This window comes from Podarcis bocagei, assembly GCF_964188305.1.
Source record: "Podarcis bocagei genome assembly, chromosome: 8".
Lineage (NCBI taxonomy): Eukaryota > Metazoa > Chordata > Lepidosauria > Squamata > Lacertidae > Podarcis > Podarcis bocagei.
Window position 1 is genome coordinate 35,373,986 of NC_138133.1, and position 72,089 is coordinate 35,446,074.

Sequence of the window (72,089 nt, forward strand, 5' to 3'; positions counted from 1 at the left end):
ATGCTTCAGCTCATAAACATCAATAAAGGAAAATGAGTAATAAATGACTGTCTAGAGTACAAAGGACCAGCTCATATTTCAGATGAAAATGAAGACAAAATGTAGCTTTTATTTGCCTGTGGAATTCCCATTAACTGCATCACTGACAGGCGGGAGCTGGATCAATAGTTGGCCAGCCGCAGAAAACAGTTTCTGGCTGTTCAGCAGCCAATGCAAAAGGAAAAGTGTCATATTGTGATCTTTATCAGGTAATCTTCATTACACCAGACCAATGATATATGTATATACCGGTCAGCTAGGGGCACTTCTAATTCTTGGGTCTATTTGTGTCCTGAAGTGCAGAGAGCTCACAAATTATTTGTTTACAACCATGAAAAACCTTCAATGTTCATCTCTTTTATTCTTTTATAGGTAATCCATAACTGGAAAGTTTCTCTCAAGACCACTTTATTCACTCAGAATGTTCAAGGCAACACTGCTTAAAAACTTATCTCTCATGCTGCTGGAAGGACAAAAATCTTGCAGTGCTGGTTTTCCCCCTCCCCTTTTTATTTCTTTATCCCTACCCTCTTTCGGTGCTGTTTGAATGAAAGATTCTCAAGGTATCCTTCTGAAGGCATTTGTGCCTTTTTTTGTAAAGGTTCTCCTCCGCAGTTTATTTGAACAAAGGAAACACGTGCCTTGTGATGAAAATAGCCCATCTACAGATTGACAATTGTGACACATCGTGGCTTGTTTGGACCGCAGCCTGTTTGCAGTGAAAACCAAAATGAACAAAGCACTGAAATGCATTGAACTTAATTTGATAAGCATGCCATTATGAAAGGCCAAAAAGTGTATTGCAGAAATAAATATAGCACCATCATAAGGGCAGCTTTGCCAATGTGTGGAGGACAGGAAGACTCTGTGCATAAAAGTATCCTAGGGCCTCACACATCTCTTATCTTTCAGTACCTTAAATCACAAAGAAATTTGTTATAACCCAGCTACCCACTGTCACAATATCACAAATATGACAACTGTTCTCGTCATAGCCTACGACAGGCGTAGCCAACATGGTTTCACCCAGATGTTCCAAGACTAAAACTCCCACCAGCCCCAGCTAGCATGGCTAATGTCCAGGGGTGATGGAAACTATAGTCTAGGAACACTTGGAAGGCACCACATCCATTACCTGGCCTTCAATACAGCCGACATACAATTATAGAGGCTGTGATTCTTCTTGCATGGTGAAATAGTAAGCACAGACTATTTCTGCCATGCATATCAGGTAATGTCTAATGCTGGTTTTGAGGGTGTTGTTGGACTCCATCACCCATCTGTTTCAGCCAGCACAGCCACGGATGATGGAAGCTGGTGTTCAACAACATCTGGAGGGGCCACAGGTCCCCCATCGCTATTCTAATATTAAAGTCCAGTGGGTATGCAGCCTGAGGAAGGGCTCCTCCAGACATCTTGCTTATTCGGCATTCATCTTCCTTTGCTTGCACAAAGTTTATGCAGCAGTTAGACTATGTCTGGTCTTTGTTGAACATTCATTCTGAGTTGTTCACAGGACAGTCATATAACAACAAGTATTCATCCTGATCTGCTTGTGGGGTAAGTAGACATTAACATATCTTCCTACTTTAATCATTAGTTCATCCCACATTTTTGATGCGTTTCTCCATCACTTCCATAACCACAGAACAGTGTGGGTTTCTTAAGTGGATTTGTTGCACTAGAGCAGGGATGTCCAACCAGTAGATCATGATCTACCGGTAGATCCCCAGCTGATCCTGGTAGATTGTGGGATCCTTATCTTGTACAAAAAGTTACAGGGGGGGGAAGCTAAAAAAACTCTCTGCAATCCTCCCCCCAAAAAGCTCAACAACAACTATGGGCAATCCACCCATCCCACACATGTTCCTCCAATGACAATGACAATGAGTAGATCACTGCCAGTTTTATATATATATACACTGGGAGTAGATCAGTCTCTTGGGAGTTCGGCATGCCTGCACTAGAGTGACAGAGCACTCTGATCCACTTTAACTGTGCAAAACTAAAGCTCCTCCTTCAGAAACAGTGATCGTATGGAGGTTCCCTAAGAGTTCAGAGGGACTTGTGCCAATTGCACAGGATTGCTGCTGTAGGAAAAACAACTCCAAGGTACCTAACGTTTTGGATTTTTTTTAAAAAATGGCATCATTTCTGAGCACATATATCCCAAGTAGACATCATTCACTAAAGTTAATCAGATCTGCTGGTGCTTGTCCCCTTTTCGTCTCATGCAGTGACAAGGAGGAAGTGGGCTAGGTGCCTACTTTCTCATTTACTGTGGCAACAAACATGTATTTCCCCAGTGAAAAATATTGAAATACAAATATTTACTACCATTTTGTGGGACATATAAATTAGGCACACGCTGGCTTCCCCACCCCTTTTTGCACTTAGTAGATGTGTAGCTTTTAATATTGGATGGAAAGGCAGGTAACAGTGTTTGATGCTAGCAAGCTATCAATAACAGGTACTCTTTAATATAGTGAATGAAAGACTTCATAAATCCTAAGTTATACAAGGGATCATACAATGCTTTTAGCAAATTTCCAAAGACTCATAAAAACTATAAATCAATGCATTTTTGATTAATCAAGCCATACAGTCAGGTTTGAGAGTAAACCGCATGGTGTTTTCTTCTTTCTGGATGTACAATACAGGCTTAATGAGAAAAAATCAGTCATAGACTCAAAAGGGTGACCACACCCAGTAGACCGCAATATCACCCACAGTATCTGGCATGAAACATTAATTCATTAATTGAACCACTCCCTTTTTCATCCCAACATTCCTTCAAGAAGCTCAAAGTAGTATTCATTATTCTCTTTCTCTCACCCCAGTTTGGTAGCTTAGATAGAGAGATGATGGTTGGCCTACATTCACCCAGTGAGCTCTGTGGCTGAGTGGGGATTTAAACCCGGAGCTCCCTAGTCACATAGTTAAACTGTGGACTTCACGCCCACAGGAGACAGTGCTGGTCAGCAACCTAGATGCCTTTAAAAGAAGATTGGATAAATTCCTAGTTACTAGTCTTGAGGGTTATGCTCTCTTCTGTGGTTGCTGGAAACCATCAGAGGATAGAGTGATCTTATGGGTCCTGCTTGTAGGTTCCCCCATAGGCATTTGAGTGGCCACTGTGAGAACAGGATGCTAGGCTAGATGGAGCATTGGTCTGATCCAGTAGGCTCTTCTTATGTTCTTAGGATCCAAATGCCCTAAAGCCACAGTCAAATTGGTGATTGTATGTCTAGTCTGCAGACAGGAAACCTAAGGCCAATTATCTGTACAGTGGTATTTCGGGTTAAGTACTTAATTCGTTCCGGAGGTCCGTTCTTAACCTGAAACTGTTCTTAACCTGAAGCACCACATTAGCTAATGGGGCCTCCCACTGCTGCCGTGCCGCCAGAGCACGATTTCTGTTCTCATCCTGCAGCAAAGTTCTTAACCTGAGGTACTATTTCTGGGTTAGCGGAGTCTGCAACCTGAAGCGTATGTAACCTGAAGTGTATGTAACCCATGGTACCACTGTATCTTATATACCAAAACTTTTCAGTTGGTTCAGGGGAGGAGGGTGGAAATCAGCAAATTCTAAGCTGCTAGCAGCATAGGGCTTGAACACAGAAGAGGAAAGCCTTGGTAGGCTATGGCTAACTTTCAAGCACATGTTGCCCACCTGGTTTAGTTGGTTAGGATTGCTGCATCAAAGCATTTCCCAGTAAATACTATTCAGATTCATTCTATCTCGGCAAAAGAAGAAGAAGTTTAAAACACAATACTTTATTTGTAGAAAGTACCAAATAGGTCCTAAAGAAAATGAAAAACCTTACCAGGCCAATGTATTCTAAAGATCAGGAACTGACTGACAATAAACAACAGAATTCTAAGAGAATTTAAGAATATCCTAAGGAGTCTTTAAATAAAAAGTAGCGGTGGCAGAATTTTTAGCTGAAAATGCTGTGTTGTATAGAATATTCTCATGCACCTTGTAAAATCCTCTGACACCAATATTTAATTTTACTAGATATTCTATAGGTTTTCCCAAAACCTATAAAATAGAATAGTGATAGGGTATATTTTTGATATTGATTAGCATTCAGCAATCCCAAAGCAAGCTATTCACAAATCTGCACAATTAGAAATTAGTCTCTGAGGTTATGATGTTTTTTTATATAGGGCTAATGTTATGACCAGCACATATCCTGGCCCTTCCAAGTTGTCACCTTAAAACACTGTGGTGTGTTTTTTAATACCTTTAAACACAATGGCTTGTTCTTCTAAATCTCATCCCATTCTTCTTCGGAATGCAACAATGAAGGTGAGTTATGGTTTCAGCATCTTGTGCAAACACTGTAATTGGTTTCTTTCAAGAATACTGTCCTGAAATCTATTTCTGATTGAGAAGTGCAAATATATTGGAGGGATGGGGTTGTTTTCTGACTTGCAGAATAAATTCAGAATTCAGTGGGGTTGTGCAGTCCCAGTCCCACCCCACGTAAAACCAATAGCCATTTTGCTATTGATATTTATGGGGTACATCCTGCATCAGATCGTGTTGTTTCTCTGTTCCCCATTTTCTACCTTGCTTCAAGTCTATCTGAAACCAAAATAAGGGACATAGGAGTGATCCAGATTCCATTGGCACTCTCTTATCGGCTGGGCAGGATGTTGCTATTGGGTCCATGGTGGCCAGAAGAGAGGTGATTGTTTCACTCAATTTGGGGACCATAAATCCTGCATAGCAAGAGGAAGAAGTGTATCTATAAACAGTCCCTCTAAACACCTAGTGCCCACTCTCCTCTGAGAATCCAGGGTTGCTATTTCTAAAGCTGCATGCAGTTTACAGTGACATGCTCCTAGTAGCAGCAAACATTCTACCAACAGCAGACAAATATAATCAGGAATGTAGCAAACAATATAAACTAGGCAGTTCAAAAGATCTGAAGTCAAACTGAAATGTAAGGCTATTAGAAAGCTCTTGCAGAACAATTACCAGTGGAAGCAACTAAAACAGTGTATGATAAGAATCCTTTCCTTGAAACCACATCCTGGTTTTATAGCCACAAATAATTGTATTATATAATTTCTTAAATGTCTTGGTTGTGTGTGTGTTTGTGTGTATTTATGTATATATGTATATGTGTATCTTCAAATCCAGAAGACATATAGGTACACACATGCATAAACGCGTTCTCCCCTCTCTCTATATATAATATAATGCCATGCCTATAAAACAATAGCTTAAAATGCCAATTAAACCCCTTATCTAGATCTCATGCTATAAACCAAAGAAAAAGTGGTGGTAATGCTAGCCAGCCTAATACAGAAGCCTTATACACCATCTAACACTGAAAATCTTTGCATACAGATAGGTTGTATAATCCAGAATAATTTCATTCTGTCCCCCTCTGCTAACACACACACCTGTTATTTTAGAAAAAGTCTCTCCAAAAAAGCAACATATGTATTTGCTCTACTGAAATATTCTCAGCAACGACACACCCTGAACTGCAGAAATGACTTGCAGGCTCAGACCCACAAGCCACCATGTTTGAAGCTGAAGCAAAGTGAGAGCACAAATGAAGGCAAGGTTTTATTCATGTGTGAAAATGGACAAGCCCTTTTTGTAAGTATGAATTGACTGGCTTTCCCCCAGCTCAGACACCAGCGAGTGCTTATCACCTCTTCTCTGATCTATAGGAGTTGCATGCATGGTTCTGTTGTACAGTCTGCTATACACAGACGCCTCATGACAGCCCTTCTCTCCTGGGGCATCACAGGAGTAAGGAACAAGCATGAGCCATCAATATTTTTTTCGGTGCACTGTGCAAAATTAACGCTTCCCAACAACGATGCACATCATATGCTTTATTTCTACAAGACAAGCGAGAAAATGATCCAGAGCTGATAGGTGCCAAGGTGAATTTTGTTTATTCTGGTTGCTCGTTCATGCAAAATAGATTTAGGCTTTATTTGATATCTATGCCACCTTCTCCAAAGGACACTATCACAAGGACACTGTGCTTTGAAGGGCTCTCCAGAGCAGATTTTGAGGGCCTGCATGGAGAGGAAGAGAAAGGGAAGTCCCACTGCACACACAACATTGGATACAGCAAATCCTGCAGTACCCAAATGATGGAATCCCAGCCTCTTAGCAGAAAAAGGGAAATTCTAAGGTTTTCACAGAGGTACCAGCTTGTGCAAGTGATTGTGGGGGCCAGCACTCTGTGTGTGACATCCTGACATCAGTATGTTGGGAGGAGCCAGGGGTGGAGCCAATCACAGCAGTCGTGTGGCTGCAATGGACAGCGGCTCCTCTTCCACCTACTCTTGGTGCCACCACTAGTAGGAGGCTGCTTCAACCCCCCTTCCCCTCCATGGCAGCAGGAGGAGAAGCCAGCCACTGAAACCATGCCACACTCACCTCCACGTTTCGCCTCTGCACTTTTTGGACATGGAGGCAGCCCCTAACCCCCCCAAATAGGGGGCCCCTAAAGGGTTTGTCCCCCAGGATCTGGCACCCCTGTTATACACTGTACCTGTCCTGGGTCCCCTTCCTGGGCAGTAGGCAATGATAAGCCGCCATTTTAACTTCCCCACAATGACCCAGAGCAGCACTGGTTGTCCATTTGCCTTTGGAGGAAGTAATACACTAATAGCATATAAAGACCTTAGCAGCTCGGGACAGGTTTCCTTGTGGGTTTGCCTTACCCCATATATGCTCATTTGACCACATTGATATATGGAATTAGCACTGTTAAAGATGCCACATAATTACTGCCCCACTGTTGTAATACATTGATCTTTGAGTGTGGCAGCATCTGTATTATTGGTGTCAGGCAGGTGCTTTCACTGTACTCTTTTTTTGGTGCCTGCTTAAAACATTTTTTCTTTAGGGAAGCCTAGTGCTTTACCCCTAAACGCATACCCCTAAACATTTTGTGCGTCTAAGTTTGGCCTCATTGAGGGGCAGTATTTCAATATGAGTAGGAAAATGAGAGTACCCCTAAACACTTTTAAAGAAAACACACACCGGGGAAGCCTATCCAGACATGCAGAAGTTGCATGTATGGGTTTCCTTTTCTTTTTAAAGCTACTGTTGATTTTAATAATCTTTTGAATATTTTAAATAACAGTTTCTAACTGTTTTTGATTGGCAATTTTAATGACTTATCTTATATTTTTGTAAACCGCTTAGAGATTTTCTTGCACTCAAAGCAGTATATACATTTTGTTAAATGCATAAAATAAATGTCCACTACATTGGTCACTTTTGCAACATCCTTTACAATGGCAGCAGAAGGGCACTGCTACCAGGGAAGGAAGAAAACAGCAATGGGTGGAGGACAGGATCCCCTTGAACGGGAAGTAATGAACACATTTTAAGGAATTTTGAGAAAGCCTGGCAATACTAAGATGTGGAAGATGCTTCCTGACAGAAGGAATGAACACTTTGCCAATTTATCTTATAAACTGGATTGACTTTAAATAGGATTCATCTGAAGTATTTATATTATTCTTCTAAAAAGGAAAAAAGAAAACCTGCCATAGAAACAAATATTGGAATTTGAAAGCACTTCAGCCTGATTAGGTAAAAATCAAGGAAGGAAAGAAAGATCCCTGGAATGAAGAGTATCTGAACTGTATTTCATTTCATTTTATTTGCAAGCCAACATCATCTGTTGTAGTTTCATTCTTTCTGCTATCTTTATACATTTATCATCCCTGTAGATTTGAGAGGGGAAGCAGGGATGCCACTGGAAAGAACAGAAGCTTTCTTTTTTTGAAGGCTAACGGCATTGCATAAAACGATAGCCATGAAAAGCAAGAAGAGCCAAGGATTCAGAGGTGTTTTTAAAAGGGAAAGAAACTCTGCAGAAAAGGTCACATTTGGGCCCATCTTGCCACTTTAATGCAGTTTCTAGCAAACCATTCATAAAACTTTGTTGCTCCAGCTGACCCCCATAACCGTGTTGCCTTTTAATGTATTGTTCAGGGGAACAGTGGAAATTGCCAGATACTACTTAGTTATAAAACAAAGGGGTAATACTCCAACCTGCCAGCTTTGATTTGCCCAATGAAAAGATGATGTAAATCCTTCAAAACCATGAAGGGCTTGGAAAGAGCCCACAGTATATCAGTCAGCTGTTTGATTTATATCCCATCACGGCCACATTCTTCAAAATCAGTGGTTTGTTCTGGAGTAGGTTGTTTGAGGACTACAGTTCATATCATATCACTTTACTTGGACCAAAATAGGATGCGAGTTTTCATACGCTGATGGAACCACAACTCCTCATGAAACCGTTTACTTGTCCTCATGCCCTATTGCAACTAAGCCAAGGTACATATAGCTTAAATGATCACATGTCCTTCCCATATTTCCTCCAGCCTTCCTCCTTCATTTCCTTCCTCCTCCTCCTCCTCTTCTTCATCTTCTTCTTCTGTTGTTTCCTTGTGTCTGTTTGTTTGGATTGTAACCCTTTGGGGTAGAGGCATGTCCTCCTACACTTTGCAAAGCATTATGGATGAAGTTCACCTCACCAGCTCTGTCAGTGGAAGCACTTCCACTGCACCAGCACTTCCACTTGTGTAATAGGACCGTCTTCCCTATCCTCCCCTCTTGCCCCTGAAATTTAATCGAGGAGGTAAGAAGAATCCACAGAATAGCATGTGGGGAGAGGGTGTATTGTTCCATCTGGCAAGCTGGACATTGACTTCCACCGTAGGTAAATATGTATCATTATTAGAAGTGGACAAGACGATGCCTATGAGAAACTTGCAAGCAAAATGTGAGTACAGTAGCCATCACTACAGGGCTGGGGAGCCACTTATGTCCAGCAAGCTAGATCAAAAGGTGGTCACCCCTCTACTGACCACTTTTAGCAAGTGGGCACAGCAATCATCTGATGTCATAAGATGCCAGATGGATGTGAGCCTGCCAGGGCTTGCATTCAGGGCTGAATTTAAACAGAGCTGAATGTAATTCCTGTTAGCAAGGAACAGTCAGATGTGCATGGCGCACTCCTGATTGTACTTTGGCAGCAGGGCTTGAATTCAGCCCTGAAAGCAAGCCCTGAAAGCGGGATTTGGCTCTACTCTGAATCTACCCCTGCGAAGTCTTTCCAGTTGCAGGCAATAATAACACTGGGCACTGACAACAAATGGCTAAGCAGTTTCATTTCAGAGCAAACTCAGAGCCAACAAACAGGCTTAATAAGATCAACTGCAGAAACGAGTGCACCACTGCCCTGTGATAAAGCTGAGTTCTTGAAACAACTGTCTCCAAGAAAGCCTACACTCACCTGCAAGACTATCATGTGTGGTGCGTGTCAATTGAGTGGTATCTCCTCCAACTGATGGAGGAAGATTTAGGGTGTGTGTGTGTGTGTGTGTGTGTGTGTGTGTGTAAGGAATGATTTTCTAGGAATAAGGTACCATTTGTGAATAACTTTAAACAAGAGTTCCCTAATGCTTGCACATACGGTTTTGAAGGGTTGATTGTTCCATTAAAAAATCTCAATTGACTAGGTTTACTGTAATATAAATCTCAATCTTATAGGATTCTAGCTCAACCTATTGTCTCAATTCATCACCTGAGATGAGTGGGATTATACCTCTTATTGATTCACTTCAAAATATGCTCCCAAGTGTCACACACCCCACCCTCATACTCCTACCAATTTGTGTAATAGAGATGTTTGTATTTAGGGCATTTTAGAACTCAGTGTTCTAAAATGGTGGTGACACAAGCACATTACAGTAGACATATTGACATCCTGCACCATTTATGCATGTGGGTGCGTCTGTTCTCCTGTGATTCACTCATGAAAGTGGCAGGAAAGAGCCACCCCAAATTTCATCAGTGTATTCTGTGATTTTCTGGGTTAACAGGGTTGCAAATGGATTTTTTATTTTTGTGTGGAAGCAATTAACAAGGAAAGGAGCGCTAAACTTCCATTAGATTCTGCTCAATTCCCAGAAGTGGCTTTTATGTCATGTGAAAGATCACACAAAACACCAAAATTATCAGGTAAGGAAATGTTGGGGAAATGAAATAAAGTTCTGTATGAATGCAGCCTACAACACGCTTTTGCATGACAGAATCAGTTGTGGTTGAACTCATAATTAGACAGCTAAGAAAGCATTCAGCATGGGGTGAGGGGCCATGGACGTACATGAATCAGCCTTTATCTGACAATCTGCTGTTTGAAAAATCACATATTTCAGTCCATTTTGAAGGAACTGCACATAGGGACTAACAAGCACAGTGTATAGGAGCACTGGTTATACCTTGTCCTATATTTAAAAGGGGGGAAGTCAAGTGGAAGGCAGGCAGGCAGAAGGTAGAGAAGATGTTCGCAAGGCAAGTGTGACTATGGTTTAAGGGGATTAACTGTCTACTTCAGGCAAATGTGTGAACACACATACCAATTCCCGCTACAGAAATTTCCAGCATGAAACTTCACACTTTGCAGCAGTGCTATGAACAGCAATAAGATAAAAATAACATGCTAGCAATAGCAAAGAAGAATTAAACAATTCTACACATCAAGGTTGCAGATAAAGGACATATAGAGGGTGGAAACCACAGGAATTAATGTTGTCTTTTTCATATTTTATAGGGATTTGTCCAATGCTCCATTTATAACCACTTCTGCTACATACCAGTATATTGGCACCCTAGAATCATTTGAGAGAAGAGACGGGATAGAAGACAGACAGACAGACAGACAGATAAATACTGCTGCACAAATACTGATTTGAAATTATGCCATCATCTTTCAATGATGATTTTATCCATTGCAGCCCAAATTGACAAATCTGAGATATTCATGATTTTTTTTTTTTTAGTACTTTGGAAGAAGGGGTAGGGGAGAAATTAGATTAACTTTGCATTTAAACCTAGCAAATTCACACTTTCCAAAACTATATGCAAACCGAAGCAAAACCTTTGACTTCTCACTTCTCTGAATTTTGCAATGCAATTCTCCAGCCAAGAAATGTGTCCAAAAGGACATAAATCAATGGAAAGGCATGCTAAAGTATTTATGTGCATGAAATCATGAAAAAAGCACACACAAATGCATTGGGGAAAATTCTTAGCAAAAATGTGCATATTAGGAAAAATTGCATACAAGTGTTTATTAGAAGAAATTCATGCGAAAACTCTGGCAAATTGTCATGAATGTTTTATCAAAAATTATCAGTTGCTGCAAATATGTTGAGAATTGAATTTCTGATTGGAAAAGATAGAAATTGAGATAACCAATTTGATAGCTCTAGTTGGAAGTAATGAACATATCTACAAAAATTCAGCATCTTAAATATTCTCTCCTTCAAACCCCCTGACCCTGCCTATTCATGATCAGAGCAAAGTAAAGTGACACCTCGATCTATAAATATTTACCTGGAAGTAGGGACCACCAGATCGGTCAATTTCGAGTCCATGCTACCCTCTTGTCTGTCCATTCATAAGTCCATTCTGTATTTAAATACACGCTTTGAACATATTTCCTCACAAAATTTGCATTCCTAAATGCATTTTATCTGAAAATATGCATTTTAAAATCATTTCAATATGTTATTTGAGCCAGATCAACATTAGATAATCCAAAGAAGTATGAAATTCAAAGTATTTCTTATCCACAAATTATTAAAACCCTGGAAAGGAGAAAACAGCAGCACATTTTACAAACATCACTGAAAGTCTGTTAGAACAGATTAGTCTTCAATTGTCAACTGAAGCGCATGACATTTGGTTCTTCCTGTAAGGTATACATTAAACCAGGGTATGTGGAACAGGGCAGTTCATAAAGGAATTCTCAAAGATTGAATTCCTTGTGCGTCCCAACCTGGAAGCTGAACTCTGTTTACAACCAGCAGTTCCCAGAGAGATTATGGACTTCACAAGTCCATGAATTAACTTTATAGTGCAGCCCTATTGCATGCCTACTCACAATTCAGTTCCACTGAAGTGGATGGCTCTTATTCCTAGGTGCATGCATATGGAATTGCAGCTCACGTGTGAACCAGCCACTTATCAATGGAAGACCCATTTTATCAGCAGTCCCCGAAAGGGTTGTAGCTTTTACAGTATCAGCAGCTGGTATACCCACTGTAGGTCCCCAGCCCTCTTCGTATGTCTATGTCAAAAGGAATGGATCATATGGAGAAAATAAACACCACCTGTGGATGTGACCTGGCTCCATATCCGCTGACATCATGCTCACTTTTAACTAAGCATCCTTACAGTTTAATGTTTGCTTGAAAGTAAATCCCACTGAATCCAATAAGCTTGATTTCCTAGTTAATGTAGGATTCCTGGCTAAGGATCACTGAATTTGGCTGCAGTCCTAAGTATACTTATCTGGGAGTAAGCCCCGTTGAGTTTCTTCTGTGCAGACAAGATTATTATGTTGGTGTACAATGGAACTATTCTACATTAGTTGTCCTGATTGCTTAGTCAAATGGTATATTGTGGCTGGGGTGGGTGTGTTGGTAACTGTATACTTATTCATCACACACAAACAACTCACTTTTTTATCGTAGACTGATTTATGTCTCTATTTGTGTAAGCATTTTATTTATTTATTTCAATGCATTTATATCCCATCTTTCTTTCACAGAAGAAAGGTGCACCTACTCAATAGCTTACCCAGATACTGACCAGAACTGGACTTGCACGAAAAGACTTCTGCGCGAGGGCAGGAAGCAATCCTCTCACTCTGATTTATCTTCAGAACATGTCACATGCAGAATTAGAGTGACAGCACGCTTTATTTCCCCACTTTAGAGCCTTATGAGTGAACAATGGCACCTACCAACAGCTTGCACTGATATTTTCACTCCTGTTTGTACCCAGCTCCAGATCACTAAAATTCCACATACACATGCACACATGTCGTAGCTTGTAAACAAAGTAGTGGCAAAGTAGACAGAGCTCTTTCAACTCAGCACTAACTATGTTTTATCAAAAACATGACCAATAGTGTTATAGTGCTGGTACTTCAGATCTGGAGATCTATTTTTATATGTGTCCATCTTTTGCTTCCCCATTGGAAACACACAGCTATGGACAGTGTATTTATAAATATTACCACACACAATTAGACACTTATCACAAGACAATAACCTAGTGTAATAAAGGATTCTTATTAGTATTTTTTTTTTGCAACAGTACTCACCAATATGGAGTACTGTCACATCTTTTTCTGCTGCCCATGGCAGCCATTTTGTGCCAGCCATTTGTTCTGGTGGCACCCACAATACCTTTACCAGAACTTCATTTTTTTTACCCCCAAGCACTGGTTATTATTGTTGACCTTGCACATATAAGAAATAACAATAAAATAAAAATGGTTGTATTCCCGGCATGCCCTGTAGCTAATCCATTTGTGTTTGAAAGTTGTAAACATAGTTCTCAGTTTTCAATTCAACTATCGGCTTTTTGCTGCATAGTTGGCATTGTCCACAATGAATGTGTTACCCAAATCTATGCTTTCCCCCCCTTTAGAGCTCACTGGGGCACACAGGAGCTCACAAGTGTCCACAGGATTGCCTGTTATTGGGAGTGTCCTCCTGATCTCCTAGAAGACGTGTGTATAATTTGTTTGTTTGTTTATTAAATTTGTATACTGCCCTGCATCCACAGATGAAGCATAAAAAGACCAGATAAAAACACAAAGTACAGAATAAAGCCAACATAGTTTCAAAACTCATGATCTCATGTATCAATCTGTACCCCAGAGGCCAAAGTAACAATCTGTCATTCAGAAGACTAGGAGACCTATGAGAAAGCTGAAGATGCTCACCTGGATCAGCTAGTAAGACAGTTAAACAAGCTATGGCTGGTGCAATAGTAAAAAGGCACTTTGGAACAAACACCTGCAGTATGTAGCTGTGTGGCTTTTTTCTTCCTTTTGCAACTGTAGGTATGCTTGGCTTTTACCTGTACAATGGGGAGATTTTTGCCTATATTTTCCCAGTTAATTTGATCATTCAGCTTTAGGTCTGTGTGTATACTTGGTCTTTAAAAAGTACGCTCTTAAAACGCCTTCATCTATTCAACCCACTCTTGGGGAAAACCCTCTCAAAGAACGCTCTTCGCTTTGAAACTGATGCAACGCTGCCACCAAATGGCAGGCAAGAGATGAAACAGCAGGTTAAGGATGCACTTTCAGCTTTTCAGACTGAAGCGCTTTCAGTCACTGCGATAATGTCCCTAGCGATACTGTGGTGTGATCAAGGTGACCAAAGTGAACAGAAGCCATATGGTTATAAACACCTTATTGTAGAAGGAAGACAAAGATTAGCATACTGAGTGGGTGGGAGACGGTAAGGAAATATTACCAATTCAGTGTTTTGTCTGTCTCCTGAAAATATCATCATCATTGTTATTTTCAGTATTGTTTCATTAAACCTAAGATCGGGGAGGAAGGCAGGAGAAACGCTAAAACCTGGTAGGATTGTGTAAAACCTAATCAAACAAAGATTCCAGCCTATAACTAGGCATTGGTCTTTTCCAACTACTTATAATGAAGTTACTACTAATAACAATAATATTCCCTTAGGTCTCAGGTTCAGGCTCCAGGATGTAGTCTAAGTAGTAATGGAAAAGCCCCATGCTTGACACCTTGAGAGCTACTGCCAGTCAGTGTAAACCTTGGGTTGGATGGAGCAGGGTCCACACTCGAACTCGGTGTCAGGCAGCTTCCCATGTCCCTGTGCCTTTGCCTGTGAGGGCAGCGGGTGATCTGCTGAATCTGTCACTGCTGAAGGGTTCGGTGACATTGCTACCCTGCAGCATTGTAAAATACTTTTTCCAGATTATGAAAGCATGGGGGGCAGTTGTTAATTTTGAATAGTAGAGACAAATTGATAGTTTTATCACCAGATGGCATTGGCGAAAAGCACCTCTCGCCCCACCACTTACAGATGGGCGGTGTCAGTTTTATGAGATGAATTTACGCATTCATCTCAGGGCTGATGAATGGTCACGGCTTGCCTATCTCATGCAAAGTGTTCCAGGAAGCATGAATTAAATATAGATAGCCCTCAAAAGCTCTCCATTCAAGAATTGTACTTGTCAGGATGGAGTTCAATGGATCAAAATAAGCTGCTACTTGTATTGCGAAGGGTTTGCTAATAGAAGGTAGAACTGATATAAACAGTCTCCTAACCTTCCATAATTCTTTGATAATATTACTATGTACATAATAAAGTGAGAATGCTAAATAGCAGCAGCAGCAACAACAACAATAACTAAGGAATACTTTCCAATATTTTTTTGAAAGCCTTTTTGGACAGGTCACGCTTGTTTATAGGAAAGTGAAGGAAATCCCAACGTCTGAAATTTTCCTGCTCTAAGCCATATGCTCTCTTTCTGCCATATTGTCCTCATAATGCTCTTCAGGTCTTTTCCTCGAGGGAGTACTTTAACCAAGTTATCTAAGCAGAATGCTACCAACTGTGCCTTTCCTGAAACAGCTTAAACATTGCCGGGTTTGCTTCAGTAGCTACAGCAAAGTAACACTCTTCTTTGAAATGACCTTTGGGAATATTGTGGGTGGCGCCCGAGCACTGCAAATGGTGATGACATACAACACGCACTTCTCTATGAAACACTCGTAGGTAAACACGCTGCTTCTATTTAATGCTAAGCTCAGGGAAAGACAAGGCAACATGTTCCCAACAGTTAACTATAATCAAAATTACTATGCACGTTATCACTGTATGTATTCATAATCCTTTTAAATTGGAATCATTAACTTCCAGCTAATATTCCAATATTAAAACTAAGCTTGCCATTACTAATAAGATTAGATTATGTCCCAGAGTATTGGCAGTCACTAACTAAACTAAAACATTGCAGCATAGATTACTCTTTTCCATCTCCCTCCCCAGCCCTGCTTACCATACAGCCCCCGACACTCAGCCATCTTACTATGGTTGCTAAACAAGTCCAGTCCTTACCATCCTTACTGAGCTTTATTTTTGTACTTCTGGAAATATCCCCAAGCCTGCTTATAGATGTTGCCATTTTGCCTCTATCATGATTACCATTTGGCTAATGAATTCACTATCAGTAAAGATTGCTGGAAACATTATTTCCAAAATATAATCTAAAGGTTTGGATCTCCAAATGATTTTTTTTAAAACATCTCTGGCTGCTTTTGTTCAAAAGAAATATTCCTAGCAGACCCTGCTGCGGTGTGCATCATCCTGATTAATTTATAAGCTAGGGAGGCAAGTTTTTTAATTGATAGTGATTAGTGAACTTTCTAAATCTGTAAAACTTCAGTGTGCTTAGGCTTCCAATAAATGCCAGCATCTATTTTTACACCACTGTTTCCATTTAACAGAAAAGCAAATACATCAGCAGGCAGCTGCTGATGTTGCAAACACCCCAAAAGTCTATTATTCCACCTACATTCTAGTAGGAGTGGCTCTCATTAGCATCATTGAGGGTTTTTTGGCATATTTTCTACATAGATACTTCAAAGAAGAGGAGATTCGTGTTAAAGAAATCAATTCTCACCACCCCTCAAAAAAATAAAACCGTGATCCACCTTCAGCTTAATGGAGACCTTAAACTGGTGCCTGACCTTTTAAAATATTCTTAATTTGTGCCCAGGGCAAACCACAGAAAGTTACAAATGGGAGCTTTAAGGACCACTTTGCATGCTAAAGGCAGGTTCCCGCATCTCTGACACATCTTTTCTGTAATGTTTGGAGATTATTGTAAGCTAGGACAAACAGATAGCTTTTATTGAAACATGTCAAGCACCACATTTTGGGCCTCGCATATTTTTTTCATGGGAGTCTCGCCAAGGTCAGCTAACGTCTAATGATTATGCACACACAATTCTAGATTCAGATAGGTAGCCATGATGGACAATGCATTTTCATATAAAATATCACAAGACAATAAACAGACTAAAAACACAGTATTATCTGATCACAGATGGGAACCCTGTGGACCTTGGTCTCCAACCTCCATTATCCTCAGCCATCATCTCCAATGGTCAGGGATGATGGGAGTTTGAATCCAACAATATCTGTGGGCCTACAGCCTACCCATTCCTGAATTTTACTTTTGTGTCTGATATGACACTTCAAGCTGCTATTGGAGGCTCTCTTCTTGTCTTTTTAAAAGTACAAAAGTTTGCTGTTCTGCTTGCCTGGGGAGTCCCTCAAGTATGTGGAAACATGACCTGGTCTTTTGCTGATAGATACAGGGCCAACATATTCAGTATTAAGAAGGAGCAATGGAAGATGCTCAATAATGTGCTTGTTTGGGACTCCAGCCAGCCAGGAACAGGAGTCTTGTAGAGCCGTTTTGACATTTATGGGAGAGGAGTCAGGAAAGAGGGGGGCAAAGGAGAAAGAATAATATACTTCATTCCTACCTTCCCAGAGGCGTCTAAAACTGTGGTAAATAGCATTTAAGGGCTCTCCTGAGCACTTTATTGCTGTATCAAAAGGGCAGGAAGGTAGCACTATGGAGAGACAGACAATGCTAGACTCCCTACCCCCCGCCAAGATCCTAATCCTCTACCTTCCTGATACTTGCCTGCTTGAGCAGGCAAATCCAACCCATATCTATCTATCTGTCTGTCTGTCTATTTGTCTACCTATCTCCAGCTGAAGTTCCCGCCCTCATCATTTAGTGTTTTTGGAGGCCACTGAGCAACCTCAGTCTTTATCAGGCTGTTTTGAATATTGTAAGGACTGCTGGGGGGTGGACTACGCCCTCTAAATGTTGAGTTACATCTCCAATTATCCCTGGCTATTGAGGTTGATGGAAATTAACGAGAATTGATGGGAATCCTGCCTAGGGTTGATGGAAATTGGAGTCCAACAACATCTGGAGAGCCACAATTAGGGATAGCCAAATCTTGTCAATTTTCTTTTTTATTCGTTTCTAATTTTTGCAGTCTTAAATTCAGTTCTCTACATTTCCACATCAGTTTAGAGGTTGGTTGGTTGGTTTTTAAAAGTACGATCTCCCCTAACATAATGCATTTTTGTATATAATTTTCAGTAATATGAGCATTTATGCATGCTAGCATATGCTTTTTGAAAGCATTTTTTTGGTTGGAGAACTGCACTGAAAAACTTTGAAGGAATATGAAAATTAGGTAGATTTGCATTTAATGATGTTATGGTTTTATTATTATGGGTGTTCTGCTGCTCAGTGTTGATTCGTCTTTATTAGAAAAGAGAGACACATTCTTAACTGGAGAAATGAATTTTTAATGTAAAATAAGAGTGCACCTAGAGAGAATTGTATTTTATGGTCCTTGCCTCTGGGTCACTGCCTCCCTTTAGGTGATCCCATTTTAAAAGATTTCAAAACCTTTGGAACACCAAGTTCCATTCTCTTTAATGAAAGCTACATCCCAGCAACATTCTTGGGAAAAGATATCCACCCTCAAAAACTCTCATTAACTTCAGTGAGAATGTTGCCTGAATAACGATTGCTCTGAACAATTGCTGACAGAAGCTATCTTTGCCCACAATATACAGCAAATTCTAGTCTGTTATGTTTTCTTAAATGGCCATAAGTAAGAATGATCTTTCAATAGCAGAGACACAGGTGTCTGACCAAACTCGCAAAGAGGCTGACATCCTGATGTATATTTTATGTTCAGCACTCGGTATTGAATAGAACTAATTTACCCAGTTCTGGGGTGCGCTACAATAATAAATTGTTGTTCTAGCGTACAATGTGGCACACAATGAAACATACTGAGGGCAAGACGAGTCCTATTTATTTCAAGGAGTGCTGTAGCAGGCCTAATATTGCACAATGGCAGCCCAAACCCTATAGGGAACTTCTCTCATGGGAGCGTATCGGCTGTGGAAACTACTTTGGAGAAAGAAGGCTTCAGTCTCCCGAAGGGATGAAGTGGGTGATGGGTTGTGGAAAGGCAAGCAGTGAGACAATTAATGCAAAAAAAGAGGAGTAGGGGAGAAAGAAGATTGGAGGGAAACACAGAGGGATGAAGAAGAACCTAACCACTGGGATAGTATCTACCACCAGAGGGGAACCCTTTAAGAATGCAGAGGACAGGATTCAACTAATGACTCCTGTCAGCAGAAGTCATGCAAGAGGACTTCCACTTCTGCAATGGGGGTTTACCCCCTCCTCCCCCTGCATGCACTGAAATGGACTTGGGGAGTCAATAGGACCCCCAGGACATTGTGAGGTGGATTGTTCCACTTTCCAAGCTGAAATGCTTGCCCTGAGAGAACATTTGGCATAGCATGCCCATTTCCACCTTAAACTAAGTATTGTGATATTTTCCCCAATATTTGGCACCCTGTTCCTGATGTGTGACTAACAGTTCTTCCTACCAGTAATCCTCACATCGAAATATGTAGCTTAAAGGCCGCAATCATTCCCATGTTACATCTGAGGAACCTTATGATGACAGAGACGTAATAAACTGAGCTGCCCAATGCCGTCAAAGGAATCCATGACTATGCTAAGTTTTGAACCCAGGTCTTCCTGATCTAAATTCACCTTCCTCTGAACAGAACCATTCTAAGCTTAATAAACAAAAACAAATATAATGCATGAAAGATAAACAGAAAAGCAAAAACCAGGTTTTGTCAAAATAAGTTTGCTTTAACCAGGAAGCAGAATCAAAATGGAGGGTCCATGCAAGCACACAGTGTAATTCAATATTAATAGAGAACATGGGCAAGATCCTACTACCATTTACTCACAAGTAAGTACCAGCCAGCAAGCTTCAATTAAAAGTTTATTGCTTGCAGGCTGAGCTTCTCTTATTCATTCCTGTTGATCCCAACTGAGGGATTAGTCGTGAATAACCTCTTATTTGTCTCATGAACAGATTCTCTTAATTGTTAACATCAGGCTTTAATTGCCAGTTTCCTCTCATTTTTTACTTTTTTTTAAATAACAAAATTTCTCTATTAAAAAGAAGAGAAATACAAGCAAATGGTTATTAAAGCCTCCCTCCCACACACAAACAAGAGAGAGGGGACAGCCATTGGGACAATTTATGGTTAGTCAAGAGACAATTAACAACAGGGTCAGGTCTGAGGCCACCACTTTAGGCAAAGGGCTCTCTATGCCCCAGTACCACCAGATTCACCAAGACGGTAGGCACCAGTGGGAATGGTCAATGACACTCAGCCTGCCACTGTGAACAGAAACACCAGAGAAGGTGATGGCAGTAACTGCTGACATCTTCATCCCCCCTTGTTGTAGTAGAATCCAAACATATTATGGGAAATGAAGAGGATGGTGACTACAGCCTCACCACAGCATCTTATAATGGCAATGGCACTCGCCTGAGAGGTGCTGGAACTGAGTTCCGGAGAGTGAAAAAAAGCCCTGGTGTGCACCATCTTGACCTAGTGGTCTGCGCATTTTTAATTTCTCAAGTAGCCATAAATTTATGTCTTGTCACCACTCAAAGCTACTACTTGCAGTAATGTTTACGTGACAAAAGAAATTTGTTTCAAAGTCCTCTGACTTCAGCCAAGCAAGGAAATATTTGATTTACTACTGTAGGAACTATGATGCAATTATTACAAAAGAAAGTGAACTCTAAACATTAGTCTTCATTGATATCCAAGTAACTCCTACACTTTCCAGAAAGACATTTGGGGGCCCAGCACAAAAAGGCAAAGATACACAGCAAATTGGGGTGTTTTTTTTCCTTTCCCTTTTTTTGGTCAATGATCCAAGGGGCTGGATTAAAAGTGATGTCAATAAAAAGATAAAGAAAGAGTTGCAGGTTCCAAAGAAAGAAATCTGATAAAATTAAAGTGTAATAGACACTTCAAACTGTGTGATCTGACCTAATAAGTTATTAATAGGGAACCATTACTCCTCATACATATTTTATTAGCCAGGCATTGCCTTTTTGTCAAGATTAGTGGATTATAAAATATTTGTGCTACACAATATAAATGACCCTACCTATTAATAAGTCTCTGGAAAGATATGCTTAAATTGAATTACATTAAGAGGAGAAGTGCCAACTGAAAATTAGGCATAATTAATGGGAACACATAAATAAACCAGAGATAGAGGGAAAAGGACATTCTCTCCATTGATCATGTGGAGGATTAATTGCCAATATGCTCTAATGACATCCTGACTATTACTGTTTTTATAAGAGCCATTTCGGAGGATGAAATGTTCATGGTTGCATGAACTTCACACGCTGCACTTTATTGCTCAAAAGGAACCGGACTGATCACGTGGCTCTAAAGTACTCCGCATGCCTCTGGAAATGCTGAAAGCACTATCTTCCAACGTAGCCCACAAGAAAGCGTTTCCCTGAGACAGAGCCGTAGCTTTGCTAATATTCAAGTACTAAGTTTCCTGTGAGCATGAATTACAATGAAGCAGAGGTATCCCTACTGAAAGACAGTGCGAGGGCACACCGCTTTATTATTTTCCATGGGTCAGAGCCAGAGATCCACTTAGCACAGCGATGCCTTAGAGATACAGGAAATTATTTTTCACATCTCATTCACATAATGGATAATGTGAATTGAGTTACACAGTGAATGAGCACCCAGGATCTTCTCTATTTGCTAGCATATATATAAGGTTTCTCTGGATCTCGTGGCTGTGCCTCCAACGTGCTATTGTGTAACCGAAGCAAAGTTTTCACTTCTCCCTCCCTTCCTCCCTCCCTCTCTTTCATTCCATTAAAGAATGCTTGAATTTATTTATTTATTTATTTAAAAAATGCATTCAAGTAGTGGCACTTTCTTCTGCAGGTGGCTCGTACTCAGTGAAACAGGTTGTCACAAGGAAAGAGTAGCTTTGTGTTCAGCTTTTGATACTGAAAACAAATCTTCGTAAAATAAAAGCAAATATTTCAACCATAGAATGGTTTCTGTAACTAAGATTTTTTTTTTAAAAAAAAAAAAGCATTTTGAACATTTGTAAAATTCCATGGACTGTTATAACTGCAGGCCTCTTGATAGATAGTGGAATCATTTAGAGGATAATTCTTTCTATATTATTATTTGAGTAAAAGAAGCATTTAGACTGCAGCACTATATACTGTATACCCTGGGAGTGTGTCTCACTAAACTCAATGGGACTTGCTTCTGAGTAGACTTGTACAGGACAGCATTGTTGAATAGATAAACATAAGGAGTCCTATAGTCATGAACTATTTACTTCCACAGCGGCGTAGCGTGAGTTGTCAGCACCCGGGGCAACGCAAGTAATTTGCACCCCCTAACCCGGGGCAAGGCACGTAATTTGCGCCCCCCCTAACCCCTAACCTGCGAGTTGCCGCTGGCGCTGGCGCCCAAACGACGCCGCTTGCCCGGAGGAGGAGGGGGGCAGAGAGGCGAGGAAAATGCAACGGCCCAGCAGCTGCAGCAGCAGCGGCGGAGGTGGGGGTGTGAGGTGGGGCTGCCTGGCGGGACCGGACGAGCGCTGAGAGCCGCTGCCTGCCGGACGCCTTCAGCCCGGGCGTGCGCACAGCTCGTCGGTTCCGCGAGACATGCGGCTCTGCTACAGCCTGCGCCCGAGGCTCTTCGGCGACTCCGGAGGCAGCGAGCGTGCCCCCCCAGATGTTGCGCCCGGTGCGGCCTGCCCCCCTGGCACCCCCCACGCTACGCCACTGTACTTCCAACAAAGTTATCACCATCAGCCTACCTAATTGACACATCCCTTCAAAGTTTTTGGAGTGGAGGATCTCTCTGAGAAAAGGGTTCTAAAAGCCATGGAGCCACCACAGTGACAGCCCTGCCCCTGTCTTTTGCACCCATAAATCAGATCTTAACTATACCAGGAACCTGAGAGTGCCTGTGAAAGCGAGGTGTGCATCAGTAAACACATATAGCATGTGTCTTAACAAGCTGCAACCTATTAAAGTCCTGCAGCATAAGCTCATTGCATGTCACATTGTGAGACACGCATCTCTCGCTTTAAACATTGCAATGTTTGTCACCAAAGCAGCGCTGGGTACTGGAAAACACAGCTGTCACAAAAAGTGTGAAGCAGCCTTGAATCTAGTATGTCATTAATTCCACCAGGCTCGGCAGCTTTCACATTCTTCTTCTTCTTCTTTTTTAATAAGCAATGCTCCCTAGAACCTCCACCACCTGGTTTAAATAAAATATCAGGATGGTTTTGAGACCCACCTGCCTCTTTGGCTAAGCAGATAAAAAAACCCCAACAACCGAGGGCCCATTCACTAGAAATAATCCACCTGAAACAAAACACCCAACACTAATCCCCTAAAAACCTTATCTACTCTTTGACACTGTTGTAACAAACACTTCCAAAGTCCCGTGCCAACATTGCTCATGTGTTCACTGGATTTTAATTAGAGCTCTGAGAGGTTGGGAAAACTGGCTGGCAGACCAGGCTCGTTCATTTCACAAGGTACCTTCTACACCAGCCTTTTCATCCTGCTTGGCGGGGCTTGAGGAAAGTCAAGTAAACAGTAAAAAGAATACAAAACAGACCCCCAGAGACGCGTCTAAAGTCACTGCAAAGCACAGTAACAATAGGCATTTTCTGAATGGCGTTTTGTGCTTGCTAACAGGTAGGCATTGCAAACAATTCATTTTAATATCAAATCTTAGAGGAAGGGGAAAAGAAATTCACTGCCAGAACTTCCCAAAAGCCGTCTGATGAATACTTACAGCCCTGGCCCAGTCCTCCTTCTCATCCCCAAAATGAGGTTATACCTTCATCCAGGTTTCAGAGATAATGATAGTCTTTTCCCTTACGATTTTTTTTCAAAATCTGAAATTAAGAAATCTGTTGAAAAACAGTGTGTATTATTAATAATCATAATAATAATAATTTTTATTTATACCCCGCCCTCCCCAGCCAAGGCCGGGCTCAGAACAGCTATTAGGTTGGCTATGTGTCCTGATTGATAGTCCTTTGTTTGAAGGGTTGTCAAAGGACAGTTCCCTATTTGAAGGAGCCCTTAAATTGAACGGCTGCTCTGTCTAGTTAAAAGTTGGGGGAACTATAACAAGGCAGAGCAGGATCCTTGAAGATGACCATCACCAATAAGTACCTGCAGAACAGCCTCTGGAGATGCATTTTATTTCTGTTTAAATTGTAGCAATAATTTCTAAATGTGCATCTATAAATGTAAATTAAGACATACAAATTTTATGCAGAACCATGTCCTCTTTTCTGGTAATCAATTTCCCTTTTATTTGGTAGGGGAGCAATGTGTACTAGATAATATAAAGTGAAATGTAATATTTCCAGAGACTGCCTTCTGCCTGTCTTTCCTGTTCTTTCCACACACAAAGCAAACCTGGAATAGAAGACTGAGGTGTAGAATCCGTCCTGCACCTCAAAAAATATTTTACACTTGCAGCTTACATGCATGTAACTTGCGTGCATTCAGCTTTAGCGTTTGGCATATATAAATAAAAGGGGGCAGAAAGGGGCAGGCATCTGGTAAAAGGAACTTTGGCAATCCCACCTGCCATTGCACCCAATGTGTTTTGACTATACTTTCTTTTTCCCTGTTTGATGGCAGGTGACAACAGGCACCTTTCATGCCTGAGTTAAATATATATATTTATAAAATGTGTTCTCCCTGGAACATTATTGTTGCGAAAATATTTGTGAAAATCGAGGGGTCATTAACTACCACTGTGAAAATGAAGAGAGCATTGAGGTAGCTACTATTATTCCTCCTCTTTATACCTGCTGTGAAAGCAACCTGACAATTCTATATCATAAGAAAAGAATGAGAGACAAAATTCTTTAGCTTGGATGAATTATTTTCTGACTGATTACAGTCTAGGCCTGGGCTTGTTTATTCAGAAAGCTGTTGTGCTGTTGCATTTTCCCCATTAAAGTGGCAATGGTAACATTTCAAAGATGCTCTGGGAATGACAGCATATAAATACAAGATGTAGCTTTACTCATTTGAAAGCTGAGAACTTCATATTTGGAAACAATAAAGTTATTTTACTGTTAAATGTAACTGCACTACAACTCTTCAGTTAGAGTTTACAGCAGGAGTAGGTAACCAATTTCTGTCCACAGTCACATCCATACTATACTGTATATTTAAAACACCAGGCTTCTCCCAAAAAACTCTGAGAACTACAGTGGTACCTCGGGTTACATATGCTTCAGGTTACACACTCCGCTAACCCAGAAATAGTGCTTCAGGTTAAGAACTTTGCTTCAGGATAAGAACAGAAATCGGGGTCCGGCAGCATGGCAGCAGCAGGAGGCCCCATTAGCTAAAGTGGTGCTTCAGGTTAAGAACAGTTTCAGGTTAAGAACAGACCTCCGGAACGAATTAAGTACTTAACCCAAGGTACCACTGTATAGCTATGTCAGGGATTCACCACAATTCCCAGGATTCTTTGCAGGAAGCCAAGTGCTTTAAGTGTATGGTGTTGTGACCAAGGACCACATTCCTCCAGGGGTGATCTGTCAAGGGTTACATGTTTAGTGATGCGCCCAATCTCTGGGAAAGGGGCTGTAATAGAATGCACAAATGTAGTGGCTTCAGAGCCAAGTGGGCCTCAGGTCGCTCACAGGTGCTTGAGGGAATGTTCTTTTGCATGATAATGATACCCGCTGTAATGAAAGGCATGGGTTAGCTCTTCTCTTGAGAGGACAGCTTTGCTGCAGTTGAGGGCAGCACACCTGTAGATGTGAATCTGAGTGCTGGACAAAATGGAGAAAATGAGTGCTCATCCCCCAGTGAGGACAAGCCAATTGAAGACTGATCAAAATGGCACAAGGTAAGCAAAGAAGGGACTGGTGTCCTAGGTGCATCTAACTAATTCAGGGATGAGCTAGACATTCGCTAGCAATTATGTTGTTGTTTTTGCAAAAATGGACTTTCTAGAACCTCAAAATGTTTCCCAACAGACACCCAAAACTTTGCCCCAGTTTGCTGGTTTCAAAACCCTGATCACTCACAGAAATGATATATTATTTGTTAGAATAATACCCCTCCTTCCTAGTAACAGTGATGCTCTTACAAAGCAAATAAGATTTGCTATATGATCACATCACAGGAATCAAATGCCATGACTCTGCACTAACTTTGTTCTTAGTGACATTATTAAGTACTTTGTGGCTACACCATCCTAATGTGAGCCCAGTCTGCTGTCACCACCAACACTTGTGTAACCATCAGAGTAGATGTAAAATACCAGGCTTCTGAAAGGAAAATACAGTGGTACCTCGGGTTACAAACGCTTCGGGTTACAAACTCCACTAACCTGGAAGTAGTACCTCGGGTTATGAACTTTGCTCCAGGAGAGAATGGAAATCGCACGGTGGCAGCAGGAGGCCCCATTAGCGAAAGCGTGCCTCAGGTTAAGAACAGTTTCAGGTTAAGAACTGACCTCCAGAATGAATTAAGTTTGTAACACAAGGTACCACTGTACACTATTGCTACTCTAATAGTGTGTGTGTGTGTGTGTGTGTGTGTGAGAGAGAGAGAGAGAGAGAGAGAGAGAGAGAGAGAGAGAGAGAGAGAGAGAGATGTAAATACCCCAAAGCATTGTTAATCAAATGCCACTTTAGCCTGCTAATACAATCAACCCTTCTAGTATATTAGTTCTTACCATTACTTTTTCCTGCTCTGACAAGTACTGCTGCCACTAAGAAAGAAGCATTCAACAACAAAGGCTGTTCCTCATCTAAAAATGAGCTCCTTCTGTCCTTCAAAACTTCTGAATATTCTGAAAATGTAGAGTCATCCGTAAAACTAATAGAGCAAACCATGAGTTAGCCTAATATTGAAAGAGAAGTCAACACTGCCATCCACTGAGCAATGAGAGAACCACAGTGACACCTGTAGGAGGATCTCATCAAATGGCAATTTATTCAAAGACGTAACTTGCAATTACCTGCAGATAAATTCCCCACCCCACCCCAGTTTCTTACTGAAGTGGGCAGGAATTCCATTCTTAAAGCAAGGCTCCCCAAGAGAAAGAGGGAACTGGCCTACTCAATCCCCTGATATTTTACGGTAAGTATCCTGGAGTAGGACTGGGTGGTAGCGCTGGAGAAATTGGAGTTAGAGGGATGTGTAGTTGTGCATTTAAAAATACAGTGGTACCTCGCAAGACGAAAAACGCGCAAGACGAAAGAGTTTTCTGTTTTTTGAGTCGTTCCACAAGACGAATTTCCCTATGGGCTTGCTTCGCAAGATGAAACGTCTTGCGAGTTCTTGCGAGTTTGTTTCCTTTTTCTTAAAGCCTCTAAGCCGTTAATAGCCGCTAAGCCATTAATAGCCGCTAAGCCGCTAATAGCCGCTAAGCCGCTAATAGCCGTGCTTCACAAGACGAAAAAACCGCAAGACGAAGAGACTCGCAGAACAGATTAATTTCGGCTTGCGAGGCACCACTGTAATCCCCTTTCCGACACTATACAGGCAGGGGGCAGGAAAAGACAGTGTATCCTGCTCTTCAGAACTGCTCCCTCCTCATATAGTAATAAAATGTCCAGGCAGCCCAACCCAAATAATCCCTTAAGCACTTTATAACATAATTGGGAAAGGCCCTGGGGTGGGTGAAAAGGGGAGTGGTGAAGTCCTAGCCTTCTTCCCTCCTCCCAAGCCCCCCTCCACCTCATCAGATCTGAAGGTACTACAAGACTTTTGCTCCAGGAGAATGATATATATGTATGGGAGTGTGCAACCACATATAGGTAAAGATAAAGTGACCCCTGACCATTAGGTCCAGTCGTGGCCGACTGGGGTTGTGGTGCTCATCTCGCTTTATTGGCCGAGGGAGCCGGTGTACAGCTTCTGGGTCATGTGGCCAGCATGACTAAGCCGCTTCTGGTGAACCAGAGCAGCACATGGAAACGACGTATACTTTCCCGCCGGAGCGGTACCTATTTATCTACTCGCACTTTGATGTGCTTTCGAACTGCTAGGTTGGCAGGAGCAGGGACCGAGCGATGGGAGCTCACCCCGTCGCGGGGATTCGAACTGCCGAGCTTCTGATTGGTAAGTCCTAGGCTCTGTGGTTTAACCCACAGCGCCACTCATGTCCCACAACCACATATACTTGCCCCTTAAATCTGTTGTTTGTGTTGACACTAAAGCCATCACCAGTAGCAGCTATTTATGTAATGTACAACTTGGCCCTGAAGGCACCACGTATGCCTCACATAAACAGCACCTGCTTTTCAGAAGTTTGGAGCAAGCTGACTCTTCATCTTTCCCAGTTTAAAAGCACCTGCCAATCATGCTGCAATTGCTCTGCTTCTCTGTGCTCACCTCCTCATCACGCCATCGAGCTCGGTCCCTTCGGCCACTAAAGCGCAGTAACCCTAGACACACCAACCCTCCTAGTAAATAAAGACACAGAGCTTTAACGGCCGTCTTCCAAAAGAAATGACACAAAGAAGGATGGATGCTCTAGAATTGTTGTCCTTTGAAACCACATGATGCATTCAGAGAATTAAATTTTCAACAAGTCACTTACTGATAGCCACTCTGCGAGTGCTACTCCTCCCAGCTTAAGTTTCTGTGGTTCCACAGACATTTATAGGACAGGGCTGTGTTATGGAATCATGCCACAGAGGAGAAAGCCTGTTTGTCTTCCTCTGCCAATGTTTGTTCCACCACCAAACAAGGTCAGGTTTAAATTAAATAAATAATTTCTCAGCACTTCCATATGTTTTCTCAGTTCTTCCCTCCCTCCTCATTTTTACACTGATAGTGAATTATACCCCCCTCCCCCCAAAAAAGATTAATCTGATTGTTTTAAGATTATTCACTTGCTATTGATGAGCAGCATTTGTAAATTAAGATGCCTCAGCTTGGTGTTCAATGATCTTGAAACGTGTTTGCTCTTGACCAAGTTTTAGTTTCCTTTCTTTTCTTTTTTTAAAAAAAGATCTTTATCATTTATGTAAAATAAACAGGCTTTGTCGGAACTTCTCTTTCAGATGGAGTATGTGTATTGGACCATTTTAACAAGGTTCTACGGTGTTCCACACAGAGATCGTATCATGTACATCTGGGTTTCCAGGTAGTTGACCAAATTTTAATTAAAGCCTGTGCTTCATGTCATGATTATTCATTCATAGTTTTAAATTGAGTAATTCTTAATTTATAGGCTCAGCAATATCACTGGTTTTAGACTATTCATAATTTGAGAACATTTTCATCATAGTGATCCTGCTACACATGAAGGAAAACTGTCTTTAAAAAAAAATCATTTTGAGATAACATCTCCTTCTATTGGCCTCTAAATGGGGCTGCATACACACTATATATTCAAAGCACACTCTTTCTCCCAAAGAATTCTGGGCACTGCAGTTCACCCCAGAGTTATAATTCCCAGCAGTATAATTCCCAGCAACCCAAACTACAGTGTAACAGTGAGGGGTGAACTACAGTGCCCAGAAATCTTTGAGGGAAAGAATGTGCTTTGAAGAAATAGTGTGTTAGAAGCCTAAGAGTCAGTATGGAAACAAAAGATGGTTGGATTTATTTGGCCGTCTGTTAACAAAAAAATCAGATTTTTAGGTGCCAACATCTGATCTGGACACCAGGTTTAAGATTTTCAACTTCCCCTATCTAGCCATGTGAGAAGCACCACCAAAAAAAGGTGCCAGAAGAGGGCACAATTAATATATTCATATGCTAATTTATATGTATAGATGCAAATTTAGAAATAAAGACTACAGTAGGGAAGACTGGCCAGGTGTCCTGTGTGTCTACAAGCCACTTCAAGTTCCCTGCTCTTCTTCTTATGGTTCATTAGACCATAAGTTGAACTAGACAGCTTCTCAAATGGAGGACAATGCCCCATGGTGCCATCACCAGATCCAGCACCCTCCTACATTTGGTGGGTTGGTCCTTCCTAAGTTTTGTGGGGTGGCTGGAGAGCTTCCCTTCATCACACTGGCAGCTCCTGGCAGTGGCCATGTTGTTTACTTCACAACATCCTGTGAAGTTGAATTTTGTGGAGGGGAAACCATGACCTCCGACACAGAAACATGTCTGCTGCCATGTTGGTTGCTCCAGGGTATTGTTGAAAACAAAGATGGAAGCAATCTGGAAGGAACATATAAGGGGTTGGGGGACAAAGTGCCTGATGAGCCCTAATGGAGTCCTAGTATTTCAGTAGTTATCTGAGGATACTGCATGGTGATCTTACAAGGTCTGGCTGTCACACACAACTGCAGAAGTTGTGTGTGAAGACTGTAACCACGTTGGCAGGTCCAATCACATACCCAAACAGAGCCTTTGTGGAAGAGACACATGCTGTGTCTGTAGGGGATAGCACAGCAGGCAGGTGGATCCTAACTCCTTATGATGATATGTATGTAAGTTATGGGTACCTGAGTACGTGGCTGACTGTCTGTGTTGAAAGCATGCTGAAAACAAAATAGAAATTTCATGGAAGTTGCCTATTGAACTTTAGCAGATCAAATAGAAAGCTGTAGGTATTTTTGTGGCGTCGCTGTACATTTTCCCTGATTTTATTTACCATAGATTCAAATCCTCCTTATAGAACAAGCTCCCTGCCGTTTACCTTCTTTGTCAAATAATAGGTCCTCCTGGCCTGACCTTGACCTATAACTAGACCTTGGCATTTAGTCATGCTGTGGTTTGTGGTAGCAATAACCGCAAAACAGGATCTTCCCAGTGGCTTCCAGCCAGAGTGTTACTCACTAGCTAATGGTTGGAATGGACTGATAAAAGATATGGGCTGTAGCATGCGGGGGGGGAGGGGGGAGCCACACATTTTGTGTTTGTTGGTGTGAAATAAGTAAGAGTAAGCTGATAAAATGACACATTGGAGCCATGGTTGCTTGGTTATGCAAAACAGGCATAAAGTTACTAATGCAGAATTCTGTTCCCCAAACCCACATATTTCTCGCTACTGACCAGTCACTTTTAAAAAGTAAGCTTCATAAGTAAATTACTAAGGTGCATATTTTCCGCTTTAACCATTATCAACCCCACTGCTTGCCTGTATCTATGAAAAGTTTATTATTATTATTATTATTATTATTATTATTATTATTATTATTATTATTTGTACCCTGCCCATCTGCCTCCATTGCACTAGCCACTCTAGGCTGCTTCCAACCAAATATACAAAAACACAACATAACACCACACATTAAAAACTTCCTGATACAGGGCTGCCTTCAAATGTCTATGGAAGGTTGTGTGATTATTTATCTCTTTTGGAGTTAGGTAGCCCAAAAGAAAAGATTATACAAAGTCTCCCCACTTTTCTTATTCTATATTAACTACACTGAGGCTGTCATACACACTTCCCTGGGAGTAAGTCCCACTGGCTTCCCTAGGACAAGAGTTCTTCCTAGACATGCCTAAGATTGCAATGTGCTTGTAGTCAACTCTAGCCACAAGGTTGCATCATGACTGTCATATTTGGAGCAGACCTATTGAAATGAATGGTCAAGGCCCACTTAAGTCCAATTATTTTGATGGTTCTTCTCTGAGTAGACTTAGCCGGGCACAACCCATAGTCCCCCAGCACTTAAAGCATAAAATTGACATAACATACCCTTTGGTAACATCATAACAGATGCATGTCAGAGTTCAGCAGATTAAATCCTGCTCCCCAGTAAGCCATATCAAAACCCTAATATGATGTCAAAGAAACACATGATTAACTCTGCATGCTCAGGAAAGCTTTGGGCTTGTGTTTCTTGAGTATCAGCCACCCATGCAGAACAGCAAGCCTCTGTTGAAACGGAGGCTAGTCTCTGAGGACACTGATGGTCTGTAAGCTATTTGTAGGAACTGGCCTTATGAATGCTAGAATTTTGTCAAAAGTGTGTTCCAATCAGATTTGTTTTGCATTACAAGCTTCCATGAATAAAACCATAGCAAGTGACTGTCATATTTAAACAAGAAGGAAGTTTATAATATGTATTTTTTCAAAGATACTTTTTTTTTACAAATCCAGGAAATGACAGGAATTAAAAATGCCTTCCATAAATCTCCAAGTCCAAACTTTGAAGTGTATTTTCTCCATTCATAAAGCTGTACCCAATCAAAAACCAAGAAGCAAAATCATATGCCTTTCCATCGCAAAGATTAATATTTCCCCAGTGATTAATAACGGTGCAGATTTTAAGGGTAAAATGTTTTACATGGATTTTTCCAAGAATTGACTGAATGATTAAGAGCCAGATTGCCTCCGAACATTTTAAAAAAGACGTTGATTAAACATTTTGAAGGTTCCTCATATGATACGAAAGTTGTTCTTGGGCATTTTCTTTACCCATTATGCAAATATGTCAACTCATTAATAATTTAAAAGTGGTAATACATTAATAATTAGGATCCCCATTAGAAATCTGACCTTTAATTGAATTCTATAGAAAGGAGACTGTGAAAAATGAGCCTTGTGATTTATGCTAAGAATAAAGGTTAAAAAGCGTTTTCCTAGTAGATCTTATCCCACCCACACCAACCCCATTATTGCCTAGGCAGATTTTTTTTTTAAGAAGGAAGGAAAGGAAGGGAAGAAAACTTTTCCTCCAAAAATAAAAATTTTACCCATGCTGTTTGTAAGGAAATAATTCTATGTGGTTTCATATGGGAAAGAGTGGAATATATTGCTGAATTCTAGATGCGAGAGAAGCAAATGAAGGGATTTTTGTCATCTTCCTTTCGTGGATTAAGACTGCTATCTCAGAAACAGCATTAGGAAGCTACCTTAAAGTGAATCAGACCACTGGTCCCTCTAGTTCAGGACTGTTGACACTGCTGGCAGCAGCTCTCCAAGATTTTAAGAAGGCATCTCTCCTCAACCCTCCCTGGAGATACCAGAGATTGAACCTAGGTCCCTTATACATGTAACACATATCCTCTACCACTGAGCCATGGCCATCCCCCACCATTCCACCAGCTGAGAGAAGGAGACCCACCAATGGGACAGTGCTTGTGTCTCCAGAGACCTCCTGTGGGCACAAATATCCCAATGGTGGTGGAGACCAAGACAGGGGACATGTCAAGAGGGCTGTTAGTAGATGAAATGGACCAACATATCCCCAAACAAGCTCAGGAATGACACTGTTGAACCTGGTGCAGTTATATTCTGCTGTTGTGGTCAATGGGAAGGGAGGAAAGAAAAGCAAGGGAGCAGGGAAATAGGAAAATCTGTCCCCCACACCTCCTGCCCCCATCATACCAAGATGGCAGAGCTTTTGGGTCTGGTGGTTGCTCCTCCATGAATCTTCTATGGGCGCGCGCAACACACACACACAATGATTCAAATAGCCATGCAACAGATTTCAGATCATATTTCTCTGGCTACAATATTGTAACAGGTTCATCTCTTGCACCAGCTTAAATGGATTATTCCCTGATCCGACCATTGATTGAGCATCACAGACCCACACAGTTGGCAGCCCCTGTGATGTAATGGCAGAGAGCTTTTAGGGATGGAGGTAGGCCAAGGGAGAGCAAGAATAGGGAAAGGGATGCAAAGGAAATGACATTCCTCCAAACCACATGTTCTACTTGCTCCCAGTGTTAAACACAAATGCTGACTTCTACCAGGTTAGCCTTTCAGGAGCTGATTAGCTCAGCTGGTTACAGCATTGTGCTGATAATGCCAAGGTTGCAGGTTTGATCCCCGTATGGGACAACTGCATATTCCTGCATTGCAGGGGGTTGAACTAAATGATGCTCAGTGTCCCTTCCAATTCTACCATTCTGTGAGTCTATGATTAGCATTTGCTACCTATAATACAGGATTATGAGGTTCTGTTTCTATATAACAGTAGTGATGTCTTGACTCCTCTCTGCTCAAGTCAGAACTGAGCAATTTGCCAAAAGTCAGAAAACAGCACAGTTCCCGCTCATCAAGCAGAATTTCAATAAAAAAATTATAGTATTATCAGGTGTGCCAGAGGAAGAGCTAAAAACTCTAGCTAGTGCAAATTCTACTGCCCATTTCTTGGCCAAGAACAGTTGCAGGCAACTTGTCATGCCTCTGGCAGTGTGAGAACCATGTGATAGGTTATGTTAATATCATAAGGAATGACATGTTTGGAGCCGACCACATGCCTTGCTTCCAAAAAAAGCATCTGTGGGGGCTGTGATCTGGACTGAGACTGCAGCACTGAAAGGGGGCTATCTAGTTTCTGCTTTCATTGCAGCGATGGGTCTATATTCGCATTCCATTCCTCCCCAGACCCATAAAGGAAGACACGAAACCATAGATGCGGTTAAGAGTCCCAGCTCAATTTACTATCAACACACAAGTGAAACAGGTTTGACTAACTCAACCCAGGCAGCCAATCTAACTGGGGGAGACAGAGAGGAGTCTGCCTCCCCAGTGGGCGACACCAACCTGGATCAGGAAATGAACTGCTCTGTGCCTTTCCTTACCAACTCACTTGGAAGTGACCAAATGCAGTATCCGGTTTGCTCTTCCTTTCCTCTTCCTGATGTGTTCAGCAGGGTGATGCTTCCAGGCACCAAAAAATGCTCCTCTCTCCACCTCCACAACAGTGGTACACTTTGGGCTTTAAAATTTCGGCAACACCCTGTGTGATGCCAAAATCAGTGCCCACTGCCTCTCACCTTCAGTTGTTTGTGGTTCGTGTGGCACTATCTCGGCTTGGTGCCCATTGTGGGCAAGCCAGTTGCGCTCCCCTAAATCTGCCTCTGCCCACAATCCAGCTGCCAGTTACATGTGGGTTGGACAGCATCCTTTCACACCTGTTATTCTGTAATGTTAATCCACTCTGCCCATCATGCCTGTCTGTTGTGACCAATGAAACTTGCCCATCAGATAGACACCACCAGGTCCAGAAATCTAGCGAGTATAAAGTAGGCAGAAAGGCAGAATCTCTACTAAGCTACTGGCTTGTCCTGTACTCCCTTGGAGGATGACAGGTGTGTAGTTTGTAGTATAGTTTGCAGGTGGTGCAGGCAGGGAGAAAGCAAGTGGTGCAAGCTGTGGACCCAGATAGCCACAGAGGAACAGGCAGGGCAGTTCCTCAGCAACCATACTGCTCTGCTGCCACTGTCTACCTCTTGCAGATGCCGCTCTTTCACAGAAATCACAAACTGATTTGGAAAAGTGGGAATATAAGCTTAAGAGCAGAAAACTGAGAAAGCGGAAAACTGAAATGACACATTTGCCTGTGCCTTGCAGTCCAGCATGGGGCTATAGGGAGTAGAAAGTTCAGTGGAAACTGTTGTGCGAACAAAGGTCTCTATCATTGCCATTAAGGGTCTTTGGATGTGAAAACGGTTCTTCTCTGTCACATAATGTTTTCAAATTCTTCCCAGCAGTTATTATATTTCAATGACCATTTAATTTCAGATCATTATCATTCTCATGAAGTCAAATACATTAATAATAATACTAATAATAAAATTACTACTACTACTACTACTAATACTAATAATAATAATACCCTGCCCATCTGGCTGGGCTTCCCCAGCTTCTCTGAGCAGCTTACAATAATTAATTAATCAATAAATTTCAGTTAATTAGTTACCAACCTGAAAGTTATTCAATAATCACATTTATTAAATAATCTAGTAGTTATGATCAATTACTGAGAATCAACTACAATGAATATATGTGTATATATAATTTTGAGCACTAAAATTGTCAACTTGCTAACTGGAAAAAAAATTCTAAATGATTTGCATGCAGGAGACACACTGAAATCAGCTGAAAGTGAAATAGCTTCATAGATTAACTCCATAAAAGTGATTAGGTTGGGGTGATTAGGGCCACATAGATGGTTGGACAGTTCTCTTAGGGCCACATGCTACATGAACAGACATTCACACAGATACACCACACATATAGCCCACAGGAACCCACAGGTGCAGCATACACAGAGAGAGGGGGGTGGGAAGGAGGGAGGGGGAGAGAGAGAGAGAGAGAGAGAGTCAATGGATTTCTACATCTCAGTGCTTTGCTTTCCTAATACATTACTAAAAACTTTCCTGGTTGCATAATTGACATTATCTAGCTTTGTGTTTGGGGTGAAACGCCCATGAAAACTGTTCTAACTTGTTTCCTATATGTGCATGTTAAACTATAACTGGATGCTGGAGAAAGGTAACAACCTAGATAATCCTCATCACTGGGAGGAAAACAATATTGTGGGTTTCAGGTGCTAACCTTGATAGTATGGATGGGGGCAGCAGGCAAAGATCTGATAGCACGGTTAAGGCCTGTGTATTTGTATGGATGACATGTTTATAGGCGAAAATATTTATGTCTACCCACAGAGTATGTTCCATTCCACCTGAGGTCCTATTAAATAAGAGATGCAGATTGCTACTCCATTGGTCACCTGTGGTAAGAAGTAATTGCCAGCCAGAATGGTGGCAAATAGCATAGGCTATCCCAGATGCCCTTCTAACAACTGCTACCCAATGCTTCATGTGCATGATTATGCATCCTCATCAATCCCACAACCCCCCACCCCCCCAAAAAAAAATCCTCTGAAAAGGCAACTCTGCAGTGAATCAATTGTTTTTATCTATATGAACTTGTTTGTACAGATCAGAACACAGAAGCCACTAAGGAATTGCTTTATGAAATGCCCCAATATTGCAGATTCCCCACTATTGTATAAAAGGATCTCTTCTTGAGATCAGTGAGACAGAGCAAGGATTACAGCAGCCTGCCAAGTATAGCCCCTTTCTTTTTTAAAAAGGCACAATAGGAACAAATGTTGGAGGAGGATGACATCTAGCGATCAGATGTATATTTACATCCTTAACCCATTTGTGGCTGTGCATGCCACTACAGCAGATGTCCTAGATCAGGGGTCTGCAACCTTTAAGACAAAAAGAGCCACTTGGACCCGTTTCCGAAGGGGAAAAAAACTGGGAGCCACAAAACTCGTCATTATAAAAATAACTTTTTTGTCACTTTTTATTATTATTTCTTTGTTTGACCCCTCAGAATTACTCCTCCTCATAGAAATAAACGTTAAATTAACAAGTTACCTTTTTGTGTGTGTGTGTGTGTGTGTGTTCTTCACTCCCCTTCAAAACAGTGACCAGCGTACATGCCCCCTTTCAATGCAGTTACCAGCGTACATGCCCCTTAAAATGTAGCGGGCGGGCGGGAAAGTGACGTCGGGACGGTGCGTGACTAACACACACACTGCCCACATGCGACGTCACAGCCAGTACAGCGCCCGCCACAGTGGGGAGTGTCGGGGCACACAATGCGCCTCCTCCCCTCGCTAGTATCCGCCCCGGAGCCGCGGCAAAGGTGTAAAAGAGCCACATGCGGCTCCGGAGCCGCGGGTTGCAGACCCCTGTCCTAGATGTTGTACGTGCCAGATGTTGCTGGACTACAACTCCCATCATCCCCACCAACTGAGCTGGGCTGGTTGGGGCTGATAGGACATGTAGACAAATGTATCTGGAGGGCACCAGGTTAGTGAAGGCAACATCAGAGTATTAAATGGGGTGGGGATCATTCCTGAACTCTGATTCAAATGAAGAAGGAAAAATTGAGAGTACCATAGAAGAGACAGCTTGCTAAATAATTTGCAGAATTCTATCCATTTATATTTCCAGTCCCTCTGTTCACCACTTGAATCTGGAAATCTCTTCTGGAGCCATGTTATATTATCTTAATCTCTTTCTCTAAGCAGAATTTCTTCCTCATTCATAGTCAAAGCCATTCATCCCTTACCTTTCTCTCCCCATATATGTCACAAATACATTGACTTCTGCTCTGCATGAAGCACTATTCCCACCCTCTCCGCTGACTCTGAGCCTCCTTGCTCATAAAAACTATACTACCATCTGGTTCCCCGGTTCTTGCTTTCCTAAATTCATTCCGCACACATCCCATAGCCCAGGAGCAGGTAAGAACATAATCCCAGCTGCCACCACAAGGGTATCTGGAAAACCATCTCACCCTGAGGAGAGAGGAGAAGAAAGAAGGTGCAAGAACTGCCTCCAGCCAGCTCCCATAGTGAACTCCCCTCCTCCAAACACTCTCCACAGGGACATCTGAAGGACCATCTTGCCCCGAGAGGAGAAAAATAGCAGTAATATTTTTTTCCCTTTTTTGAAAAAACAACACCTAGTTGTCATCTCCATTCTTTTGCTGTAATAATCTTATGTAAACCGTTTTGTGAGGTCTGCTTGAAAAGTGGTATAGAAATACTGTAAACATATAAATATAATAAATAAAAAGTACATGACTACACTGAGGTCCAGCTCCAAGGGCCTTCTGGCAGTTCCCTCACTGCGTGCTAACAAGAGTTGGAGTTCAACAACATCCGGCAGGTCAGTTTCCCCATCCCTGCCATAGCTATCTATCTTGTTTCCTTCATATATACCCCATCTTGCTTCTGTTGCCTCCTGCCCAACAGAAAGCATGTACCAACTTACACAATATTTGCTGCTTCTTTTCTATGGGCATGTATTACCCAACTGCCATTTTTCTGCGATAGACATCCTATGGCACTTCCCACAAAGAACCCTGCATTCTAGCTGTCTTGCAAATTTGGTACAGTAGGGCGGCAATGAGGAGCTGCCCTTACGACACGGGCACCACTTTTATCACTTAGTCAGGATTGCAGTGAGGTTGGGGCCACACAGGCAGACATCACAGTCTCTTCCATGTGTCTAATGCATATACAATACTCATTAACGGTATTTGAAAGTCTACTACTGAAGCCCAGAACTTTGCCTAACATTGCAGTAGTATGTGGATTGTGATCATTTATTATATCTTGTAATAGTCCTAATATACCTTGAGTGTACCTACTGAATGTCCACTGAAGTTGGAAACAGACAGCATGCTAAATAACTTCTTAAGGAAGGGAAATTTTGCCTGCCATTGGGCTGTATTACCAAAAAAGGAAAAGAAAAGAAAGAAAGACTTTAACCATACATATTATCAAAATAAAACTTCCATTTCTTTCACATTGACAATTTTCTTGGGCACAATAGAGAGTTTCTGTCTAAGTGTGCCAACTTTTCCCCGTGACAATTGTTGGACAAAATTGGTCATGGCACCTTCTGATTATTAGTCATGCTTCTTAATTTTAATATTTTCCCCTCCTGACAGATTTATTTCTTCCCAAGTTAAAAAAAAAATCCTTCTTAGGAGAAAATGTAGCTTCCTTATTTCCTAGGTCTGCAAATTACCAGGTGCCAAGCTATGAACATAAGGAAATTGAAGACCCTTGAGGGTGACCTTAAGAGGCACAAAGGTGGAGAATTGTGATATAGTGGTTGAGGCAATTTCATTGCAGCTCTTGGGCTCTGGAAAAATGAGAAATGGGTTTTCTATTACTAAATATAATGAATTCATTTTCTGTCCTGTCACAAATTGTCAAACTTTATTAAAGAATTGAAAGATGTGATGCATACATATAGAAATGCTTAGCATGACGACCCACATTTAAAATGAACAAGGGGGGCACAGATACACTCAGGTCTCTTCACCAATATATGGTCTAGAAGTCCCTTCACATATAATATTTCAGAACTCTGCAGCATTGCTTCAAAAGTAGTATTGATGATTGCTGAACATGGGGTTAGTGGTTTGTTAACTGAGGTAAAAACAATAGTCGCTGAACTGTTTAACTGGATTAAGCGTGTCCCCTACATTTCACCTAAAGTGAATTTTGGGGCACAATTGAAAGGTTTCTGCTTGGCAAAAGCTGGGCAAAAGCTGGGCAATTCTGAGTGATTCTAAAGTTGCTAGCAGACTCACACACTAGAATGAATGTCTGCACATTGCTAAACGGCATGAGTCCTATGAAATTTAAGAGGCTCACACACCTAGAACATACAGTGGTACCTCAGGTTAAGAACTTAATTCTTTCCGGAGGTCCGTTCTTAACCTGAAACTGTTCTTAACCTGAAGCACCACTTTAGCTAATGGGGCCTCCTGCTGCTGCATGATTTCTGTTCTCATCCTGAAGCAAAGTTCTCAACCCAAGGTAATATTTCTGGGTTAGCGTATGTAACCCGAGGTACCAATGTATTTATATTCTTTCCTTTCTATCCCAAATATCTGCTGGAACCACTTCAGTGACTCCTAACCACTGCTTTGGATGAACTAGTGGAATTGAACAAAGCTCACTGAACTGGTTCCAAAAATCTCTGAACTATACCCAAAAGTAGTTCCATCAATAGCCAGATGAATTTATGTCATGACCAACAAATCTAACAGCAATCCAGATACACTATTGGAAGCTTTAGAGGCACCAGCTAAAGGGCTGGATCAGAGCCAGCATTCGGGGAACCATTTTGATTGACACTGGCAGACAGAAGCCTCCAGAAGAAAAATCTCTTAGATAACCAAAATGGAAGCCTAGACACTTACGGTGATCTTCCCCTGAGGTAAAATCTTCTGGTGAGCCCACAGCTTGGCTTTTGACTCATATGACTGCTGTTGACATTGATTGTAATTTACTGGAGCTACTGTAACAGCAATAACAACACCATTGGCAAGCTCTCTGCTCCCAGGAAAGTACCATGATTTCCAGTCTTGCGGAAGCTGACACTTTTGCCACACACCAGCCAATACGACCCTACTATCAAGCCAATCCCATGGGCCAAGATACCTGCAGGGTATCTTGCAGTCTAGAACTTCATTAAGAAACATCTCAGCTGTGGTTTTATCCAGCCATCCAGCTGCCACACACATGCTATTGTAAATAAAAATGTAGGGAATTGTGCTTGTGTAGCTATTATCAAGCCCCAGATGCTATTACCAACTGGAATTGATATTCACTATCCCAGTCTTTGAATGGTGGTCACAATTTTTACCAATTTTCCGTGGGGGCACAGTATCCATCAAAGAGGGGGGTGATTGGAAGGACTTCAAAACAAAGAATGGGCATATAGCATTTCACCTTGTGACTAAACTGTTATGCCCTTCTGGACTCTGCATTGCTCCAAGCATCTCTCCACACTTTGTGAATGTGTTATATTAGACTGATTTGTCGTTATTTACTTGAATGATATTCTGATATTTTCCTAATCATCTCAGCATGGCTCCAAGGACATCATTTGTGTGCCATCTGCAGAGTTGTTGGGACACATAGTCTCTTGCTAAGATATCCAGATGGAGCTGTCCAAGGTCTAGGCCCTATTAGACTGGCAAGCACCAAGAATGTAGAAAGACACACAATGGTTTTCAGGCTTTGCCAGTTATTACAATCAGTATGTCAAGAAATATTCTGGTCTTTCGGTTCCCTTGACAGACCTTTTGAAAGTCCACAAACCATTCCAGTGTACAACATGTTTTCAATCAATTAAAATGAGACTTATCAGAGGCACCAGTGCTGTCCCATGCTATCAACACAAATTAAATTCATCATGGAGGCAGGTGCCTCCAATGTAACTATTTGAGTCATTTTGTCTCTGTGGATGACACCCACAGGCCTGCCCTCAAGCCTGTGCATATTTCTCAGGGAAATTGACTCCTCCTGAACAGAATCTGCATTCTGGAAGAGAAGCTATTGCATAAAAGCTGCCTTTAAGGCCTGCATCGAGCATTAGAGGAAGCCCACAACAGGGCCTTCCCTTGGGTTGGAGCCTAAGTCCATTGAGCTTGGTCACATGACCTGGCAACCCAGCATAGAACATCATTTTAATGGCTTGCTTTCCCTCTGCCAGGCTTAGGCTGGTTCAGCCATCAGCAAATTTGCTGCTGAATGGGCTTTGGATCTGGTGCAACTTGATGCCGACTTAATTTACACTGGTGCACTTTAGGCCAGCTTCTTGTGCATAGGATTGCTATCTTAGTTCAGTTTTGTGTGTTATCATTTTCTATTTTTATTATGACTAGAGGCTTCAAAAGCTGGAAATTGCTCTGGCTTCTCTGGACCTCTGGAAGGACCTATTTGTAAGAGGAACACTACATAACTGCTAAATATTCTTATCATCATAATGAGAAACTGTATCATATTATAGAATGAAAGTTTGCCCCAATTCATCAACATTCATCATACATTCCCCAGGAAAAAGGAAAGAATGTGTTATGAAATGTGAATTTCTGTGTACAGATTCATGGCTTGTGTTCCATTTCTGCATTAATCTGCAAATACATTTAATTCCCCTCAAAATAATTATTTAAATACCTATTTACGCAATGATGTTTTCTTCAGAGTAGTATAGGTAAAGCAGGGCTGTCATAATTATGTGTGCCAGCAGGTGGTAGCAATTTCATTGTGTTCTGGCTGAATAAAGCAAGAGCAATAATGATGATTATTTCCTTAAATAATAATAATAAAACAGCCTTAGTATAATATCTTTACACAGTGGTGTTAATAATAATAATAATAATAATAATAATAATAATAATAATAAATTTTATTTATATCCCGCCCTCCCCAGCCGAAGCCAGGCTCAGGGCGGCTAACAACAATAAAACAGTACAAAAGTACAGCATAAACAACACTCTAAAATCATTCATTATAAAATTAATTAATTCAAGCCACTGGCAACCATTGGGCCAGAGCTTCACGAGGATTGCTGAGGGAGGGAGTCAGGCTGTGCCCTGGCCAAAGGCCTGGTGGAACAGCTCTGTCTTGCAGGCCCTGCGGAAAGATGTCAAGTCCCGTAGGGCCCTGGTCTCTTGTGACAGAGTGTTCCACCAGATCGGAGCCACAGCCTGTAGTATGGTACCAAATCATTTTTATACCCACATTTATTCCCTCTGTGTGGGCATATCTACAGCAACCCAATAATATATGCCACTATTCTTAATTATAACCAAGGAATAGTTCCCACCTGTTCCATAATGTACTCTAAGATCCAAGTCAGGTAATTTGCCACCTGAGCCAAAAAGATAACAATATGCTTTTCAGGAATGCCTGTCCTGTTTTCAACAAATGTAATTGCGACTGTGAGACGGCCCTTTCCCCCTGGCACCATTGGACCCACCCTCACTTAAATATAGTGCACCCACCTCACAGAACACCAATTCCACCAATTCCTACAAACTACCCCAGATTATCTTGTGGGGGACCTGTGCGAGGGAAAACTTAAAAATTTGGAGTCTTGGGCAGGATTTGATCAAATAAACAATAAAGATTTTATTAAACAAAGGAAGTTTATGACACAAGTGGGTAAAACATAGGATACTTCAGATTATAATGCTATTTCACTTCAGTTCTTTCTCAGCTGTTGCACAGCTGTTGCCACTTAATACTTTGGTTCTTAAACAAGGTGGTACTTCCTGTCAGTTACACACCTCTTAGACAACTCAACTCCTGAGGTACTCCAAGTAACAGACCCAAGGGATCTCCACACCCCTCTTAACTGGTTTGGGAGTCTTCTCCTTTTGCAGAAGGATCTCTCCCCTCCTGGCTGGAATGAGACCTAAGTAGACTAAATCCTCACAGCTTCTACTTCTCCTGGCACAGCCTGAGCCTCCCAGTTAATTCCTGGCCTATTACTCTCACAGGACACCACACACTGTCCTTCACACTAAGCTCAGAGACTCCTTTCTCTAGCTTTTGATATATTCCTCAGAGTGGATATTTCTACCCAGAACCAATTCTCTTTCCTCTCACTCCCTATCTCCCAACCTCTATCCCAACCTACCAAACGAACCTACCAAATGTCTCTCAAAATTCTCTCATTTTCAACCCCCTCTCCTGGAACGCTGGCCAATCAGAGGCTGCCATTTGCTGGCAGGGAAAACACTTGGGGACCCAACCTGCCCAGCAAAACAAATTTTTCCGCCACAGTAAGCCATTTATTTACTAATCCTCCATGTGTTCTATGTCGAGTCTCTGCTAGCTACCCAATTATATGAGTTTAGCATCATTAATATGTTTAGAAACAGTTGTTTATCCCTCATATAGATATGTCCTCCATGAATACTGTGTGATAGATGCCTTCAGCTTCATTTTCTCTCAAATAACTTTCTAACCAAATTTCCACAAGCAGGGGAAAGGAGGTGGCATGTCTGTGCTCCAGCAGCTTTGAAAAACCATATGCTAGTTTCCATAATATCAGTTGATAAATGAAGATGACCATATATGACAGAGGCTAAAAATATGAGGATATAGTTGCCATGGCAATTGATCAAGATTCTAGGGGGCATGAAACAGCTTCCTATGTACTCTCCTGGTGGCAGTTAAGAGGCCCTTAAATAAATCCTACTGTTGGAAACGGTGTGGTCTGATGACCACATGGGAGGAATAGGGAGACTTGATGGAATTTACAGGGCTTACATAATAAAATGTTGTATACAAAATATGTTGTGCTAAAACTTTGGAGGGGGGAGTTGAAACCGGAGAAGGATGCTTTGCTTCAGTACTTAGAAACGGATTCTTGATATGTTTACTCAGATGTACATGCTGCTGAATTTAATGGGGTGTACTCCCTAATAAGAATGCTTTTGGGTATGTATTGGTGACCTGGAAGCCAGAGAAAAACAAGGCTTGGTGCTTCTGAAATTATTATTATTATTATTATTATTATTATTATTATTATTATTATTATTATTATTATTATTATTATATTTGTCCATGCATGTAGCAAAGCACTCTGAAGTTCTGCCAAGTTCAGTTTGTCCTGTAATTCCTGGGATAGACTTGCAATTAATCAAGAGGCATTCTCAGATCAAGGAATGGATCCAGAATACAACAGAGATTTCAGAAATTTGTAGAGTTTTTCCTTAATGCCAAATCCTGCTTTATATAGATCATGTCACTTATTATTATTGACAATTTCCATGAGCTGGGGCTTTCTCATAGAACACGGAAGCAGAATTCTTTCACAGGTACAAATATGGAGCAAGAAAACTGAGGCATCTGTATATATTTTGTAATCTCATTGCATTAAATTCCTGGGCTTGATGATGTGGCTTATATTTACTGACTCTTAACAGTTCATTTCTAGCCTTAGGCTCATTCATCCTTCACACATTTCCATTTCTTCAGAGGTGTTTCTCTAGCTGGAAAATCCTAGCTCTTAAACTCTTGTGTTATTTTAGCTAAGTTCTATATAGAATTAAAGATAGTGAAATGCTTTGGGACATTTTTGACAACCTGTCTTTAGGCATACATGCATCTGATTTAGTGATTTCAAATACAGTCTGTTAAATGCTCAGCAAAAATTTCATGTAAATTCAGCACCTAATCTGCAGCATATGGGCCTGGTTTTATTTTTCTGTGAAGAGGAATTAATCTGCACAGACACACAGAGAGATACAGTAGATAGGCTGGCTGTCTTCTTTTTAAGGACCAGGGAATTAATGAGGCCTGGTTGGTAAATACAGCCAACCTGCTATTTTACACACTGCAGCTGCCAAGTTGTATATAATTTTATCATATGTACTTGGTCATCAAGTTTGTTTATTATATTGGCATCTTTTGATAATTTATGTAAAGCACTTATTTTTTAGTAAACCATCTATCATTTTAAGAAATCATCAATCAAAATAAAACAAATATGGAAGTGCTGTTAATCTATTACAGGACAATTACGTTTGCCCAGTATATCATTAAGGAGCAAAAGAGCAAACACAGCCTTGACTTTTAAAAGGGTGGAAGACAGATCCCTGCTAAACAAATGAGTGCAACATGCAACAAATGGAGGAGCAGCCATCCAGGAGAAAGAGGCTCAGCCAGAAATCCCTGGAATGATAACAGGGGCATTGCAAGCAGGTCCCTAATTTCACCTGTGAAATGTTGATGGCTGCGTTAACTTTGTGGTAGCCAATGTGATGCCTGCCAGATTTTATTCGATTCCAACTCCCATCATCCCCAGCCAGCATGGCCTATGGTGAGCAATGAAGTGGGCTGGAGGTCACCACACAAGGCTCAAGCCAGACGTAGCCAAAGTTCCCAACCTATCTGCTCCTGGATTTAACTTGTCCACTTGTCCCAGGGTTTACTAGGGTCAAAGACCAGTTGTTGTCCTGCGTCTACAATCCTAAATTGTCAGGGACTGGCTGGATGAGAAAGAGTGGTGGGTGCCACCTGCCCTAGAGCCCCTCAGGAATAACACAGAAGATTACTTGGACTCTAGATTGTGGTGGGACATTGGAGAGCAGCCTGGGGAAGGGAAGAATTGGGAGGTGCTTGAAGCAGGAGGCTTGAGCGATCAAGGGGGTTCAGAAGAAGGAGGAGGCCCTTCCAGGACAGGGCTGGATGCTGAGAGTCTCAGGAATAGCACAGACTCAGACAGAGAGGAGTCAGAGATTGCCTCTGCTAGTCAGCAGCTGGACAGTCCCCATCCTGCTGGCTGTCCTTCCCCCATGACCCCCACTTAAGGAGAGCAATGGACCAGATGGGTTCAGAGGAGGAGCTCACCCCCTCATCACAGTCTCTGTTTGGGAGGGGTCCAGAGTGAGAGGCTAGAGGGAGTAGGCAGGGCCAGTCTTAAGATGAATGAGTCAAGCCAGAGTAACTCTGCTGTGTTGTCACTTTCTGTGAATAAAAACTAATTGCATTCCGTGCCTCGTGTTCTTTCCTGCCCTGTGGATGACCTGCAGTCGCCTGACAGCTCCTTGACATAATCCCAGAGACTCCTAGGGTGTGGGCCTTGTTGAACACAGTGGAACACACAAATAGAAGCACATAAGATTGAGTAGAGGGAGCACTGGGAAAGTAACCTGTTTCCATGACTGGGTCCTGGTTGAGGTCTTGTTCTGAAGGGTCCAGTGTTCAAAGGGTCCAGGTCACCGAGATGAAGACTTTCAGTCTTCTTTAGTTTAAGCTCTATCCAACTTCCTGAAAAACAATGTTGTTGTTGTTGCTGTTGTTGTTGTTTGCATTTCTGAAACATTTCCATATTGATAAAATGTAAACAAAAATAATACAAAAAGAAAAGAATCTCTGTAATAAGAAAAAGTAACAATTTTAAGATTACACACCCCCCCCCAGAAAACATAACCAACTTCCCATCCTCCCCTTCCATGGTTCCTTTTATCTCCTGTTTTTCTCACAGTTCCTTGGTTCACCCTGTCTATCACAACTCCTTATACAGTGGTACCTCAGGTTAAGTACTTAATTCATTCCAGAGGTCCATTCTTAACCTGAAACTGTTCTTAACCCGAAGCACCACTTTAGCTAATAGGGCCTCCTGCTGCTGCCATGCCGCTGGAGCACGATTTCTGTTCTCATCCTGAAGCAAAGTTCTTAACCCGAGGTACTATTTCTGGGTTAGCAGAGTCTATAACCTGAAGCGTATGTAACCTGAGCTACCACTGTATAAACTTTTGTTATTTCTTACACTGCTGAGAATCTTACCATCCTGCTACGTTGATTATCTGCTTATAATACTTTTTCATATATGCAATAAAGAAGATCCAGCCTTCCTTATATCTTTCAGCATTTTGATTTCTTATTCTAGTGGTCATCCCTGCTAGCTATGAAAAACAATGTTTGTCGGTTCACACATGCACACAATCACACCAGCTGAGTTTACCTTTAGGTTTGGCTTCTGCATTAGAACTGCTAATGGCTCCAGATGTGGATATGTTACTGACGGTTCTCCATACATGCTGTGTGTGGCATTGGAAACCCTCTTTATGTTATGTGGGCTCTAGAGATGCCTCTGACAGGGTTGATAATGGAATAGAGAGGCTCTTCTTTGGGGATCTCAAATATATTTTGGAATGGTAACATGCCAAAATTGCAGCTATTAAAATCAATGAGGCAGATTGCTCCAGGCATATCCAAAGACCATTTCGGGGGCCTAATCTGGCCTGCTGGACAGTTTAACCAGGCCCCGTGGCAGTTTATTTCCTGGGGTAAAATCCTAAAAAAACCTCAACAACTTCAACCCTAAAAAAAGGGTGACAACTTTGGTTGGCCCCTTGGTTGGCCCTCACGGCCCTTCACTTAATCAAATCTGGCCCTCTTTGAAAAAAGTTTGGACACCACTCCTGGTGCCTTAAGCAAAGCAGTGTGTTTGACGACTGCAGTGTGCTTGTGACTGATGGCTATGATACTCCATTGACCCCACAGCCTGAAAAAAGTTTTGGCACACCAATTCTGGAGGGGAAATGTTATATTTAAGTGTGGGCACATAAAATCAATCCATTTGTCTGAGAGAACTATCTCTCCACCCCTGGAAACTCACCCCCTGCAAGGATTGGGAAAAGATGTTCTTTCCTTGGTAAGGGAGCCTTGGGTAAGTGAAACCCAACCTGCCCACCTGGGACCCACTGCCCAACATTTACCAAGGTCTGCAAGCCATGCCCAATGGGGATCCCCAAGTACTTCCAAGCCACATACTTCATGCTTAGCTACATTTCCACTTCTAGTAGCTAATATTTTAATGAGTTTGTACTTAAAAAGGACATGTCCCATTCTGAGGCTTCAGTATTGGCAGACTTTCCTTCACCATAGATTGTGCGTCAGCCGCTGTACCGTAATACGACACGGCACTTCAGAGGAGCAGCATGTGCTTAGAAGCATATTGGTTATGAAAGCTTCTCGTTGTAATGTTATTCACATCTGAAGTAATTGAGAGAAAACAATGGATCCTGTAAGCCGTTATGAGCACCAGGCTGTGATGTTCTGGGAAGGGAAGTGGTATGGGAAATGTCACCGAAAGCCACAACTTTTCTTTTAAGAAAACAGCATCCACTATGCTTTATTTCTTCTTAAATATGCACATTGAATCAAGGCAATGAAAACTGAAATGTTCAGTCTTTAAGCTAATAAGGAAAGCTTTCTATAGGAACTGTAATGAATATAGGGGTTGCTCGTGTGTAAGTTGCCGCCACTCCTGGCTATGTTGCCTTGTTAAACCTTTTCTGCCTGGACAGCCCTTCACTTCGTGGCTGCCTCAGTCGCTAGCAGAATCCGTCAGTGGGCGTTTCTTAAACCTTTTCAGCATAAAAGCTGTTTGACGCCAAGTCTCCTCCTACTCTCCCTGCGCGGAAGTCTTCTGCGCAGGGAGGGTGTGGGTAGCGGAGGACCCGTGCTCTCCCCGCTGGTGTCCAGCGAAGAGTCCTGGAGCCCTTTCGCCGATTCCCCCATCTGCCCCCCTTTATCCCTGGTGTTGCGCTGATTTCCTTCCCCCACTGAGCTACCTCTCTCCCTGCTGGGTCCCTCTCCAGCATCACTTGAGAGCCTTCCCTCCGCCTCTGGCTCCGATATCAGTTCCCTGACAGGAACAAAAAGGAAAAAAGGGGAAAGAATGGACAGTATTATAAATGCTTTTCCCCCCAGAAATGTTTTCTGGAGTTCTCTGTACCTCCAAATGTAGCAGCTGGGGTGGTGGGGCAAATCTGTCCCCCATGCCATCATCACTATAGCTCACTTCAGTGGGACAGGGCCTCAGTAAGGTTGGGTCTTCTTGGTTGCATTGGTGGAGCCAATCCTATGCTGCCACTGGTGCATCATTCATGAAGCCTCAACCCTGCTATCACCGTGACCCACTCTGGGTATAGAGCGGTATATAAATTCAATAAATAATAATAATCTCCACCCAGGTAACCCCTGGAATCCCATTATAAGCAGGTAGAGCTATTTTGTCTATTGATCTGTCAGTCTATCTATCTGGAATTAATATCCTGCCTTTCAAAGTCCGAGGATGACTTTTTTACATTCCATAGTAAGTGATATTAAAGATTCAAATCTCTTTAAAAATAAAAATAAAAATAAAAATCACCTTGAATCCAGACAGACAGCAGAGGGCAGTGTTAACATTCTGAATGCAGAGGATATAAAATCTACCATAAATCTTTTGTATGTAAGATTGACATACAAATAAGTCAATGCTTATTTACTAGAAAATGAGTAGCAGGTAGTTGTTCCATTTTGATATTGTACAAAAGGTTTCGTTTGGGGCTTATTGTCATGTTACATTATCTAGATTGTCAGTTGGGGTGGAGGGGAAAAAAAGGCATAAAAATCTCTAATAGAATGATAGAAGAGACTGAAACATCAAAACTGCATTATTTCTTGCACATTCATTGAATGTGTGTGAATGATTGATTTGCTTTCTGTTTAAGTATTTGCGAACAAAATAATTTGGCCTCCAGCAGAGAAAATATCTTGGGGACACTAAAGAACATTTAGGAATAGAAGACTGTTTTCTAGGATCTGAGGCAATGATCTGAAGTATCCAGAGAGGCAGGGGGAGGTTGGTGATGGCTTCTGCAGCAGTAAAGGTTAACACCTAAGTCAATATAGTAGCTACTTGATCGCACACTTGGGTAATAATAAAAGGATTTACAATATTGGTTGAATCTTTTACATAACAATAAAGATCCTTCAGTTCCTGACCCACTCACTAATGGCTTGGCCTTCTGGAGTGCTGGGGGACGATGAGGTGACAACACAAATGGCAAGAATGACAGCCACAGGGGCTTGAAATAAATCTAGTTGAATGTGGCCTAGAGGCCATTTTGGAGCTGACTCCATGATTGGTCACCTTCCCTCAAAAAAGGATGTTGTAGTGTTGGAAAAGGTTCAGAAAAGGGCAATCCAAATGATGGATCATCTCCCCTATGAGGAAAGGTTGTGACATTTAAGACTTCTTAGTTTAAAGAAGGTGATAAGACAGAAGTGTATGATATTACCGCATAGCCTTTCAGATGTATGCTATCTGTTGTTTGTTTGATATTTGCTCTTTTAGAATTCTACTGTGTAAATTGTTCCTCTTTGCTGCTATGGACGGGCATATTGTTTAAAATATTTTTGTGACAGAGAATCCAGAACACAAGACACAAGTTGGCTGGAAAGAGATTTCAATTTGAAATGTGTTGGACTCAGTAACAGTCTTCTGTGCACCTAAACAAAGGGCTTGTCCCCACTTCTGCTTGTCCAATGCTTAGAAAGCACAGGTCTGAGTGATTTTCACTCCTTTCCCATGGAAAAACCCTCACTTCAGTACTAAACCAGAGCAGACATCAATCTGGAGAAAACTCAAATTGCCATTTGCGCCAATTGAGCACTAAAGAGCAGTTTTCCCCAGTGGAATTCAGTGGTAGAAGAGGAAATTTGGATAATTCCCCCTCCTCTCTCCTCTTCTTGCATTTCCAGATTCCCCCTCCTCACAATTCCTGGGGGTTGGTGAGGCCTAGGTTCAGTTAATTGAATGGGAACAAGATCTTTACTAAGTTCATAAAATAGTAGGTGCTAATAAGGATTATCCAAACCCCCTGCTTATGAAGAATGTGTCTGGTGGCAGCAGCAACTGATAATTTCTATAGCCTCTCTCCTGGAGTGACTGACAGAGACTGAATAAAAGCCCCGTTTGATCATTTAGTGTTGTTACAAACATCTGACTGTGAAGGGAACAGAACTAGCAGAAGGGAGAGAAGTCACACAAACACAGTATGTTCACTGGCAAAGAGAACATCACGGACCACTTTTTGCACCCTTCTCATGTAGCACGTATTTTGAGATTGCTCAAATAGCTTGCTTTTTTTACCTGCAGGTTGCCTGCTTAACAACAAGCTCCTGGTGTACTTTCTAAGGCCATTATGCCCCATTATCTCTAAATGACTAACATGAACCTGGTTCAGCTCTTCCTATGAGTCTTCTCCCCACAGACAAAATTCAATACATGCTGTTTTTCCGAGTGTGTTTCCTTTTGCACAGGCACAGGGACATTGATGCCTGGCTGAAAGAGGCAATTATGGGCATATGCGTCCTCTCCCTGGTTTGACTAACACTAAGTCTGCTTGACTTCCACTGTTTTTTTCTGGATATTGACAAGTAACCAATTCCCGCCCCCCTTCCCCACATTTCCATCAGATTGTAGTGTTGTTTGGACTTAGTACCATTATGGTTATAATGGTTAAATATCTCTCTTACATGTTACACATTTGCATCATCATATTAAAGATGGTTATGAAATTAAATACCAGGACAAAAGTTTAAGCAATAGCACACTAAGCATGGACACGAGTAAAGGGTTATTTGTCCTCCTTCGGGTGCATCTTTTTATTTATTTATTTATTCTTGCATTGATGTCCTGCTTTTTCTTCCATCTTGGACCCCAAGAATGTGTGTGTCACGATCCAGTTCATGGGCGATCGAAGTCCCGGCAGGGGACGTCAGGACCGGGGGCAAGATGGCAGGATGGGAGCAGGAACAGGGGTCCAGAAGCCAGGAGTCAGGAGTCAGGAAGCCAAGAGTCTGAGGGTCAGAGAGCTGGGAGTCAAGAAGCCAAGGGTCCAAGGGTCAGAAAGCAAGGAGCCACAAAGTCGGGGATCCGAGGATCAAGAAGCAAGGAGTCAAGAAGTCAAGGGTTCGAGGATCAAGAAGCAAGGAGTCAAGAAGCTGAGGTTCAAGGATCAGGAAGCAAGAAACTAATCACAGCAAGGCAGGAAGCGTGTTGCTGTGGCAAAGAGCCGAAGGGAAATGCTGACCTTATATCCCTTCCCAGCTCTTGCCACCAGGTGCTGTGAGTTACCAATCGGCCTCATCTGTGAGGCCACACCTTGCCTCTTCAGAACAAATTTGGGAAGGCCCCAGTCCTGCAAAGTCCTACTGGTCACAGGGCCTGGCTCCTGCATGCACACCTGACAGTGTATGTGTACGACTGTCACCACTGCAGGCATCAACCAGTCCCATACCTGCTTAGCTTCAGAAAGGTGGTGTCCTCCTGTGCCTCTAGGGATGTAACAAGGCATCAGTGTCCATTCTAACCCGTGTTCACCACATGCAGTGCTGTTTTCTTTCCACTGCATTTCAGCTTCCAATAGAAATTATGTTAATAATAATAATAATAATAATAATAATAATAATAATAATAATAATAATTTATTTATATCCCGCCCTCCCCAGCCGAAGCCGGGCTCAGGACGGCTAACAACACTAAAATAGTGCAACATTCTAACAACATTATAAAAATTAATTAAAATCAAAATTGATGGCAACCATAAACTAAAGTTCTGTAAAGATTGTCAAAGGAGGGAGTCAGGCTGCGCCCTGACCAAAGGCCTGGTGGAACAGCTCTGTCTTGCAGGCCCTGCGGAAAGATGTCAAGTCTTGCAGGGCCCTTGTCTCTTGTGACAGAGCATTCCACCAGGTTGGAGTCGCAGCCGAAAAAGCCCTGGCTCTAGCTGTGGCCTGGGACCTTCAAGATGTTTTTATTTGAAGACCGTAAGTTCCTCTGTGGGGCATACCAGGAGAGGCGGTCCCGTAGGTACGAGGGTCCTAGGCCGTATAGGGCTTTAAAGGTTAAAACCAGCACCTTAAACTCCACCGGGAGCCAGTGCAGCTGGTATAGCACCGGATGAATGTGATCTCGCAGTGAAGACCCCGTAAGGAGTCTCGCCGCGGCATTCTGCACCCGCTGGAGTTTCTGGGTCAGTCTCAAGGGCAGCCCCACGTAGAGCGAGTTACAATAATCCAGTCTGGAGGTGACTGTCGCGTGGATCACAGTGGCTAAGTCAGGGCAAGAGAGGTAAGGAGCCAACTGCTTAGCTTGGCGGAGATGAAAAAATGCCGCCTTTGTTATAGCTGCAATCTGCGCCTCCATGGAGAGGGAGGTATCGAAGATTACACCCAAACTCTTAACGGACGGTGCTGGCGCTAATTGCACCCCCCCAAGAGATGGGAGTTGCCCCCTCAATCCCATATCATCCCATCCCAGCCAGAGGACTTCTGTCTTCAAAGGATTTAACTTCAACCGGCTCCCACGTAACCATCCAGCAATAGCTTCCAAGCATCTGATCAGTGTGTCTGGGGCCGAGTCAGGATGGCCATCCATCAATAGATAGAGTTGGGTGTCATCAGCATACTGATGGCAGCCCAGCCCAAAACTCCGGACAAGCTGGGCAAGGGGGTGCATAAAGATGTTAAAAAGCATCGGGGAGAGTATCGCACCCTGGGGCACACACCAAGGAGTGGCGCGATGACAATTCCCCCCCAAGCGCCACCCTCTGTCCCCGACCAGAGAGAAACGAGCGCAGCCATTGAAGGACTGTGCCCTGGATCCCCACATTGGCAAGGCGGTGGTCCAGGAGTTTGTGATCGACCATGTCGAAGGCTGCTGACAGGTCTAGAAGAATCAGCAGCCCCGACCCGCCTCGATCCAGCTGCTTGCGGAGATCATCTGTTAGGGCGACCAGAGCCGTCTCGGTCCCATGACCAGCGCGGAAGCCGGACTGGAATGGATCCAGAGCCGATGTTTCATCCAGAAACCTACCAAGCTGTTCAGCAACCGCTCTCTCAATCACCTTACCCAGGAATGGAAGATTCGAAACCGGGTGGTAATTGGGTAGATCTAAGAGATCTAATGATGTTTTATTTAAGAGCGGGCACACCACTACCTCCTTCAGTTCCCCTGGGAATGTCCCGGTGCCAAGGGGGGCCCGCACCTCGTCTGGACATGCTCTAATCAGCCAAGACGGGCACAGGTCGAGAGGACAAGTGGTGGGCTTTCCAGCTCGGAGGAGTCTGTCCACATTGGCTGGGGATATCCGGTCAAAGTGGTCCAATACTGGACCCGAGGACAGTCGAGGGGCCTCCAGTTCCTTTATTGTATCCAAATTGGCAGGGTGGTCATGGCGGAGCAACAGGACCTTCTCTGCAAAAAAGCTTGCAAATGCCTCACAGCTGTGTGTCAAATTGTTATTTAAATTTGGCTGTCCTTCAAGGGACGTTAAAGACTGAATTATACTAAATAATTGCGCCGAGCGAGAGCTAGCGGATGCAATGGAGGCCGAGAAGTAGGACTTCTTAGCGGCCTTCACTGCCATCTCGTAGGTTTTCATAAAAACCCTATAAGATGTTCTTGAAGCTCCGTCACGGGCATCCCGCCATACTCGCTCTAGTCATCTGAGGTCCCGCTTCATTTTCCCGGGAGCCCGGTTTCTGCGGGGTCGCAGAGGGCGCTTAGGTGCGATCTCATTGATGGCTGCCAGGAGCTGGGTATTCCAGCCCTCAACAAGCTCAGTCAATGAGTCGCCAGGGGGAGAAAGGTCCCGCAAGGCTTGACAGAATCTGTCAGGGTCCATCAGCCTCTGCAGGCGAGCCCAAATCGGCTCGCCACCTAAGCAGGGTGGGGGTGGAACGTCAATCCTGGCTTTCAGAGCGTAGTGATCAGACCATGGCACCTTCATCGAAGGAAGCATGATCACAGCTATACCGACGCCAAAGATCAAATCCAGCGTGTGGCCTGCTTGATGTGTGGGGCCCGAAACAAACTGGGAGAGCCCTAGTGTCGCCATGGAAGACACCAGGTCCAGAGCCTATGAGGAGGGAGTGGCATCAGCATGGATGTTGAAGTCCCCCAAGGAACTCCAAGGCCCTCCAAGGCCCAGGAACTCCAAGGCCCAACCGGCCACCGCCTCCAGCAGGCCTGACAGGGTGGCTGCTCGTGCGCTAGGTGGCCGGTACACCAGCCAGACAGCCAAGCTCACCTCGGAGCCCCACACTAGGCCAACACATTCAATGCCGGGGATCGACAGTGATGGTAGAGCCCTGAAACAACAATCTTCCCGGATTAATAATGCCACCCCTCCCCCCCCGGCCCACAGTCCGCGACTGGTGGAGGATGGAGAAACCCGGGGGTGCCATCTCTCGTAAGGTAACAGTTTCCCCTTCGCCCACCCAGGTCTCCATCACACAAGCCAGGTCGACCCCCTGCGAGGTGAAGAAATCTCGCAGGGTGGCGGTTTTGTTGCCTATAGACCTGGCATTGCACAACACCAGTGACGGAGGTGAGTAATCCTTGCTCACCCTACCCTTGTCTCTCGGGATGGGGCGCAGATTGGAAGGGGTATGAGCATATCCGTATCTCGATCCCCTTCGCCTATGACATCTGCCCCCACCGCCATACCTCCCTCGCCCCTCCATGGTAGGAATCCCAAGCCTCATACTCGCCTCCATTTACAAAATATAAAAGCAAAACAAACAAACAAACAAACAAAAACAATTACACCAAAACAAAACCAATCCCCACCCCACTCAACAACCATCCCACCCCAACCCAAAATAAAACAAAACAAAATAAAAAACATGAATAAAAACCACCATTTATGGTGGTACAACAAAGTAAAAGTAAAAACACTTTTAAAACACTTTAAAATATATAAAAACATTTTAAACATTTGCTGCAGCAGCACCAGTGTCCTTAAAGTTGTGGCGGTGGTGAATGTGGGCCGCGCCCCACGGCCTGGTGGATTGGGCTTGCAGGGGGAAGAGTCCTCCCCACAAACTCATGGCGAAGCGGCAACAGCAATGTCCCGAGGCCTCCTTGGCGCCTTATATGCTGAGGTGGAGTATGGGGCCCGCCCCCAGGCCCAAGGTGGAGAATGGGCTTGCAGGGGAAGCAGTCTCCCCACAAACTCACGGTGAAGCGGCAGCAGCCGTTGTTTGTAACACTGTCCACTGTGGCACAATTTTATGTAAGTTGCTGTATTTTATACTACATGCAGCTTCTGGGTGAATCTAAAGTGCATTACAGTGGTACCTCAGGTTACATATGCTTCAGGTTACACACGCTTCAGGTTACAGACTCCGCTAACCCAGAAATAGTGCTTCAGGTTAAGAACTTTGCTTCAGGATGAGAACAGAAATTGTGCTCTGGCAGCGCAGCAGCAGCAGGAGGCCCCATTAGCTGACGTGGTGCTTCAGGTTAAGAACAGTTTCAGGTTAAGTACAGACCTCCGGAATGAATTAAGTACTTAACCCGAGGTACCACTGTACAATAGTCCAGCCTTGAAGTTACCATGAATCAGGCTAGTCAAGCTATCCCTACTATAGTATCTTTAGGGAAGCTTTTAATGTTTGATGGACTACTGCATTTTAATATTTTGTTGGAAGCTGCCCAGAGTGGCTGGGGAAACCCAGCCAGATGGGCGGGGTATAAATAAATTATTATTATTATTATTATTATTATTATTATTATTATTATATCTGGCTTTTGGCTGGTATGCCTCACCAAAGGCCACATCTGCCTCCATCGGCAGCAGTGGACTTAAGAGCAGCTACAACCTATGAAGGGACGCGGGTGGCGCTGTGGGTAAAACCTCAGTGCCTAGGACTTGCTGATCGCAAGGTCGGCGGTTCGAATCCCCGCGGCGGGGTGAGCTCCCGTCGTTCGGTCCCAGCTCCTGCCCACCTAGCAGTTCGAAAGCACCCCTAAGTGCAAGTAGATAAATAGGTACCGCTTTATAGCGGGAAGGTAAACGGCGTTTCCGTGTGCGGCGCTGGTGCTGGCTCGCCAGATGCCGCTTAGTCATGCTGGCCATGTGACCTGGAAGTGTCTCTGGACAGCGCTGGCTCCCGGCCTCTTGAGCGAGATGAGCGCGCAACCCTAGAGTCGGACACGACTGGCCCGTACGGGCAGGGGTACCTTTGCCTTTACAACCTATGTATCTTACAAGATCTCAGTACCTCAATACGCCACATAACAATCACAAGCATGAGCTGAAATTTAGTCTGTAGTTTTTCCATGAGGCCAATGAGCCCAGGCACAGGGGTGGCTGCAGAGCTGGAGCAACAGGCCCAGGGAAAGCCCCACCACCACTGCGATGCTTGGTCTCTGTGCATTTCTGAATGTACACAGCTATGAATGTCATATAGCATTCAAGGGACTCATTTCAAAATGTAATTTCATAGTTTTTAAAGCCCACACCTGTCAGGGCAATCTAATGAGACATGCCGTGATTATTTTTCTTGCATAACTGTTCCTCTGTGCTTCAGTTTATGTTGCCTTGTTTGCTTGAAACAGCTGAAGCCAGATGCTAAATCTGCTGTTTGTTCATCCATGATGGCAACAGGGATTAAGAAACAAGAATTTAGGACAGTCCGGTTCTGTGTTGTCTGAGAAACAAAAGGACACAGATAGTTCTAACGTTGCAGTTAATTGATCAATTCACATTATGCTAGATGTATTATTTATTCCAGTTGAATCAAAAGATATATAAGCTACCCAGGAGCGTCTCATGTGCAGGTCCCATTAAAATCAATGGGAACACATCATTATGGTCCACACAGAAGGATCTTGTGGCTTATATCAAAAGCCCAGTTTTGGATATAAACCTTCCAGATTCTAAAATGAAGCCAATTGTGAAGTTTAGATCTGAAATCTGACTGAAACATTTGGGGAGTTTGGGATGTGACTTTCTGGTTTGATTAAGCTTTTTGCTAATTAAAGTGGGAGTTAGCTTTTCCCGGATTAATTCATCACCTAAAGCTGTTCAGTCACAACAGGAACATGATCTCAATATCTATTTGCAAATAGGCATCGTAATGTAGAACAAGTGTAATAGCAATTGTCACATGGCTTGACTGTGAGCATTTGCATACTGTCTTACCAAACAAAGCCTGGGCATGCTGAGATTATAGAACCATGACTTCTTCAGAGACTAATATGAATAACTGGAAATGGCAGCTGGAGGAAGACAATGATAAAAAAGAGGGATTAAAAAATTCATTGATCCATGGTGGAAGAACTATAGATCAGTGGTACAGTCATGTATTATCTCCAGAAGGCCCTATGTTCAGCTCATAACATCTCTCTTTATAATGGTCAGGTGGCAGGTGATGTGAAAAAGGCTTTTGACTTCAATCTGGCCCTCCCTTCTAAACTTAGGGGCTCACATATCCTCATAGTGCCAGTTTCTGTTCTTTCCAGAGACCACAGATTAACATGTCGCTCTCTCAAGCTCAGAGCTCTTATCATCAGGCACATTCAATTAACAATCTGTTTAAATTATGGGTTGCTATCACCCTGAGCTCCAGCATATAGTCAGTGTCATTCCATAATTACACTGTTTTGAGTCCATTGCTTAAAAAATGATTTGAAATTGCTTTGTTTTATAATATCTGGAATCTGGTGATATGTGAGAGAATAACACAGAATTTAAAAGTCTCAAAAGGATCTGAAGACCTGGAACATTTCTACATAATTTTTTTTTTTTTTGGGGGGGGGTATGCTGCTTCAAGTGATCAGCAGAGTTCTTTGCCTGTACCAAAGTGTGAAATTTGGATCGCATAATCGTGATTTATAAAAATTGTTCTCCTTTGTTTATCTTCTTCAACAGTTTATGCGTTGATAAAAAGGTAAAGGGACCCCTGACTGTTAGGTCCAGTCGTGACCGACTCTGGGGTTGCGGCGCTCATCTCACTTTATTGGCCGAGGGAGCCAGCATACAGCTTCCGGGTCATGTGGCCAGCATGACTAAGCCACTTCTGGTGAACCAGAGCAGTGCACGGAAATGCCATTTACCTTTCCGCCAGAGCGGTACCTATTTATCTACTTGCACTTTGACGTGCTTTTGAACTGCTAGGTTGGCAGGAGCAGGGACCGAACAACGAGAGCTCACCCCGTCAGGGGATTCGAACCACCAACCTTCCGATTGGCAAGCCCAAGGCTCAGTGGTTTAGACCACAGTGCCACCCGCATCCCTTATACTTTGATACATATCCCCTAATTTTAATTGAATTTGTCTTCTTGCTTGTTATTTAGTTCATTAAAAGCAGTGTGTGTGTGTGTGTTTAAGGTTAGACTTGTTCACATGTTACACTGAACACAGGTATAAGCCATCTCTGCACATATATAAGTGTTTATGTAAAAGAATGTACAATTTCTGATTTTCCAATCCCTTACAGTTCACAGTCCAGGGTTTTCTTTCTGATCTTTTTGGCCACCAAAGCAAAAAAGGCGACTTTATGAGTCACTGAAGCATTTGCATCACTAAGAAGCCATAGGACCTTCTCTGCCAGGGAGAGACATCTTTCCTGTACAAACAGTAAGGTGAGAAATTGCCTCCTGGATCCAGTGTATAGTGGGCAATATAGTAAATAGTACAGTATGTCTTCCATCTGTGATTGCCCATATATACAGAGCCTGTCTTCGTATGGTACCTTGTTATATCGTCTGTCTAGAACGACAGAGGGCATAGCTTGAAAATGCAGCTCTGTAAAAGTGAATCTTGGTGAGGCTGGCTGGAGATTCGACAGGTAACTGGCTCTAAAATGGACCGTTTTAAGAAGAGGAAACCAAGCAGAACATTTAGAGGATTTGGTCGCTTGCAGATCACGTAGTTATTCTGTCCAGTGGCACCAATTCCTTAATTGGCATTTTTCTGTGGATATAATCTCTAGTTTACAGAAATAATAAGAGTTCAAAAAAATTGGGATTCATGATTCTGTGTATACAGATGCACAATATCTGCATTCAGAGATGTCTAACTGAAAAAAGAGGAAAGGCAGGGTGGCCTTTGAAGCCTGATCTAGACCTCTCAACTTGCCCCAAGTTACCTCTCAGCTTCCCCCAAAGAACTTACATGCATTTCGTTTTAAAGCATCATATTGTCACACTTTCCCATAATGGAAGACAGCGGGCCTGCTCAAAGCAATTGTAAGCAATATCTCCAATGCTGCTGAAATCGCTCCCTGTTCTGCTATTCCTCATCCTCCACATCAGGCCCGATAGGCAGAAGCTAGGCTGATTTTAAACACAGAGGATGATCACAGCCTAGGCAGCTGAGAAAGGTTTGGGGGGGTAAGTCAGTCAGCACTTAAATGACCCTAAAAACCTCACCACCCATCAGCTAGTCAGTATGATGCCAGCAGCCTGCCCAAGTCCCAGACTGCCCCACCAGCTCTCATCCTTTATGGGTATATTCAAAATCCCACTATGCTCCAGCCACCACCTGCTGCTATAGAGGGGAATGGAATGGGATACATTCCTGCTCAATGCTGTCCATATTTAAATGGCAAAATGAAATTCTCTTGTCAATATTTAATAAGGATGGTTTTTTTAAAAAAAGAAATATAATTTTCTGTGATGAATAAAAGATGCCACTCTCTTTCTCTCCTTTATGTCTAATAGACGGCAGGAAGGTGGCATCAACAGGGACACTGCGGAAATACATCATGCATGAGAGTTAATTGAAGGGCTGTGTTTCTGCAAAATTGATATTGGCTGAGTCACCTCTAAGCCCATAGCCAACGTGCAAGGTTACTTTTAGATGATGCACTAGTTAGTTGCTTTCTTGGGAGCCTTCATGGGCACCATGGAGAGCATTTACCAATGACAGCTTGCCATGGATATTGATATCTAGGTCACCAGACATTCTTCTCCTCCATTTATCTGACAAGCATATGGACTATCACCGATCCAAATCAGTAGGTAGACAAATGGAAAGATTTCATTGCAGATACTTCATATTGCAGAAACTGAGTTTGGGGTACATAGACATTGAGCAATGACGTTAAATTTTTGGGATTTGGATCCAGATTTCCCATGAGTTCCTACTGGAGGCTCCAACCCAAGAAGGAGGGAAGGCAATTCTACCATTTCCTCCTTTCCTCCGCAGCCTGCCTTACATCCTGAAAATCTCCAGTGCTCTGAACGGAAGGAACTTTGGCATGCATCTCCTAGTAATTATAAAAGGGAGACATTTCTTCTGACAATTTTGGCCAAGCTGCTCAAACTCAAGAGTTTGGCATGGGATGGGAGTGTCTATTATTTCCAGATGGTTAGCATTCAGCAATCATTTCAGAGGAGCATGGGTAGCAGCAGGATACTCTTACCTGGCAACGTGAGGCTCAAAAGCATGAGGAGAAGAGGCAAGCCAATTTGGCACACAAGCTACTGGTTGTATTCTGCCTTGCAAAATAAATAAATAAATAACACTTGATTGCAATTACAGAATCAGGACACTCCATCCATTAGTATTTCTCAATATCACCACTTACAATTTAGCATCACCGTGATTATTGCTGCTGGTGAATGAATTTGTATTCATACAAAATCAACCCAACATTTTCTCTTGTCCCTTTAATAACTGCATGAATAGGGTTGGTTTTTTTATATATATATAAGTATTGTGCAAAAAAAAAAATTTTTTTTGGAACCATGCAAAAAAACTAATTAAGCATAATTAATGAAACATGGAGCTAGGATTTAAAGAGAGCCAGAGAATATCAGCACAAAAGCATGGTAGACTTTTTCAGCTATGGGCACAGTCAGATCTTGTGTTGGCTGAGCTAATTATCTAGCTTCAGAGAAAAGGTGTTCTGATGGCAGGGGAACTGAAAGCTGTGTGAAGTATAAAAGTTACCTGCTTTTTGTCATTTTGTTAGGAGTGCTTTGTAGCAACTCTTGGAAGTGTTTTTTTAAAAAATGTCAAACCTGGGGCATCTATCCCAGCCATAGTTGTAAGTTTCTTTACATGATAGCATAAATACAACACTAATTGTGATCTGGCTAAACATACATCACACTTAGATGGGCACCCACTTCAGTAAGAACTTCATCAAAAGTTTCAAAAATACAGGAAGAAGTTGAATCTCTGCATCTGCATTTCAGGAATTCCTGAGAATCTTTATCACTGAATTTTTAATAGAATTGTAGAGCTAGAAGGGACTGCAAGGGTCATCTAATTCGATCCCCTGCAATGTAGGAACCTTTTGCCCAATGTGGAACATAAACCCACGACCCTGAGATCAGTATCATCTCTTCTTCCACCCTATTTGTGCAGAAATGAAAATGATTTGATCAGATCACTCGTTAAAATCCTATGTGACCTAGCTCCGGGATACTTGAGGGAGCACAGAGCACTTCAGCCTTATAAATCAGCAAACTCTCTTTATGTGCTTTCTGCTCAAAAACACCACAGAGTCTTTATTCCGGTGTGTTTAAATGATCTTCTAGCAACAGCTCTGCAGGGGAAGTTTGCAAAACTCCCCTACCATCAACATAAATGTCCTTGTGGATACGGAGAGGTAGAATCAATAGCTCGTGTTTGTGTGTGTTGTTCCTTTTATTGTGATACACATAAGATTTTTATTTTATTTTTAAACTCTTTTTACATAAACTCCCAGAATGATCAGATGCATTTTATACTTTTTAATTCCTTTCAGATCAGAATGCATCAACCTTTTCCAGGGTTAGCTACTGCACGTAAAAGTCACAATAGACTAATTTTAGCAAACTTTTCATTTTGCTTTCCCTGGTGCTCTATGCTATGTTATAGTTACTAGTGATTTCGTTGTTATTGTTCTCTATTTTATTTTGTTTTGTTTGGTATTACTTTATATTACTTTATATATGCAGGCAAAGTTTCTTTTCCTGAACAGTGGTCATTGAGAGCAATAAAAACAATGATGGATTGATGGATTGAATGAGAGAATACCGTCTTCCCCAACACCATATACATGAGAGGTGAGAATGGACAGTAGTGGTATAGTAGAGATGGTAGCAGTAGTAGTAGTAAGAATGTGATACCTTTTTATATTATTAATTTCTATGCTGAGGACCGCTTCCATGAGATCTACATTCTCCACCCTCTCCACCATCACCCACCCACCCAATGTTTTTGGTTAGTGCAGAGTTTGCCAGTGAGATGTTCCCCTCAAAATGTGAAAAAATGGACTTGTAAATGGAAACTAAAAGCTCCAGATGAATTCAAAGCTTTGGGAGAAGCCTGCTTTGCCTTGGACCACAGCCACTTTACATTGGAGGCCATCCATCTCTCTCTGAAGTAGAACCACTCAGGTAAATTGACTCAAGATTTAGACCTGATCTGAAGCCCAAGCATGACCCTACTATTTTTCATGCTACAAAAGAAAGTATAGCTGAGTGAAGTTATCTAGAGTTCTTTTAAAAGAAAAAAAAAGAAAAGCCCTCTTCCCACAGATTCTTTAGTTATACAAGTAGTCCTTTTCACAAAGAATCCTCAGTACTTTTCTGCAGAGGTGAAATATTGTGCTGTACAAAACATTGTTTCTTTCCATGCATTATGTTAAGAAGGACAAATCACGTTGCCAGTGTTTGAAATGGCACCTTCTCCGTGCTCAGGCCCCCTTCTCTTTCAAGACATTGTTATAAATTTTAATGCACAATTGTTTCAACCTTCCATTTTAAAATAGATCTTGTTTTCAATTAAAAGTGAGTCATGACAGAATAAATTGTGCACCAATTTCTCTTTCTCAAGTTGCAGACTTTGGGGAAATAACAGAAGTCCCAGTTCCCTGTGAAGAGGGATTGAGTGTTAAACCACTCTAGGAATTGTTGTTCGGGGGGGGGGATTGGGGTCACCAAATATCTCTCTGCACACATAACAAACTGCAGCTCCCATATTTCTTTGTGTGAAGCTATGACTGTTTAATGTGGTATTAATCTGCTTTGAATGTATGGTGTAAATGTGGCCCAAGAACAGTACCAAGCCCTTCCCTCTGCTGTAAGAGAGGGCTGTGAATGCTCTGAATGTTGGGGGAGCCTATTGCAAGGGATTCAAAACCCAGTGGGGAGGGGGAGGAATGCAATGTCACCTTCCTCCTCCTGACTGTATATTTAACTGAGGTTTTAAGTATTAGTACCAGGTTAAACCACAGAGCCTAGGACTTGCCGATCAGAAGGTTGGTGGTTTGAATCCCCACGACGGGGTGGGCTCCCATTGCTCGGTCCCTGCTCCTGCCCACCTAGCAGTTCGAAAGCACGTCAAAGTGCAAGTAGATAAATAGGTACCACTCTGGCGGGAAGGTAAATGGCGTTTCTGTTCTGGTTCACCAGAAGTGGCTTAGTCATGCTGGCCACATGACCCGGAAGTTGTACGCCGGCTCCCTCAGCCAATAAAACGAGATGAGCGCCGCAACCCCAGAGTCGGCCACGACTGGACCTAATGGTCAGGGGTCCCTTTACCTTTACCAGCTACAAAGTGAGGCAGGTGATTCCTTTTTATGTGGAAATGGTTTAATTTATGTGGAAACTGTATGATTTGGTTGTGTGCTTTTTGATGTTTTATTTTTTGTTTGTGACTGCTTCTGTTATGTGTTCATGTTGTAAGCTGCCTTAACTATGGAAAGGCAGCTTACAAATCAAATGATGTATGTATGTTATTGGCCTGGAAGTGGTGGTGGTTGCCCTGATATGGGACCCCCAGAGGGTAGGTCAGGAGAGTTCTGCACAGCCCTACTGGGTATCTCCTCAGCTAACAGAACTCAATAACATCTGCATTTACAGTATTCATGTTTATGGGGCACCAGCGTGGGACAGTCAATATCTGTCACAGCTTTTGGCTTGTTCCCCTCACCTAGCACAAGTTTGTAGCACTTATGCACAGCAGTGATAAACTATCCTTTACTTTTTCTGCTCTGTGTGTAAAACACAGGCCCTTGGAGGGTCTTCATTGTGTCTGAAGGAGAGCGCTATGATACCCACATGACTATATTTTATCCTACCTGCAGAAGCTGCCTCAATAAAACAATCACTTTAGCCATCCTGTGTCTCATTTCTTGGATGAACATGGCAATAGCACTGATTTAAAGCTCTGGCTTGGCTTAACGGTTGAGAGAATCGGATAATCACAGTGAGATTATGGCATAGTATAGGTAATACCAGTCACCAATGTCAGTTGGCTTTCAGAAGCATGCCTTATATCTTCACATTTCTCATCCCAATGAGAGGCTTCATTTTTCTGCACAGGTAAAAGCATAAAAAAAATTAAGGATATACTTTCAAAGTTCTACAGTCTTTAAAACTCCACAGCTACTGTGCTGACATGCAATAAAAAGAGAGAACATTTTGTTTTATTTAGCTCTTTACTTAAGATGGGGAGGATGGAAAACAATAATAAAGTAGCAGCCTTGTCCATAGAATAGATTAAACAAAACCTGGAATAAATACATAAAGAACAACATGTATATGTTGGAGTAATATAAGTTGAATGGATAATGTGCATTACAGTTGTTCCTGTAATGCTCGACTGATCATTTGGAGGGTATGCTATGAACCACCTAAGATTAGGCAGTGGGACAGACGGAGGAACCATTTGCACATTATTGAACTAGACATTGAAAACAAGGGCATGCTTCCTGGAGACTATGCATACTGACCAGAGTTTATGCATATGGCCCAGAGAATCTACAAAATGCAGATAAGATCTGCACATTCCCCAAGGTCTATTGGAGATTGTGTCTAATGGCCAGAAAAATGTACAACATGCAGTTGAGCTATATACAGGTTCCTCAAGTCTTGTTGAAGATTATGTCTATTGTTCAGGAAATATGGGCAATCTCCCCTTCATGGACACATTATGTGCACCTTCTCTTTAAGGACTGATGAATGTGGCTAACTTCCAAGAGATTGTGATCTACTCTCAGAGTTAGAAACTGGCAGTGATCTACCCCCCCCCCTTTTTTTAGGAAGGAAAGCCATCCATGTTTTGGGGGGTTCGGGTCAAAAATGTAGAGCTTTTTTTAGGGGAGCCAAAATTGCTGAGCTTCTTTGTGGGGAGCCAGTGATCTACCACAGACGTCCAGTGATCTACCAGTAGATCACGATCTACCTGTTGGACATGCCTGATCTACATTAACTGCTCAACTTACATTACCCCTAATATGTACTGTATATAAGATATACCAATGAAGGCCCCCAAAGTTATTCTTAGCCTTGTAAGGAATGGTTGAGGGAGCTGGGTATGTTTAGCCTGGAAAAGAGCAGACTGAGAGGAGATATGATAGCCATCTTCAAAGATCTAAAGGGCTGTCACATGGAAGATGGAGCAAGCTTGTTTTCTTCTGCTCTGGAGGGTAGGACCTGAGTTACAAGTTACAAGAAAGGAGATTCTGACTAAACATCAGGAAGAACTTTCTGATGGTAACAGTTGTTCAACAGTGGAACAGACTCCCCCAAGAAGTGGTGGACTCCCCTTCCTTGGAGGTTTTTATGCAGAGGTTGGATGGCCATCTATCATGGATGCTTTAATTGAAATTCCTGCATTGCAGGGGGTTGGACTAGATGACCCTCAGGTTCCCTTCCAACTCAATTCTATGATAACTAGAATAATTCATGAAAAATTAATTTTAGGCATAGCACTGTGCAATCACATATATGTTTACTCATACGCATATCCAAAGGCATATGCTCTGTTAGGTATGCATAGGATTGCAGTGAAAACATTGGTTTTTCATAGAGAATTGAGTCCCCCCTCCCACTTCCTCCAATATTGCTCCTCCAATATGTACAGCCCCACATGAAAATAGTAGAAGCTTTACCATTTATTTGAAAGATTCAGTGGTTTGACCTGAAGAATAAGTGGGGTCTAACTGGACTAATTTGCACATTCACAAGGTTGATGTCCATAGAGAACCTTTATAATGTGGAGGGCCACATTCCCTTAGGGGGAATCTTCTGGGAGCCACATACCAGGGTGTGACGTGTCAGAGACAAAAATGGGAGACACAATGGATGTGGGTTTATATTTGCATAGTAGGCTACATTCCAGCCGCACGAACAGTACACACCTACATCTTTCAATGATGGGAAGATGTAGAACTTCTACTATGTCGGACCACTGATCTATCAAGTCCAGTATACTCTACACAGACTGACTGTGGCTCTCCAGGATTTGAGATGCAGGTCTCTTCCAGCCCCACCGAGAGATGCCAAAGATTGAACATGGGACATTCTGTACACAAAGCAGATGCTCTACCATGGAGCTATGGCCCTTCTCTGAGGAGGTATCTTTCATTAAGGCAAGCAAGAGGTATTATTATAGTTCAAAGGCACATTCCAGCTAGACAATGAGAATGGAACGTTCAGTTCCACTGAAAGTTAAGAAGGTCTCCTTTAAGAGATGTAAACAGAACTAGGGCATTTAATTCTCACTTAAATTCAGTGGGTGTTCTGCTCACTGCCTGGATTCTATTTGCACCTTTGGAATCTATTCCATGTTTTCTTTAACTCTTCAAGATTACATATCCTTAAGAAATCCTCTCTGAAGATGCAGAAGGATAAAGCAACATTTATTTCCCTCTTTGTGCTCTGATTGTTTTTCTCCTCTCTAATCTTCCAGCCTTGATCAAAGAAAGCTTATTTCTGAGCTGAAAAATTGAGTGTAAGAGCCCAGTAGTTTTAACACTAATATCTTAGATATTGTTATTTCCCTTCAAGCTTACTATCTTTCATGCTTATTTCCAGATGCGACTTCGAGTAGGTTGCCTTGGTGCTGTGCTTTAACTTGTCTCTAATTTCCCAAAACTTTTCGTCCCCTACAAAAGAAGCTTCCATTTTTATTCCTCATTCAAGGGGGATTTTAAATTTTCTTTGGAACTTCTTAAAATGGTGGTTCCCAAACTTTTTTGGGCTGCCAGCTTACTTCCATAAACTCCCTGTTCAGGGAAGTTTTTAACATTTAACGCTGTATTGTTTTTAATACTTGATTGGGAGCCGCCCAGAGTGGCTGGGGAAACTCAACCAGATGGGCGGGGTATAAATAATAAATTATTATTATATTATTATTATAAACATTTCCCAGTGACCACTACTCTATCCCACCCTATAACAAGCATTATTCAGAACAGCGGTTTGTATGTCCCACTGAGGAAGATAATAACCCAGCAGAATTCAAAGCAGTAACTATTAATTGCACACCTATTCAAAAACCAGTTAAAACTATTTAGTCTAACTGATTCAACAAAAATGATGAATTTGATCCAGTGGTACCAGCTTTTCAAAATCTGATAGTCATTTACAACTACAGCACTCCCCTGCTGCCCCCTTGGCTCTTAGCACCCAGTAAGTAATCCCACCCCTCACCCAGGGTGCAGCAGCACCCACTTTGAAAACCAATGCTTTGGTTTAGAATGTCACTGGGTGTGGGGTTGAGCTTTCCTTACTGTTATGATGTTGCTGTTGGTTGCTATTATGAAACAGATCAGTTGATTACTGTGACAAGGTTGATGTTCTTGAAAAAGACCTGAGAATTTATTTTTTGCACAGCACACTACCTTTCATACTACAAACCTGCCTACCTGTGGAACAGATTTGATGCCTGGGTTATATAATTAACAGCCCGATCCTATGCTTCTTTACATGGAAGCATTTCCTATTGTGTCCAATGGGGATAACAGCCAATAAGTTTAGGACTGCAACACCTCCAATTAACTTTGGATGAGCAAACTGTGTTTGGTGAGGAGACTTGTCTGCCTTCATGTTGCCTGTGCTATTCTATATTATTATGATTATTATCATTTTTGTTATTATAATTGCTAGAGGCTTACATCTGTATAAATAGTAGAGCATAAATCAGACAACAAAGGCTTGCTGATTTCAGATGGAGGCAGCTTTGCATAGTTTATTGCATATTTATTGTGTGAGGGAACTAACAGTGCCTTGGAGTGGGAAATGTTTTTCAGCCTGGAGACCTTGGTTCCTTCTGGGAAACCTCCCAAGGGTCGTAGACCAGAGCACTGACTGTCAACTTTACCTTTGTACACTATGTTAGTTTCTGCACAGGCTTCTCTTTGTCTCCCATCCAGAAGCAGCATCAGAGTTCGAGGACACATTTGAGCCAGCCAAAAACACTCAAGAAAGGTGCAAAGCAGGAATCGGGTTGTGGCCTGGAGAAAAGGGGTGTGCACTGCCAAAGACCAGATGGAAAGGTCTAAGGCCGCACTTTGGCCCCTGGCCTGAGGTTCCCCACCTCTGCTGTGTCTGCCTACTCAGAAGCAGTCCTCACTGGGTGCAACAGGACTTACTCCCAAGTAAGTGTTCATGAGGTATCAGCCTCTGAAATGATATCAGCCATCATCTCTGTCTATTAAGCCATGCTGTCTGGGGCTGATGGGAGTTGGTGTCCTGAGTTCTGAGAATGTAACCTTCAGAAAATTCTGTAAGGATTCACTTTGAATTGCTCTTCAATCACTTTTTTTCTTTGACAGGCAAGGGGGGGGGGAATGAAGGTCACTATCAGGGGGAACAAAATTATAATATGATTACTTTGACAGCACTTTGGCTCCTGACAGATCCTCAGGGTACCCATATGCCTGGTATCTTCAGCTTCAGAGACAGGTAAAAATGGTTTTATATCTGTCCAGGTCTTTAAATTTGGTACGCCGTGTTCATTGCTGCTGCTTTTCAATTTGGAATTTTATCTGAACTGGTTTATTCACTGCTGTGATAGTTTTAGTCTGATTTCCTGCTGTTTCTAAAGTACTTGCTGTTTATTGGGTTGTTTAATAGTGATTCTTACTGGTAAACCACATTGAACATTAAAAAAAGAGACAGTATATAAATTGGTAAACTAAGATAAATAAGCATGCAGCAGCTATTTCTACTACAGAGGGACCTTTCTTTGCAATGTGAAATTCTGTTAAAGATTCCGTTTCTTAAGGACTTAATACTATAGTGAATGGGGAACCTCAGTTTTTATGAGCCGTTCTATGTGGTCCTCAGAACTCTTCCGAGGCCACAACCTTCTCTTCCTAGGCCACATGCCTGACTGCCTGGAATGAGTCCTTGAACTCTTTTAAGGACTCTTGCTTGTCTGGATGGTGGGTGGAGAGGGTTGCATGTGTGTGTAGAAACCAGCCTACTGTACACTGGAAAAATCTACTTTCATTGGTCTACCTGCTTTTGCCTCTAGTCCCACCTGCCCCTGCCATGTGGCCTACCCAGGTTTTCCTGGAAGGGAATGTGGCTCTCAGACTTTAAAAGGTTGCTCTTCAGGAACTGAAACTCTCTTTCTTGTCAGTGCTAAATAACTGGAAGAGAATGACAGAGTGACTGAGAAATATGAAACTGTTGAAACTGAATAATCTAAGGACCGTGTCAAAATTCAGCTGATGGAAACCTTCAGCTTGATTTTTTAAAGTGAGGCAAGCTGCCATTAAAAATATCTTTACTTTGAACAAAGTACAAGTGCTTTCCGGAATTTGCAAATTAGTGCTGTATCTTGTATATTGAACAATATGGAAAAACATTGAAAAAGGTAAACATTGAAATTAGTGGGGTTGGACTAAATGACCCTTGTGTTCTCTTCCAACTCTTTAATTATATGATTCTAAGTTAGCCATAGGGATGCGGGTGGCGTTGTGGGTTAAACCACAGAGCCTAGGACTTGCTGACCAGAAGGTCGGCAGTTTGAATCCCTGCAATGGGGTGAGCTCCTGTTGCTCGGTCCCTGCTCCTGCCAACCTAGCAGTTTGAAAGCACATCAAAGTGCAAGTAAATAAATAGGTATCGCTCCAGCGGGAAGATAAACAGCGTTTCTGTGTGCTGCTCTGGTTCGCCAGAAGCGTCTTAGTCATGCTGGCCACATGACTGTACGCCGGCTGCCTCGGCCAATAAAGTGAGATGAGTGCCACAACCCCAGAGTCGGTCATGACTGGACCTACTTGCACTTGGCGTGCTTTTGAATTGCTAGGTTGGCAGGAGCAGGGACCAAGGAATGGGAGCTCACTCCATCGTGGGGATTCGAACCGCTGACCTTCTGATCAGCAAGTCCTAGGCTCTGTGCTTTAACCCACCACGCCACCCGCGTACATGGATTTCCATGTACTTTTGCATTATATCTGGCCTATTAAGATAATCCCAGCTACCTGCTTTTACTAGCTTTGCGGTTGTTAGTAATTGCATCGTGAGTTCTAAATCATTAAGAACCATTAAGAACTCCTTGTGAGCAGCCAAGGAACAGTTGCCTTGGAGTTAATGCTATACTACATCCAAGTCTATCACTGATTACATTTCAGACCTCCTGCCAAAAGGGCTTTACTTGTGTGCATTTCCAAAATATGTGCACAGTATCTGCCCTTGAGTTTCGATCTCTCCAGGATACATATTCTGCTGAAGATAGATGATTTATGCAACCAAATAAATCAACCACTTGGGATTTCAAAGGTGGAATTGACGCCTGAAGGGGAAGGTGGCATTTTGTTCTGGATCTTAGACAAATTGATTGAAAAATCACGGGGGTTTTGTGTTTTTGTAAATATGTTAACCCTAGCTGAAGATGAGGGTTATCCTTTTAATGATTGGGACATGACACCTCTGAAACTATTAGAATGTTCTGCGGTATTCAGGGAAGCTGGAGGGAATGTCTGCCTAGATATTCCAAGCCAGCAGAAAGCTGCAAACTAGGCTGGAGGGGACATTTTCCATTCCAAGCAGAGATTTGAATGTGACTAATTGCTCCGTACACTTGTAAAGCAATCCAAACCCCCTTTGTGCCAGGCTTGGGGATGATGTCTGTTAACCTGCCAAAATGGATGTTTCTTGGGGTGGGGGAGGCAGGGGGCTGTGCGAGACCAGGATTTGTTGAGCCAACTGTATTGCTGTTCTGTGACTGCATCAGGATCCAGGCTGGTACAAGAATATAACTCACCACCCACCATGTACATTCTGGCCTGAAATATGAGGAAACAGTGGCCCCATCATTCTTTAGAG

At 42.4% G+C, this 72,089-nt stretch overlaps 1 long non-coding RNA gene across 1 annotated transcript; it reads right to left on the reverse strand.

The window, feature by feature from the left end:
• Nucleotides 1–11,452: 11,452 nt before the first annotated feature.
• LOC308593474 lies at nt 11,453–43,563 on the reverse strand. Its single transcript, XR_014010969.1, has 3 exons — nt 43,231–43,563; nt 42,116–42,214; nt 11,453–11,586 (listed from the first exon to the last, which is right to left on the reverse strand). It is a non-coding gene; the product is annotated as an uncharacterized lncRNA (long non-coding RNA).
• Between the last annotated feature and the right edge of the window lie 28,526 nt (nt 43,564–72,089).